The sequence below is a fragment of the Rutilus rutilus genome, assembly GCF_951802725.1.
Source record: "Rutilus rutilus genome assembly, chromosome: 4".
Taxonomy (NCBI): Eukaryota; Metazoa; Chordata; class Actinopteri; order Cypriniformes; family Leuciscidae; genus Rutilus; species Rutilus rutilus.
The window spans coordinates 29,713,228-29,785,316 of NC_140212.1; the positions used below are offsets into that span (position 1 = coordinate 29,713,228).

The following is a 72,089-nucleotide window of genomic DNA, read 5'->3' on the forward strand; positions in this document are numbered from 1 at the left end:
GCAGTGTTTCAGGACCTCAGACCAGCTCTTTGTCTGTTATGGTGGGAAGCTGAAGGGAAAGGCTCTCTCCAAGCAAAGGTTATCCCACTGGATAGTGGACGCCATTGCTTTGGCATACCAGCAGCAAGGTCGACCATGCCCCCTTGGTGTGATGGCCCACTCCACTCGGAGTGTGGCATCCTCTTGGGCTCTAGCGCATGGCGCCTTGCTAACAGACATCTGTAGAGCTGCAGGCTGGGCGACACCTAACACATTTGCGAGATTCTATAATCTCCGAGTGGAGCCAGTTTCTTCTCATGTACTCGCTTCAACTAGCCGGTACTAGATTCTGCTCAGGTGTCTTCGCTTGCTCGCCATTCCTCTCCACGGACGGGATACGTGCGATATTTCCTCAGGTGAGCCTCCCCGCAGGCCCTGAGTTCCTCCAGCACTGTTGACGTCAACGCCAGTTATGCCACCGGCAGCTTTCGCGCTTGGCTAGGTGCCTCCATGTGCATGGTTCCCCCTCTGGGCGACCCCCACATGTGTATTTTCCACTGTAAGCCTCTCTGAGCATGTGTCTTTCCCTCGGCAAGCCACCTTGCCACCCCTGGGGTTGAAACATTCCACCTGCGGCTGGACACCCCAGTGATACTCCATATGCAGCCCCTCCAGGTCATACGTGTGTTCTAAGTCATTTAGTTTCATATAAATTGCGCAAATTTTGTAGTTAATTGTTAGACAAGTTAGTTACTTCGTTTGATTTACATTATAGGATAAGTTACAGTTACCATATATTGTATTTATATTAGTTGTGTACAGTTTGATAAGGTCGATTTACAATAGGTTATGATTTGTAGTTTTTTTCCCTTAGATTTAGTGTACAGTTAAGTTGTATGTATATATATTTGTGTATAAGATTAGTAAGTTTATATGCCGTTTGTAGCTATATTTACTTCTTTGTTTTGTAAGTAACGTTAGGCCTACGCGTCGTGTTCATATCGTAGGTTAAGGACTGTTGTTCTCGTAATTTTTTTTTTTTAATTAAGGTCTATCACACCACTGTCCCCGTGAAAACATAGTTACATTTGTGGTAAGTATGTCACGGAGTGACGAAAAGGCAGGCCCTTTTTTGAGGGGGTGTTTCCCCGTTGGAGCATTTCCGGTGGGACACCGGCCCGGTTCCGGTTTTACATGTGATGGCCGATCGCAGGGTAATGAAGGAAGAAACGAGTGTCAGTTGCAAGAGATGAGGGAGGCGATCAGCGATTGGGACACGTGTCTTAATAATGGATATAAAAGGGCATTTTGGTGTGAAGAAAAGAGAGGAAGGAGGGAGAAGAAGCGGCTGAGACGGAGTGGGAACAGGACAGATGACTGCAGTCTTGGCGGATTCTATGAAGGAGAACATTCATGGACTGAAGAATTAAAGTGCATCGATCACTCTTGGGACAGTTAAGTACCATGATCACGTTTATGATGATCTCTGAAGCCCTCTGATATTACCTGTATGTCTCAGCCTGAAAGTTGAATCCAGTGTTGTTGTGATCTTTTGAGGCTCGTTGTATCTGCTGACATCCATCTCCCACGCTGCCCTGAAGTTATAGTTCCCTGGGAATGGAGGAATCTGGACGAATACTGGAGCAAAGGCCTTAATTCATTGTGAGGGTGAGAATTGCAGTGTTTATGGTGATATAAGCACGCTTGAAGTCTTGAGTGTTTTGCTGACTACACGTGTGTGGGAAGAACAGTTCTGTCTTTAACCATGACTTCGACCAGTTGACTTGCTACCCCCCAAGGAACGCTGGGCCACTGTCTATGTCAAAGAGAGTCTCCTACTTCTCAGCCATCTTGATCTGTCTTGAAGGTCCGCTGTGAAGTTCCTCACCTGAGTTCTGCTCACCGTCCGCCCTGTGGACTCACTGTGGAGTTTCTTACCCGAGTGCGGTTCACTGTCTGTCCTGAGGATTTACTGTGGAGTTCCTTACCACTGTCCATGTCAAAGAGAGTCTCCTACTTCTCAGCCATCTCAACCTGTCTTGAAGGTCTGCTGTGAAATTCCTCACCTGAGTGCTGCCCACCGTCCGCCCTGAAGATCCGCTGTGAAATTCCTCACCTGAGTGCTGTCCACCGTCCTTCCTGCAGACTCGCTGTGAAGTTTCTTACCTGAGTGCTGTTCACTGTCTGTCCTGAGGATTTACTGTGGAGTTCCTTACCACTGTCCATGTCAAAGAGAGCCTCCTACTTCTCAGCCATCCCCACCTGTCTTGAAGGTCTGCTGTGAAATTTCTCACTTGAGTGCTGTCCACCGTCCTTCCTGCAGACTCGCTGTGAAGTTCCCCACCTGAGTGCTGCTCACCGTCCGTCCTGTAGACCCGCTGTGAAGTTCCTTACCTGAGTACTGTTCACTGCCAGCCCTGAGGATTTGTTGCGGGGTACATTACCATTGTCTACGCCAGCGAGGGCCCTTTCCGCAGCCGTCATATCCTTTGGACCTTGGAAGACGAAGAAGAGATCGATTTAATGGATGTCCTGTTCTGAGAAACTATTTTAATCTAATAAAGCAACACAACTTTGTATCTTATAATGTTGTCTTGTCTGTGGTGTTCTCTGGTCAGGCTCCTCAGGGTGGTACACTTTAAAAGGGGTGGCGTGCAAGGTCGGGTTGCCGCCCCGGCCTGTGACATTATTATGGTTGTTATTAATCGTGAATCAATCTAAAGCTTTTGAGACTATTATTTTGTGTTATTGAATTTGTCATGAAGATGTGACCATTTCTTTTATGTAGGCTTACTAAATAATCTTGATCTAAAAAAAAAAGGGAGGGGGGTGTCCTCCTTCAGTTTCAGCACATGCCCCCCAAAAGGTCTGTGCACGGCACTGGGTATGTTTGATGTGGATATGGATTTTGACAGTGAAATCCAATAACTTTGAATGATCACACTGTATTCAATGCCAGACATTGAATAAACATTTTAATGTTGAAGCAGTTTATTCTCTGTTCAGGGGCCTCATTTATAAAGCAGTGCAAAAGGACCTTACTAAAAGTGTATGTGCGCCCGTAAGCCAGAACCTGCGCAAAATTCCCTTTATAAACCCAGTCAGTGGAAGAATGTGTACATGCGTCTCCTCCCTGAAATAACATATATGTAACTTTCAATGCCTCGTTTTACTATGCATATCATCATTTGCATTTGCATATTTATCCACATGATTCCAAGTTTAACAGGACATTAGGAAAATATGAGATACGGATGCCTTGTTTTTGAATAAATCAAAAAGTTTTTCTCAATCTTCTCCACTGGCCAAATAGTATTTTTAATTGCTTTATATTTTAAATGGAAACAAATAGGCCTTATTGTGCATTATCATTATTTGCACAAAAATATTTTCTCAGACCACGAGTTCTGCTATTATCGTGCACTAAACTGTAGTTAAAACATTTAAACACAGCATGCCAAAGAAAAATGTTCAAAAGCATTGCATCCACTACAAAAAATTATATTTATTAAAATTATAACTCCATTAATGAGAGTGGCACATTTAATCTAAATGTGTATATCAGATGTAAAACAGAGTTTAAATCAGTCTTTTATTTATTTTTAACTGTTATTGTGAACATGCACTGAATTTATGATTAGTACTCACAATGAAGATTTAAAGTGTTTTTCCTTCATCCGAAACATGAAGGTCACCATCGGTGTCGCCAAACTGCTCCGTCTCTAAAATGTTCGTACGCAGGATCAGAGTTACTTACAGTTGCACATTCTCCCGTCAAGTTTGTTTTTATAAATCTTCAACTTGTGCGTCGGAAGTGGCTTACAAGCCGTTTCAGGGCCTGTTTTTAATGAGAATCCCAGATCTGTAAGTTGGATCTCATTTGTGACAGTAAATGCTCTATATTGCTGTTTTTAGGCATTAATCATACCACAAATGGACTGGGAGAGTAGTGGACTGAGTGTTGATACACATTCCAGTATTGTTGTGCCTCAAACCGAATGCCCCCTGACTGATGAGCAAGTAGAAGCACTCAAAGAAACTGTAGACCCCAAAGGACCTTCACAGACTTTTGGCTGTCATAAGAATCAGTTCTTATGGAATAATTGTGATTTCATCTTCTGTTCTGTTCTGCAGACTTCTGTCAGTATCAATTATAATTAATAATTTTAATCAACAATACTTGCTTAAAATATCTGAATAAAAACAAGAATTGTTGTCTGTGTAATGTTTACTTTTTCCCTATGATTTGACACTTCCTTTAGTTAGTGATTAGTACAGTGGATTATGGGAAAAAAACTTAATTCAAGAATTAACTATTGCTTAAATTTAATATTTCTGATCCCACTGAACATGTTTAAATTTACTAAAACCACTGCATGAGCCCATGCATGAAAAATCCATTGTGGAACAGTATAAGCTTACAATGTAAGTGACTGCTTGTACATAACATTAACCCGTTACTTAAACATGGAATGTACTATGTCTTATAGCATAGTATCAAAAATATAACGGCATGAACAACATCCATCATGTACACTAAAGATGTACAAAAAAACTTGTAAGCTGGATTTTAAAGTATTGGACCTAAGTGTATTAATAATTTCCACAGCCATATTTCCCTCCATCTGCTCCCATCCGACCCAGAACTTCAGAAGGTTTTTTAAGTCCTTGCTGGATGCTGCAAAAAACACAGAAATTATAGAAACAGTTCACCCTAAAAATATAATTATCTTATTGTTTACTGTGTTTAGGTGTTTAGATCCATATTATTACAAACTGCTCCGAGACACAAAGGTAGAGGATCCAAATGTAGTTTATTAAAAGGGTTATCCAGAATCGTAATCAAACACAAGCAGAGGGTCAAGCACAGGAAGGCAGTCCAAACAAACAAATAAACAGACAAACAAACAAAACAGGCAGGGGTCAGAGGCACAAGAGCAATCCACGGAACAGGCAAGAAATCCAAAACCCAAGAGACATGAAACCAGGGAAAACGCTCAGAAATGCAGTGCAACAACATACAAATCTTTGCAGTGAGTGAACATGGAATAAATAGGCTGAAACTAACAAGGTAATGAGATACAGGTGAATGCAATCAGTCTCGACAAACTTTTTAATCTAGTTATTTTTGATGTGTGATTGTTTATATATTTCACTTTATTCCGTCAGCGATCGTGTCTCTTCAGAAAATTTGGACTAAACAATTCATATGGATTAGTTTTACGATTTCTTTATGAACTTTTTGAAGCATCAAAAGTGGTAGTTGCTTATCAGTTGAGAGACAGAAATCGCTTAGATTTCATCAAAAAGATCTTCATTTGTGTTCCGAAGATGAACGACAGTTTTACAAGTTTGGAAAGACATGAGAATGAGTAATTATTATTTGAGTAATGAAACAGAATTTTCATTTTTGGGTGAACTATACCTTCAGTGTTAACTAATGATCTGTTAATCATTATGTAATCTTTAATACGTTTATTTAAATATTAACAAGCATGTTATCTCATAGTTATTTGAATATATATCTAAATATTGTGCGCCTGTTTACTCCAATCATGCGAGCAATGGTTGGAACAGAACAGTTAATGTCCAGGAGATTGGTGATATAATCCGGTGAGATTACAAGACGTGGCCTTCCTATCGATCCTGACTTGTGCAGAATAGTCGGAGTGCGCGTCTCAACGTCTGACAAGTTTAGTTGAATTAGTTTTTGCAGTTCTGTGATGCCCTCGAAAACATCACATGGGATGGTAACTAAATTGGACACAGCACTTAAAAAGACCAACTCTTGCGAGCAGATAAACTCAAGGTAGTCCATGCCAAGGGGCAGTCGTCCAACAGCATTTTCCAAGCGTGAACGGAGTCTTTCCAAAACATAATCCAAAAGCAATTGCTAAAGGGAAATATATAATATGGCATGTTAAGTACCTCGGTCTTGCTGGCCAGATGAATGAAACAAAAGTAAAATGACATCCAACAACAAACAAACTCACCGTTCTGTCCATTTCAGCAAATGACGTTTTGTGAAGGCCTCTCATCTCTAGCTGTTGCTTTGGTGCTTGTCAACACGCGCTTGCACCACCTGCTGGTGAAGACGACTAACAGCAGATAGATATAATGTATCGGTAATCTATTGCTTTTCCTGCAGTTCCAGGATGTGATCTGTTGAATATTCTGTCGAATTTGAACCACTGAATTTGTGGAAACGAATTTGTAAAGTGAAATAAATTGACCGAAAATTGCCTGGCGAATATTATTGGTGGTATTCTTAAACAAAGTGAATGTTTTGGAAACGAACTTTGTAAGGTGAATATTGATTATTGAATTTTTAACAATGAAACAGTATGTGAAATGTTTCCAGTTGAAATATTCATTGTTTAAATATACAACAATGTTAAATTACAGCGCACAAAAATGCAAGCCACGAAAATACAACGCATTAAAATGCAATCACGGTTAATGCAATGCATTTTTTTTTTTTTTTGTGCAATTCAACATGCTTTTTGTTTAAAAAACATTTGCCATTATTTAACTTCCATACCTGTTCTCCTCACACCACAACTCAATGTGTCTCCTCTGACCGTTGGTCTGTCTAGTCCTGGCCTGTCCTGCTCTCTTGGCTGCATTAGAGCCCTGTACGGGCCTCAAATCTAGGCCCGAGCCCGGCCCTGGCCCGAGACGCTCAGGCCCTAGCCCGACCCGTGTCCGACAGCTCATCAGAATTATCAGCCCAAGTCCGACCCGAGCCCGTTTTTTTTATTTTTTTTATTACACAGCGGCATCCTGCCCTATTTGCAGCCATTAAAATAGGTCAGTTTTGTTAGTTATTTCTTTTCATTTCTTTATTAAGTTAATATTCTCCATTATTTGCACATGAGGTGAATCGTGGGTCGCGCTACCTGGAAACCTTCTGTGTGCGTGCGTGCGTGCGTGCGTGAGACTGTCATGTCAGTCATATGTCAGTGTAATTATAAGATTATGAAAGTTATGAGGTTATGAAATGTCTTTCTATGTTTGTTTTTCTATCGTCGACGTCAACTTCTCATATTTTTTTAAATTAATGTCTAAAAATATAAAAAGAAGGATAACCCAAAAATTGTCCCGAAGCCCGGCCCTAGGGGCGTAAATAAGTCGGGCTGGAATGCAGGGCTTTAGGTTGCATAGCTGGCTCATTATTATATGGCTGAGGTCCGTCATACGAGTAAACGTTTAGACTACAATTTCCTCAGTGTCCGAACTGTCATTGTGATCCATTGCTTTCCTATTGTTTACTTTGACCGCGCTCCCTCCCGTTACGTCACTTCCGGTTTGGCGGTTTTCAAATGCGGAAGTTAAATTTTCTCACAAAAACGACTCCAGAAGCCTAAATAGCGTTTATCAGCATATGTTTATATTTAAATCTAGTTCCTACATTATTTTTCGATACTTTGGCTCACTGTGTACTCTACCCTTAACGAGATCTGGCTATATAGTACATTCTCTTTTAGCACTCGTTATAAGTACTTATTGAAATTAAGTCCAATTAAGAGTCCATGTGGTGTGTGAGAGTGTGAAACTGTGTGTGAAAGAAGTAACAGATTTATAAGATACAACTTGTTTAATTCAATTCAATTCACATTTATTTGTATAGTGTTTTTCACAATACACATAATTTCAAAGCAGCTTTACAGAAAATGTACGAGTCTACATTATAATTTAGAGTGATCAGAGGAAACTGTCTAAGTTAAGTATTTCAGAAATGTACATATACAAAACACAGTTAGCTAAAAATGTATTAATTTAAACAGTGTAATAATTAAAGGCAGAATACAATGATATCATTGAAGTAATGAATACTTGTTTGTTAACAAATGATTATGTCATTTAGAAACTTGTGGCACTGGTGCGTGTTGATTCACTTTTACAGAATGAAAACAACACATTTCACTCACACAGAGTCAGATGTTGAACCTTACAATAAGAGATAGTCCTGACTCTGTGTGTGTGTGTGTGTGTGTGTGTGTGTGTGTGTGTGTGTGTGTGTGTGCGCGTGCGTGTGATGAACTGAACTGAGAACAGAACAGAAGCAGGAGTGTAAATAAATACACAGAACAATAATCAGAAACAGAGGAATAAAGATCAAGAGGAAACTCAAATATGAACAAAAACAGCAAAACTAAACATGACCCTGACAACTATAATAATAACATGATAAATGCTGTACATCAAATGATAACTACATACATGACTGAAATACACACACACACACACACACACACACACACACACACACACACACACACACACACACACACACACACACAGGTTTCTATAGAGAATCATGAGATCCTTCATTCACACAGGAATTGATCAACAAACTGTGATATTGATTCATTCTCTTGAATAAGTGTCTTAATTCCCTCAACTTTAACTTTCTGTTCCTGTATGGAGCTTATATTATGACAAAATGATTTGAATTTGAATTGTGTAAATTTGAATTATTTGCAAGTGTAATCTAACAAAATTGAATTTTAGGTGGTAGTTTAACCCTCTGGGCTTCTTCGCCCGAAAACGGGCGAAAACTTAAATGTTTTGAAATGTTTAATTTTTTTGCTTCATCGGATGGGGATGAAACTTGGTGACTTTTGTTGTATTACCTATATGAACACACAAAAAAATCAAGGAGATGATTCTGAAATGTTAAAGGGTCGTAAAAAAAAAAAGTCACACTTAGCTTCCTCCCGCCCGAAAACGGGCGACATAGGAAATGAATGGGAAATACGAAAAAATAGGAAAACTCAGAGAAACTTTTGGTGGTACAAGCTACAGATCAGCAACTGTGCTGAAAAAAAGTGTACAGCAATGAAGGGGTGACACTCTAAAACATCAAGAGTGCAAATAAGACCCCACCACAAACACACACACACATACACAGATAAACTGGCAAGACTGCAACAGCAAATTTATAGAATATGCAAAATAAAATCAATAAATGAAAACAAATCTTGCTCACACACACACACACACACACACACACACACACACACACACACACACACACACACACACACAGAGAGAGAGAGAGAGAGAGAGAAAATGTACTGGTTAGACTGCAACAGAACAAATTTTGAGAATGTAAAATAAAATCAATAAATGAAACGCTCGCACACACAGTCAGAAATGAACAGGCAAGACTGCATTTGTTGAAATAAAATCAATAAATCATAAATAATTTTAAATCCAAAAGAGATTCTTATCCTCTCTCTTACAGACACAGACATACAGACACATACACACACACACTCTCTCTCTCACTCTCTCCAGGCCAATCACAGTATTTGTTTATAAAACAACATTTTCTCCCCTGCCTGCTACTGTGGCTACTGGTTAGATCAAAGAATCAAGATTGCCCCCCGGTAACCACCACACCAATCAGAGTATTTGTTTATAAAACAGTCACTTTCCCCTCAGCCTGCTACCACAGCACAATTCATTCTTCAGCAAAAATGTCAAGGAGATATACAGTTTAAGAGACCCTGCAATTCTGGCTTCAGGCAAGTGACAATGAAGCCTTTAGTGAAGCAGATGACACTTCAGGCACAGAGGATGCTTTAGAGGTTGACCCAGATTTTCAGGTGACAGAGGATCAGCCATCAGAGGATGATTCAGAGGAGGAAGGCCCTCAGGGAGATCCATCATTCCAATCTAAAAATGGGGAAATAATTTGAAGTTCATCTCCTCCACTACAAACTCCAGGAAGAGCACGAGCAGAGGAGATCATCAGAAAGAGACCTGGGCCCACAAGGTATGCGATTTCAAGAGCTGAGGATATCAAGTCAACTTTTGAATTGTTTTTCCCACGCTCTATTCAGACCATCTTAGTTACCATGACAAATATGGAGGGGAACAGAGTTTATGGCGATCAGTGGAAAAAGATTGACTGGACTGAATTAGAAGCTTTCATGGGTCTTTTAATTCTTGCTGGTGTTATGAAATCAAACGGAGAATCAACACGAAGCCTGTAGGATGGGGAGATGGGGAGAGCTATTTTTCGGACCACCATGCCTCTCAAAGATTTTATCAAATTGTCTGGTGTTATTCGTTTTGACGACAAAACAACCAGAAGCCAAAGAAAAGAATCCGACAAGCTGGCACCCATCCGTGAACTGTGGGACAAATGGGTGGAAAGGCTTCCCCTGATGTATAATCCAGGCATGTATGTCACAGTGGATGAATGTTTGATTGGATTCAGAGGCCAGTGCCAATTTAAACAATATATGCCGAGCAAACCGGCTAAATATGGCCTGAAAATATGGGCAGCCTGCGACGCAAAATCCAGCTACAGCCACAACATGCAGGTCTACACGGGTAAACCTGCAGGAGCACAAAGGGAACAACATCTGGGCAAACGTGTGGTGCTTGACCTGGTACAAGATCTGAAGGGGCACATTTTATTTTTTCACATCTTATGCACTTGGTACAGAGCTCCTGCAAAGGAAAATAAAGATGCTGGGCACTGTAAGGAAGAACAGAGCAGAGCTCCCGGGTGCATTGGTGACAATGCAAAACAGGTCACTTCATTCTTCACTTTTTGGATTCACTGAGACACACACCATCGTGTCGTACTCCCCCCCAAAAAAGAAGAATGTGATTCTGATGAGCACCGTGCAAAATAATGCAGGAGTGAGTGACCGCAAAGACAGAAAGCCCATGATGATTCTAGATTACAATGCCACCAAAGGAGGAGTCGATAATCTAGACAAGGTATGTGGTATTTGTTCAATGCTAAAAATAATTGTACAATAATAACTTGTATTCTAAGCTAAATGATAAATTGAACTTGAAATGTATTGAGAAAAAAGTAAATTGCATTATAAAATAGATTTACTAAAATGTTGTACATGTTTGTGTAATAATACAGATTGTTGCAACATACACCTGTGCCCGAAAAACAGCTCGTTGTCCCATGGCTATCTTTTTTAACATCCTGGATGTCTCAGCCTACAACTCCTTTGTTCTCTGGAGGAAGATTGATCCAAACTGGGGGCAGCTGAAAAGCTACAAGAGGCGGATTTTTCTCCAGGAGCTGGGGAAAGCGCTGGTCTACCCATTCATGAAAAGGCATCCGCACATTCCTCGAACACCGGCCTCTGTGAGCTTCCTAAAAAGCGTAAAGGACTCCAGAGATGAGGAAGCTGGTCCCTCGTCTTCCTTGTCTGCCTCATCTGCCGGTCCACCTACAGCTGCCTCATCTTCCTCATCGGCCAGTCCACCTACAGCTGCCTCATCTTCTTCATCTGCCGGTCCACCTACAGCTGCCTCATCTGCCGGTCCACCTACAGCTGCCTCATCTGCCAGTCCACCTACAGCTGCCTCATCTTCTTCATCGGCCGGTCCACCTACAGCTGCCTCATCTGCCGGTCCACCTACAGCTGCCTCATCTTCTTCATCTGCCGGTCCACCTACAGCTGCCTCATCTGCCGGTCCACCTACAGCTGCCTCATCTGCCGGTCCACCTACAGCTGCCTCATCTTCTTCATCTGCTGGTCCACCTACAGCTGCCTCATCTTCCTCATCTGCCGGTCCACCTACAGCTGCCTCATCTGCCGGTCCACCTACAGCTGCCTCATCTGCCAGTCCACCTACAGCTGCCTCATCTTCTTCATCGGCCGGTCCACCTACAGCTGCCTCATCTGCCGGTCCACCTACAGCTGCCTCATCTTCTTCATCTGCCGGTCCACCTACAGCTGCCTCATCTGCCGGTCCACCTACAGCTGCCTCATCTTCTTCATCTGCTGGTCCACCTACAGCTGCCTCATCTTCCTCATCTGCCGGTCCACCTACAGCTGCCTCATCTTCCTCATCGGCCGGTCCACCTACAGCTGCCTCATCTGCCGGTCCACCTACAGCTGCCTCATCTGCCGGTCCACCTACAGCTGCCTCATCTGCCAGTCCACCTACAGCTGCCTCATCTTCTTCATCGGCCGGTCCACCTACAGCTGCCTCATCTGCCGGTCCACCTACAGCTGCCTCATCTTCTTCATCTGCCGGTCCACCTACAGCTGCCTCATCTGCCGGTCCACCTACAGCTGCCTCATCTTCTTCATCTGCTGGTCCACCTACAGCTGCCTCATCTTCCTCATCTGCCGGTCCACCTACAGCTGCCTCATCTGCCGGTCCACCTACAGCTGCCTCATCTGCCAGTCCACCTACAGCTGCCTCATCTTCTTCATCGGCCGGTCCACCTACAGCTGCCTCATCTGCCGGTCCACCTACAGCTGCCTCATCTTCTTCATCTGCCGGTCCACCTACAGCTGCCTCATCTGCCGGTCCACCTACAGCTGCCTCATCTTCTTCATCTGCTGGTCCACCTACAGCTGCCTCATCTTCCTCATCTGCCGGTCCACCTACAGCTGCCTCATCTTCCTCATCGGCCGGTCCACCTACAGCTGCCTCGTCTGCCGGTTGGTGCAGACTGGTACATCGACAAGGGGACAAAAGAAAAAGGTGCCAAATGTGCTGGCCGGAAGATGTTAAAACCAGCAATATTTGCAAAAAATGCAAACTTCCAGTCTGCAAGAAGCACTTGGTCACTATCTGTGAATTCTGCAGTAATTAGTAAAACAATTAGGCTACAATTTGTATGTATATATTTCAAATAATATGTAGTATTATTATTATTACCATATTTATTGTTTTATTAAATTTACTGTTTGATAATTATTGTTTGTTTTTATTTTAGCATATGAGTTCCTGATATCTATTCCATATTCAACAATAAATAAAATAAATACAATTTGTATGTATATAGTTAAAATAATGTTTATTAATATTATTATTATTATTAACATTTCATTTTTTAACCTAGAGTTTGATAATGATTGTTTGCTGTTATGTTATTTTATGTTTATTTCTGTTCGATCATAATTGCTGTTCCCTTCTGAAGTTATTACTTATTGAATTAAAATTAATACCAATTTATTGCTAAATGTCTGTATAGTGTTTTGAATTATCACTAACCATCCCTTATTTTGTTCAATTATTTGAATTATCAAATACTGAGTAACAAAAATGTTTGCATTGTGTTCCCTTTCTAACCAAATGCTATAGTTTGATTGTAATCATAATGCAAAACCTGATACTTATCTAAACATTTTTGTTAAAAAAATAAAGTAGTCTTTTAGAATATCTAAATGTATATCTAAATTAAAAAAAAAACCGAATAAGATAGAGAAATCATGTCTAAAACAACAAAAGGAATCAAAAAGTCTTTCTATATAGGATATTGCTCATAAAAATTGCTCATAAAAATTATATAATTAATGCAAAGTATCATAAAAATTCAAAAAATTCTAAATAATAATCAGAAAACATTATAGAACAAAAATATATTTGATTGGTTATCCTGGGAAAAAGTAAAGTAACATTTTAAGGCTTCGCCCGTTTTCGGGCGGGAGGAAGCTAAGTGTGACTGTTTTACGAAGAAGCCTAGAGGGTTAAATAGTTCTGAATTTGATTTTTTTTTAACGAATATTGAACATTTGAAATTTAACAAATTGAAATGTTTTTATGGCTGAATTTTATAGACATGCATTTTCAAACAGCTGTTTTTTTGTTCTGAATTCTTATACTGCAAATATTCAGTTAAAAAAAATACAGATTCAAGTTTTCAAGATGAAGAAATTCAGAACTTCAAATTCAGTTTTCTAAAATTCAAACTCAAAAATTCAGATCTTACAGAAAGTAGGTCACAGGTCATCCACAGGGAAGAGTAGAGGATCTCCGATAAGTCGAACCGAGCATTCTGGCTGCACTGCAGTAGTTTTCTGCCGCAAACACGGTGGTGGTTCAAGAGAATCCGTGTATCTTTCGTTCAGTCGTTTTTTTAATTTAATATTAAGAGTAGAAAAATGAGAAAACAGCTTGAGTATTAGATTTCTAATATTCTAGTAATAATAATCCGCTGCAGCAGTTGCACGGAGCTTACAAAACTTAACGCGTGTATTGAAACTATAGGCTACATTTCATTTTCTCATCAAACAACTAGACTAACGAATAGCTCGGTACAACAGAAGAGCCTAGAAAGGGCTTTTTCTCTGTGTAGACCAACAGTTGGTCTGAATTTGCTATAACCTATAGCCTATTTTCCGGACTGTATAGGCTAAGTCACGTTTCATCATGAAACACGCTGTGATTTATTCCAAAGTGACTCAGGCATATATAATGCATTTAATGTTAAATAATCTAAATGTTGACTTTCAAAATTAGGCGCGCCAAGAAGGCTATTCGCTGTATTTTGGTTCATTTTGGGTGTGCGCCAGATCTAAAGAGACCGAGATGCGCTAAAGCAGCGCATCATGTTGTTTTATTTATTTTTCAATGGCATGAAAGTCATTGTAGTCATTTTGAATGTACACAAATAAAATATACATTTTACTGTTTCGAATGATGTCATATTATCTGTAGCCTATGACTATAAATAACAGAGTATTAATAACAGAGTTGTCCCAGCAGTGGAACAAATCCAAGTTATGGCGCAGGCGCATCGCGCTCTCACACAACATAGTATCAGTTCTGGTGTTGCTTCATATCGCAGACTGTTATTCTGCCTAATTTAATTGGTCTGTTGTACAATATAAAGGGCAAGCTGTGCCACACACAGTCTTACTTGTTATTCCAAACATTTCCCTTCGGGACACACATACACACCTATGGTTTAAGGAGGTCTGCGGGGGACTGTTTTTTTTCCGTCCCGCTCCCACAAGGTTCTATTCAGCAACCGCTTAAAATACACTCGGTGTTCACCCGCTTTATTTCCCGACCTGACGGGTCCGCAAAATTTAGATCTCGTTTCCATAATCTCACATTCAAATGTCTCTAACGGAAAGATGGAGATTAAGTAGCCTATAATAATTATAAATGCTATACAAAAATTGTGTTTGTGTCAATATAAATATTAGGCCTAGGCTATTTTAACATTGTACTGTCAGCAGAGAAAAAAAATGCCACAGAAAAAAATTATGAAATATAAATAACATAAATTAAATAGGACAAAGCCTATCACTCAAATTTCTAAGCAACATAAACGAAAATCATATTGCCCTACTGACAAATGAAGTAGGCTATTTTCTGCCGAACTATTTCAAACATCCTTGCAAAAAAAGAATGTTGTTGACTGACAATGGTTTCAGTACCAAACAGCTCCTCAGAGCTCGGTGTACAGGTGGTCAGAATTAAGTGCGGATACGCTGTCAAAAGATGTCGGGAGTGGGCTATTGTCAGTCAGACCGCCCACTCCGTCCGTACACCAGAGTACTCCAGAGTACTGACCGCTACCGTCTTTTGACGCGCGAATGGACACAAAGTGGTCAAGCGTATAACTAGACGCGGCAGGCACGAATTTGACGCGTTATTCGCGTCCGGTGTGAACGCACAGTTATACTTTAAAATGTAATCCCGCGCCGCATGATTCCCTATGGGCGTTTCACACAGTATGCGGCGGTGAAATCGCCGCGCGACTACGGCTTTTCTCAAGTAGTGGAAGAGTTTTGTTCAGCATTTAGGACTTCCAAAATAATCCGGCGGGCCAGAAAATATTGCTGGCGGGCCAGTTACGTTCATCTCTCTACAGTCTGTTCTCATTCATCAACAGTTTCACTGATGATTCATAACCAACATAAAACCCAGGATAGAGCAGTTGAGTGAATGTGGTCTGGACTGTGTGGATGAGGCTCATTGTGTCAGAGACGCTGTAGAAGGACAGAGTTCCTGCACTGTGATCCACATACACTCCTATTCTCCTGCTGATGGACTTTACAGGGAGTTTAGTCTTTATGTTATTGTGTGTGAATGAGTAACTGGAGGAAGAGCAGGACAAACTCCAGGACTGATCATTATATCCAAACTCACACTCAATAACTGATCCCTTCCTGCTGATGCTCTTATATGACACTGATATATACACATATTTTCCACTCCACTCAATCTCCCAGTAACAGCGTCCACACACACTCCCTCTACACAACACCTGATACACATCAAATCTGTCTGGATGATCAGGATACGGCTGCTCTGTGTCAGTGTAAGTAATCATTCTGTTCCTCTCAGACAGACGGAGGCGTTTATGCACTGTGTTCGGATCCAGAGTGAACTGATGAGAATCTGATGGAGAGAAAACACATCAGTGAATTACAGAAATTTTCTATATTGAGTCTTAATTTCAGATCTGACTCGTTCATTTAGGATTGTAAGCAACCAATGATAATAAAGCACTAAAGAAATATCAGCTTTTGTCCTGAATGAGGTTCTGACTGAAATCGCCATGGTTACCAAACAGAAAAGATAGGATTCTTATGTTCAAATATTTCTGTAATCAGGAATTATGAAACTGTCTGATCTTTTACAGTTTTTTTATTGCTTTGCCATCATTTTCATTTACATGTTCAAAACTCTTCATACTAATATCACAACAGATCATCAGAAGTGCACTTTCCCCAAATATTCCAGCATGTGTGTGTGTGTGTGTGTGTGTGTGTGTGTGTGTGTGTGTGTGTGTGTGTGTGTGTGTTTGTGTGTGTGTGTGTGTGTGTGTGTGTGTGTGTGTGTGTGTGTGTGTGTGTGTGAGAGAGAGAGCATGTGTTCAACACACACAATCACATAGTAATCATGTTCACTGTTTATATATATAGAGAGAGAGAGAGTGTGTGTGTGTGTGTGTGAGTGAGAGAGAGAGAGAGTGTGTGTGTGTGTGTGTGTGAGTGAGAGAGAGAGAGAGTGTGTGTGTGTGTGTGTGTGTGTGTGAGAGAGAGAGAGTGTGTGTGTGTGTGTGTGTGTGTGTGAGAGAGAGAGAGAGAGAGAGAGAGAGAGTGTGTGTGTGTGTGTGTGTGAGAGAGAGAGAGAGAAAGAGACTCTGTGTGTGTGTGTGTGTGTGTGTGTGTGTGTGTGTGTGTAGACGTACATTTGTGTAGTCCTGCTGTAATCCTGATCTCTCCTCCATGATCCACACTACAAAACACACACTGACAGTTAATCAGTCACACACACACACTTCAAACTTCAACTTCAAACAATAAACAGCGTTTTGTGGCTTGTAAATGTGACAGATCGCTGTAGCGCCTCAGTTCAAGCGGCACAGGAACCGATCATCTCTTCTTTACTACTATTACTAGTTACAGTTTTTCTGAATTGCTAAATCACATTTCTTGAAACCATCATTTATGATCAGTTGTGCGGCAAAGCTAGAGTACTCTGTGGCGCTTGATGAAAGCACAGACAAAACAGACATTGCGCAGGAAGCCATTTTCATCAGCAGGGACGTGCAGAGAGTTCCTCAGGGGCAGGGGCTCAAATGGAAAAAAGGGGCATATATATATATATATACATATATATACATATATATATATATATATATATATATATATATATATACTTTGCATCACAGAAATACATGGTATTAAAAAGTATTAAAATAGACAACCATCATTTTAAATTGTAATATTTTTTTTTCTGTATTTTTGATCAAATAAATGCAGGCTTGATGTGCATAAGGGACTTCTTTAAAAAAAATAGTAATGTGAATTTTTGACCAGCAAATTTTTGACCAGTAACGTTACTGTACTATTATACTGTTGCTGCAAAATTATCAAAAATGTTAAAATAATAAAGTCACCATTTCGCGTATTGTTGTCAGCCTACACTTCACATGATAGGCTGTATGCCTGGGCTTCATTTAACAAACTATGGTAGTTTCATCAAATGGCAAATGGTGTATCAATATAGACTAAATACTAGTGACTTGAATACTATACCATTAATGCTACTTTTGGTGCTGGTTTTGTGCAGTGCTTTTGTAGTCAATTAACATCCATTAGTTCAACGATGCAGATTCAGATCGCTTCGTAAATGTAAATTCGTCTGTCCATGTAATTTTCAAACGATTTATTTATAAATGACTGGAAAATTACCGCTCCACTTCACAATGTCCAATGAAATTTGAACTTGTTGTGCCAGATGATGATTGGTCGGTGTATTATACATGACAAACAGGCTTCAATGAATTATGTAATATTTTAAAATATGTGAAATGTGGATTTTTATTTGAATCAACACACTACCTTTTATTATTGAAAAAAAAAGTTTAAAAGTTGTTTCTTTTTTTCCTACCGTCGAGCCATATACTCACTGAAAGAACCATATTTTGCTCGAGAGCATCAGTTCCCGATCAGACTGTGGGATACCTACGTTTACACTAGTGCATTATCATTTTAAAATGCATAACTATTGCTACAGTTACGCCTGTCATCCACACACACTACTCCCGAATTTTAGACCCTCATAAACGGAGACTGACCTCTTCAGTCAAGACCAAGACCGAGGCAAAACACACGCAACTTGACGCAACCCATAGCAACGCTATAGCAACGACACCTCAGACTGACAGAAACTAAAAAATAAACGTGAATTTAGACTACTTTAGTTTTGTACACATTGTCGTGTTAATTATAACACGAGTTGTTTAATCATCTCTTCATGCTCTACATACTTGAGTTTATCCAGTCTGTAGTTTGGATGGTTGAGTTTATCAGTGAGCAGCTTGACTCCTGAATCTCCTGGGTGATTGTAGCTCAGATCCAGCTCTCTCAGGTGTGAGGGGTTTGAACTCAGAGCTGAAGACACATAACCACAGCCTTCCTCTGTCACCATACAGCCAGACAGTCTACAAAGACATACAGCAACAGTCCACATGACATTAGTTTGGCAATCAGGCGTTACTATCACACACTGATCTTGGCTGCATTTCCCAAAAGAATCATAAGCCTAAGTTTATCGTAGAGACCATTGGTGGCAATTGTTCTACAATGAACTTACGATGCTTTTAGGAAACAAACTGTTTGTATTTGCAGCTGTTATTTTCTATAGATTCAGTTACAAAAGTAAAAAAAAAAAAATTCTATCAAAATGTACCAGAGTAAAAATATTACTTTTCTAAATGCGGTTTAGTCGTCAGACACACTGAGTTGCATGTGTGTAAATGAATACAGTGCCATGCTTCACTCTGAAACACAGAGCATGTCAGTGTTAGGTTTATTGACTAGTTTTGGCCAGTAGAGGTCCTCATTGTGTTTCATTTCAGTTTCCCACTATCATATCATGTGTTATTGTTCTCACCTGTGAGTGTATTTAAGTAGCTCTGTTCCTCTGTTTTTTGCTTAGTGTTTGATATGTTGAGACAAACCTCTCTAATCTTTGGTAAATGCCTCCTGTGATTTTTATTGGATTTATTTTCTGACATTTGCTTTGGTTGTCCTTATATTTTCTCTTTGACATTTTTAATTGACCTTTTTGGCAAACACTCACCCTCTTGGCTTATTGTATTGATCCCTTGGAACAACTGGAGTTGCAGTTTTGGAATAACTTTATCATTAGCCTTCTACATTCAGCCCTCACAGCCTAGCTCTAACCTTGGTCCTTACAGTCAGAATGTATATTTCTATGAATACATCACAACCTAAGTCTAAGCCATATCCTGTTCTCTCAACAATGCATCGTTAGTATTAATGAAAAAAAAAAATCCCAGCCAGCTGATAAGTAACTCTTATAAGTGTTACTTATCAGATAAGTGTATGGTGTTAATTTTGAACCTTGGCTGATGCTGGGTACACACCAAAAGATAATCGGGCTGATTCCCCCCTTCCGACAATCCTAGCTATGTCCTGATTATCTTGATGGTTCTACAGATTATCTTATCAGATTTTCCATTGGTGTGAGGTGTGTTAAGAATGTCCGAACCTGCTCGGAAGAACGTCGGAGCCGCCCCGATCGCGAATCGTAAATATTCAACATGTTGAATATTTACGATCAGAAATCCTGATGTGTGGGGGGAACCCCGAGGACAAACGCGTGCACGTTCTGGAGATTATCGTGTGATACGAAACAATATCCAATCAGAAAGCGAGATCATGGAAGAAAGAAGAATTACAAACGCAGTCATGGCGCAGCACAAAGTGAAATTGATGTGGACAGCAGAGATGGAGGTATGGAAAAAAAAACTTTTCTTTTTTTTTTCGTGAATTTCTTGCGAGATTTCCTGTGTTCACAGTCGAGACTCTGGTTGAAAATCTGTTTGTGTGTGGTGTGCTGTCTTTGTCACATCATGGCACACCACACACTATAGGACGGTTAAATCTAGGATTTTTTGTCCTCATGTTTGTGGTCTATCACATTTTGAAAATCTTTGAAAAAGTTATAGTTATATAAATATTTTGGTGTGTACCAGCATGAGATGCTAACTGTGTCCTGTGCACGGCCACTAGATGGCGCTGCTAGCTTGTGCAGTACTGTCGGAAGCAAATCATGCATGAAATAGAAGCATTTTACAGTTTTAGTAACTGTTGCAAATTCAATCTTCATACAGTCCAGTCCATTCCCTTCCCCTCACCCCAAACAATATTTTTCTTAAACTTATGCAGTCCATGTGGGCCATACGTCTGTATAAATATGGAAAAATATAACAGTCCTGCAAATGTTTCGTCTCTTGGGGTGCTAAGCGGCCGCTTACCTTGCTTATTGGTTAAGTTAGCCTCTGATTATAGCATAGTTAATTATTTTAAAACCACTGACCTCAGTATCTCCAGCTGGCAGTTTGGACTCTTCAGTCCATCAGAAAGAAGCTTCACTCCAGAATCCTGCAGGTCATTGTTACTCAGGTCCAGCTCTCTCAGAAAGGAGATTGAGGATTGTAGAGCTGATGATAAACTCTCACAGGACTGAGCTGTGAGATTACAGTACTGTAGCCTGTGTAGAGAACAAAACAAAGAGCAGTAGTAATGCTTATTAGCGTTTATAATCTGGACTGGAGCTTGAAAAAAAACTTGAACTGTAGTGAATTAAGCACAGCTAAAACAATTATCTCTTCATAAAACATCAAACCAGCATTTATTTTCACACACATTACTTTTATTCATTTTTCTGAACTGTCTAGGCCAACAAGTCACCCATTTAAAATGAAGCCAATTACAAAAGACTAACAGTGTTTATAAATGAATGTAAAGGAGACTCTCACAGTGCTCTTCTGGTGTTTTTGATCACTGGCAGCAGTGTCACCAGTGCTTCATCAGATCTTCTGTATTTCTGCATTTCAAACTTCTCTTGAGTCTCTTCTGACATCAGGAGCACAAACACCAGACCAGACCATTGAGCAGAGGAGAGATCCTGTGTTGAAAGTTTTCCTGAGCTCAGATTCTTCTGGATTTCCTCTACAAAGTCATCTTTCAGTTCACTCAGACAGTGGAAGAGATTGATGGTTCTTTCCACTGATTTCTCTGTCTCTATTGTCTGTTTGATATAGTCAACAATGTCTTTAACATTCTGTGTTTTCAGTTTCAATTTTGGCAGTAGGTCCTTCAGGTCACTCTGATTGGACTCCAGTGAGAGACCCAGGAGGAACCGGAGGAAAAGGTCCAGGTGTCCGTTCTCACTCTGTAAAGCCTTGTTGACTGCAGCCTTATGAAGCTGAAACAGTGGCTTTTTGGCCAGCTTCCATGCCATTTTTTCGCTCCATGATTGAAGAAATGGGTTTGTTTTCTTGTCTTTGCCCATTATAAACACATAAAGAGCAGCAAGGAATTCCTGTACGCTGAGATGTACGAAGCTGTAAACATTTCTTGTTGAAACCTTTTCCTCCTGAAACATTCTAGTGCATAACCCAGAGTACAACGACCCTTTACTGACATCTAGTCCACATTCTTCAAGATCTTCTTTGTAGAAAATCAGATGTCCTTTCTCCAGCTGTTGAAAGGCCAGTTTCCCAAGCTTCAGAATAATCTGATCAAAAGACATTGCATTGGCTTTAGGTTCAGAGTCGTCATAATATTTTTCTTCCATCTGTTTCTTCTGAGAATTTAAGAAGCTTGTGTACATCCCTGTGAGAGTTGTGGGAGTTTTGTCATTGTTCTCTCGAGCCAGTAGAGGCTGAAGAACAATAAGAGAGATCCAGCAGAAGACAGGAATATGGCACATGATGTACAGACTCCTGGATTTCTTGATATGACTGATGAGGTTTCCAGCAACCTCAGGACTGCTATTATTTTTGAAGTATTGCTCTTTCTGCTCATCATTAAATCCTCGCACCTCTGTCACTTGATCAATGTAGTCACGGGGTATCAGACTGGCTGCTGCTGGTCTGGATGTGATCCAGATGAGAGCAGAGGGAACCAGGTGTGTCTTGATAAGGTTTATTATTATCTTTTTCACTGTTGTTTTTTCATTTACATTTGTTAATGTGTCATCTTCTTTAACCCTTAATCAGTGTTAAAAAAGGACAACACTTAAGGTGTTTGGGGTCATTTTGACCCCAAACTTTTAAAGAGCGATTGCATAAGGAAATATACATTTTTATATGGAAAACTATATATCATTTTTTTTATTTACTTCTCAACTATACATTTATGCTGTGTTTTTGTGGAAATTTGTAAGTTTTTTACCTATTTACTGCACAATTACATAACTAGGCCATAAATTGGCTCATGAAAAATGATTTTTTAAAGAAAAAATCACTTAAATGATTTTCTTAATTAAATCTAAATAGTTTTTGAACATTGCTTTATGTGTTAGGGATAGAATACTGCCATCTAAAGGTTAGTCGGAAAAACGTATTTCTTATGGGTAAGGAATTAATGGCCAATGGCCAAATGTATCCAATAGAGGGCCATAGAGAACCATTCATTCACTCATTCAACTTCTCTTCACAACTTTGATATATATATTTTAATATAAACATTTTGAAATACATAAAAAATCAAATTATTATTATCAAATTAATTATTATAATTATATAATATTAATTATATAATTATTATCAAATTATTATACATACATTTGCAGAAACATTACAAGTCACCACTATGACGTGTGTGTGTGTGTGTGTGTGTGTGTGTGTGTGTGTGTGTGTGTGTGTGTGTGTGTGTGTGTGGAACAAGCTTGTTCCATGTTGCATTATGTGACATTTTTCAGATTTATGCCAGTTTTGTTTATTTTATTTGCCAATTTCTATAAAAATGCTCTCTGTTGCAGTGACATACATGTGTGTGTGTGTGTGTGTGTGTGTGTGTGTGTGTGTGTGTGTGTGTGTGTGTGTGTGTGTGTGTGTGTGTGTGTGTGTGTGTGTGTGTGAGATAGAAAGTTTGTTCCACTTTGGGTTTATGCTCTAGGACCAGACCTTGATTTAAATGTACATTTTTTTTTTAGATTTATGCCAGTTTTATTTATTTTATTTGCCAATTTCTATAAAAATGCTCTCTGTTGCAGTGACATACATGTGTGTGTTTGTGTGTGTTTGTGTGTATGAGATAGAAAGTTCGTTCCACTTTGGGTTTATGCTCTAGGACCAGACCTTGATTTAAATGTAATTTTTTTTAGATTTATGCCAGTTTTGTTTATTTTATTTGCCAATTTCTGTAAAAATGCTCTCTGTTGCAAAAACATACATTTGTTTGTTTGTTTATGTGTTTGTTTGTGTGTGTGTGTGTGTGTGTGTGTGTGTGTGTGTGTGTATATGAGATAGACAGTTTGTTCTACTTTTTATTAATGCTCTAGGACCAGACCTTGGTTTATATGTAGAAATTTTCAGATTTAGAATGGATTTAATTTTATTTTTTTGACAAACAAAATAAAAAAAAGTCATTTTTTTTTTTCATTTTCCCCATTCATTTTCAATGTGGGGTCATTTTGACCCCAAACACCTTAAAAGGTAAAAAAAAAATTACACACCTTTAGAACAACCAAATCAAGCCCAGTTTTTTTGTGCATGTTTAGATAGGTTATTTAGGAAAAGTCCCAGAGTTTCATGCCCCTGAGATGAAGGTAACATTTAAAAAAAATGAAAGAAAAGTCCAGTGGGGTCATAATGACCCCAAACACTGATTAAAGGTTAAAGTTCAAAGGAAAGCGACATTCATCCAGCCCATCAAAGATGAACATAACTTTACCATCACCTTCAGGAAGAGTGGCCAATTCTTCAGGACTACTAAAGAAGTATTTGTTGAGCAGTCCCATGAGACTGCACTCTCCTTTAATCAAATTCAATCTACGGAATGGAAGTGGAAATATGAAGACTATATCCTGATTTTCTGTTCCTTTAGCCCAGTCAAAGATGAATTTATTGACAGAGACCGTTTTTCCCACTCCTGCGATTCCCGTTGTCAGCACTTTTCTGTTTCGACAATCCGTGTCACACTGGACTTTAAACATGTCCTTACACACGATTGGCTTCTCCTTGGCAGTCAGTCGGTTGTGATTTGATTCGATCTGTATCACTTCATGGTCGTTCACTCTTCCTCCAGTCTCATTCCCCACCACATATAAATCAGTGTAAATCTTGTTCAGGTATTTCTTATGACCCGTCTCTGAATTACCAACCAATATCTGCTCGTAGTCCCGTTTTAATTTGTTCTTCAGTCTACAGCTGGTCTTTGTGTAATCATGAAGAGTAGCTTCTCTATTGTCTGCAGTTGAGCCTTTAAGAAAGAGAGGAAAATACAGCAAAAAGTAAGTGATTGTGTTTTTCATAAATTCCTGCTTCTACTATATTCAAATGAATCACACCCTTACTGCAATAGTGTTTACATGCATATCTTACACTGATTATGCTGAAGTTGACAACATAAATGATGAAAATGCCTTGAATAATACTTGAATCCAATTGGAATTGGATTCATCGGATTGTCACTATTGGACTCAGATCAACTTAAAGGAATAGTTTAATTAAAAATGAAAATTCTGTCATTTACTCACCCTCAAGTTGTTTCAAACCTGTTTGAATGTATTTTTTTTTCTACTGTGGAAGTCAATGGGGCCCATCAACTGTTTGGTTACCAACATTCTTCAAAATATCTTACTTTGTGTTCAGCAGAAGAAGAAATTCATACAGGTTTGAAACCACTTGAGGGTGAGTAAATGACAGAATTTTCATTTTTAAGTAAACTATTCCTTTAAGGCCATGCTGACCAAAACTATTTCAAGATTTTTTTGTCAAACCATTGACATCTAGCACACCAAACAAGACATGAGATTGTATTAGAGTTAGCTGCATATGTAGAAGTTGCTTGTAGAAGTTTTAATTCAGGGTTTAAGACTCTTGTAAACCATTTAACCATTCGTAAAATCATGACTAGACAGTCTGTTCTAATAGATGTACTGGTGTAAGATCTGCTGCTGTTCTTCTTGGCCCTGTAATTGTTGCTTGCTGTTATATTTTCTCTTGTTTCCATGTATAGACAGGGATTATTTACCCCTGATCTCTTCTGAATGAGCTCCAACAGCGGCAGATGTCTTCATATTGCCTTCAGCCTGACTTGAGTGTGTGAGAAAGAGAGGATCCCTCACTTGGAAACATAAGTCACACAAACACATCAACAGAGCAAAGTTTAAGTCTTTACATTGGTAAACAATCAATCACATTACAGTCAGAGTGAATTAAATGTTACTTTGCTTGTGTTTATTCTCCAGCTGATCAGCCAGATTATTCTGGTTCATCTTCCTCAGTATCTTCACTGCGATCTTCACCGCTTCTTCTGATCCAAAACATGCTACCATCTTATCCACTGTGTCTAATATATCTGCATTCTCCATTTCAGACTTTGATATACACTCATGATCCTTCTCTAAGTGCCACTTAAACGTCTTCTGTTCAGCTTTTACCAGTTCATTCAGTGAGTTTAACAGCAGTTCTTTAACAGACGCCATCGTCCTTCACAGATTCACAGCTGCAGGATAAAAAGAAAAAGATCTGAAGTAGTTTCACTCTTAACATGTTGACATAAGCGCTCAAAACATGCTGGCAATGAATACCCTAGCAACAAAATATTTAGCACAAGTTTCACCCTGTAATTTCAAAAAGACATTGTGAAAGTCTATTTCTTTACCACTTCATATTCTCTGTTTTTAATTTTTCCCTCAACATTAAGGCAGTCTATATATGCTCTAGTACTGTTACTCTAAACGAGTTATCTGACAGGTTTATCATTTTGATACGGGATAGTTCAACTTGCAAAAATCATATAAGGCCAAGGCACTCGAGAATTTAGAAAAAATAAAAGCCTTTTTTTCACGGCTATAACATTTTTATGAACATTCATATATCCACACAGCAAGTGTGTGTGAGGATCACATGCCAAGGACATGGAGAGGAGTGAGAGGAGTTAGTTTTAACCACAGAGGAATGTGAATCCAATCTAGCACTGATGCATATGTTGACTGAAGTATTCTCTTTAAGGAATGAGGATTGTGTAGCATGAGATATACATTCAATTTTAAACATGAACACGTTTCTCTACCTTGTAAAGATAATGTAAGTTACTTTGGTCTGCATATAAATGCCCAACCTTTGTGTATTGACGAATGAAGACCATCTCTCTAGTAAATTGTTTTTATCTGCTATGTCTTGACGTATAATAATAATAAATAAGAGATCTCATGGCATCTCATGGTGTTTGCTTCCATGATTCAGGGAGAAAAGCTTAATTCCAAGTCTAGACTAGTGCCAGGGCTGCCAACTCTCAGACATTCAGTGCGAGACTCACGCTATTGACACTGTTCTCACACTTACTCACGTTACACAACCATATTCTCACTTCTCCTTCTAAGCTTTTTTGTTGCTCTATGGCCTGATTTCAAAGCCCTTGGAGATCTTCCTGAAAGATGATCCTTATTATTGATATCCACTGTTGACAGATGTCATTGTTCTCATTGGCATCTTCAGTCAGGGTGGCATTGCTGAAACCAGCGTCAGATTTCATGCTAAGGTGGCATTTGTCAACTGGGGAATCCTCTTTATTTTCCCCTGACACTTTGCACAACAAAAGTGAGGAGCCACTTAACTCTGTATTATTACTTCTAAAAATCTTGAGTCTTACCTTATTTTTTAAAACTTTTGTGGGTTTGGACAAACACTTCCTGTTCAATCCGTGTTTCAGACATCTCCATACGTTAACAATGGAGTGGTTCATAGAGTTTCATTTTGAACTTGGACTTCAGTATAAAGAAATACGAACAGTGCTTAGTTCAAGGAGTTCAGTAAAGTTATTCACAGATCCGAACTTCCCAGATCAATAAATCGTGAGCTAACCGTTTTTAAAACTCAATTGACACCTATTTTCAATCCGTAGATGACGAGCTACAAACAAATTTTTCTCAAAACAAGCCTTATAATATAAATCGATCTCCATGAGACCTTCTGCAAAGTGCAGAACATCCTTGTCTGACCCCACTATGAACTTTATAAAGGAGCACTTATACCACCGTTGATCTTTAAAATACTCTCAATGTCACTATACAAGACTCGGATCATGTTTATAAGGCCAGAGTTGAACCCAAATGCATCTAACATTTGCCACAAATACTGGTGTTCGACTCTGTCAAAGGCATTTTCTTGATCAATTGAAATCAGGCAAATTTCAAAACCCAATGAATTGGACAGGTCCAAATTTTATTGTCAGATATCAACCTATTGGGTGTACAATAAATCTGGTCAACATGAATAAAATGCTCCAGAACATTTTTCAGTCTCATTGCCAACACCTTTGACAAAAGTTTATAGTCAGTGCAGAGCAGAGCAACTGGCCACCAGTTCTTGATCTCTTGTAAATCCCCTTTTTTGGGGAGAAGAGTGAGGATTGCTCTCCTGCAGCTCACTGGTAAGTGTCCTTTACTTAAACTGTCTCTGAGAACAAGCAACAAATCTTAGCCAATCACTGGCCAGAAAACTTTATTAAAGGTCACAGGAAGGCCATCAATGTCTGGAGCTTTACCGCTTTCTAGACTCTGCAATGCAGAATGTAGTTCATCAGCAGAGATCGGTGCATCCAACTCTGCGTTAGCCTCCTCGGAAACCTAAGGTAAACCCTCATAGAAGGACTGCGCCATCTCTGGTCTCTCCATAAACATTGATGAAAGTAATTTTTACATTTTCAAAATTAAAGCTTGTATTTTTAACAAGCGACCTTCAATGATTTCTTCAGTAACACAAAAATCTCTAGAAAACAGGATACCAACTCCACCACTGTTACTACTCTTATAACTGAGAACAACTTCCCCCATCCCAATCTTTCTTCCATGCAGTTTCATTTTCAACGGTGCTATGCATTTATTGTAAAACAAATTACATTTAATTCCTTAACTTTAAACAAACTGATAAGGGAAACTCTCTTTGCATCCTCTCTGGCACCAGAACCCAGCTCTATGTCACACATAGCAAATGTTAATTTGCATTTTAACAAAACAGAGAGGATCACAAACAAAAAAAAAAAAAAGACACTTAACCATCAATAGCTATTTAACTTTTATCATAAATTATTTAGACGAAAAATGTCTTGGTCTGTAAAGGTAGGGTTGCCAACTTCAGAAAAGAAAAATGCGGGACAATTGTGGTTCTTTACAGGAAAATAAGGGACACTCAAAATATTTGTAGCTACTGTATCACACAGTATATGTCATTTCAGGTTTGTATGTGTTTTTCTTAGATATAAACACATTTGTTTTGCTTAAACTATTTATGTACAATTTAATTCTAAAACGAATTTTAAGGTCACACAAAAAAGTCACATTAGGCCTACACACAAACCATAGTTCAAAATAATAGCATTTATCTGAAATAGAAAGCTTTTGTAACATTATACACTATTTTAAAGAAATTAAAGAAAGTAATAGCATACTTTTCCCTCAGGAAGATTTCATGTTTTCTTGCGTGGCTGGATGTTGGACTCATGAACAATAATCAAGTTGTTTGAATTCACCAAAACTGATTTGCCGAAATCAAAACCTGGCCAGACAGTGAAAGGGATTTGCCGTTTGCGCGAGTCCGGAATCTCCGGATCGAACCGGGAGCGACCAGACAGCAGGATTCTGTTCGCAAATCAAACAATAATTTGTCCCAAAAGAATATTTAAATCTCAATTTAGAGTTTGTTATTCGTATGGTCTGATGCGCATGAGTGTGGGCTGTGATTGGATGATGCGGTGTCGTGATCATTCTCAAGTGTCGTGTTGCTGTTGTATCAGTCAGTGGTTAGATCAGCGTAGCAGTCTATTTAATCGGGACAAGGGAGGTCCTGTACGGGACAAATAAATTAGACCCAAAATACGGGATGTCCCGGCTAATTCGGGACAGTTGGCAACCCTATGTAAAGGTCAGTTGGCCAGGGTGTTCTGCATTTTCATGAATAGTTTAACTAAATCAAGGAACAACTTTAGATTTGGGAAAAACTCATTAACTTTAACTGATCTCAAGCCTTTGGTTATTTGTAAAAAGGACTGAATTGTGGTGAAAGAGTAAGCTCTCCACATCCATCTGTGTGTCTCCACTAACATCACTTTTAGACTATTCGTGTTCATCAACCCATCATCTGACTGAGAAGAACAGCTCATGGGATTCGTCTTTGACACTTTTGTAACTTGTTCAGTGTTTGATTTATTTTCTGGATTTTTTAAATTTGGAAATGTCAACGTCCAACAAAACCTCCTCCTCATTAAACAACACTGACTCAGCTACTCTAGTCGCGGTTTGACCAACATTTAATTCCTCTTTTAAAACATCTTGTGCGTTTTGTTCACTCGCTACATTTTCTATCTGCTCAATGCTAGCGCGGCACAAACACTGTATGATGCGTGGGCTGAACATAACTTTAGGAAGGAAGAGGATCCAAAATCAGGAATGCTTTGAGTGACATCTATCTATCAACTTAAAACTACTTAAAACTATACTTTAAACTACTTTAAACTTTAACCCATTCAGACCCTGCGTCCATTACAATGGACATCACATGTCAACCCCCCTTTTTTTTTACTTCTGGAGCATTTCACCTAGTTTAAAGCCTGCAGTTCATTAGATTGGACGCTTGTCATCCAATCAAATGGTAGTAAAGCTTTGCATGTAGTAATTATAGAAAAAAACACTACTTTGAAGAGAAGCATGTCAGCACTTCACTCCAAACACAGAAGCAAGCCACATTTTCTGTGGTTTTATTTACATTTTTTGATATGTTTGTCAGTATTTCATAGTTTGTATGTAAAATAAAAAAGATTGAACTTATTAATTAAAGTTAAAAATCGATTGTAGAATTTCATATTTTAAATCAGGATTTTTTCAAATGTGTCTGTCCATTAGAATGGACAGTGGGTTCAAAAGCCTGTTACTGAAATCACATTCCAGTAATTGAAGTCCAGTAATGCTGATTGAAATTTCTTATATAAAAATCTATATCACAGTACCGATACATTTTTTTTTTTTACTTTTTCATATGCAGAATATATAGTTCTTGAAGTGCTTGAACATATAGCTGATGGAAGTATCTCAGATGTTGACTTTATGTGGAGTGATGATGAGGAAGATGGAGATGTAAGAAAAATATCCGTATTTAAAACTTTATAAAGTAAAATGACTAGCTTCCGGCCAAACGAAGCATAGGATTTGACATAAATCGAAAGCGTAACTTGAAAATGAATTATTTTTTCTTACACGAACGCATCGCTTCGCTTCAATAGGCCTTTATTAACCCCCAAGAGCCATGGAGCACTTTTATCGTGGCTGGATGCACTTTTATGGACTTTCAAAACAGAAACAACCATTCACTGCCATTATAAAGCTTGGAAGCCAGGACATTTTTTAATATAACTACAATTGTATTCGTCTGAAAGAAGAACGATGTCATATACACCTAGAATGACTTGAGGGTGAGTAAATCATGGGCCAATTAAAATTTTTGGGTGAACTATCCCTTTATAGGTATAGTACACCCAAAAATTATATTTGTCATCACTTACTCATCCTCATGTTGTTCCAAATCTGTATGAGTTTCTTTATTCGGCTGAACACAAAAGAAGATATTTTGAAGAATGTCGGTAACTAGACAGTTGACAGTATAGCCATTGATTTCCATATTTTTTCCTACTATAGCCTATATTTCCTAATAACTACATATTATATTATTGTGATATAATATTATCATTATTAGTAATTATTTTGAAAATTATAATAACATTTATCAGTAATTTCTCAATATAGATATTACAACACCGTATAATTAATTACAGCAAAAGCAGATCAAATTACGAAATACAGTACAAATACAGTAAAGTACTATTTGGTAGTTTACAGTACTGATCTTGTGTACTGTAAAGTGAATTACAGTACAGTTACTGGAAATCGAAATACATGCATCATGCATGGCAACCGTGCTGCCAGTAATGTACTGTAGAAATACAAGAAAATCGCTAACAGAGAAATTGTTTCAAAGATGCACACAGGAAATTACTCTAACGTGAATTTGTTGATTGATTCCTAGGTTTATTTTGTTATGAATAAACAAATGTGCGATCTATAAAGCAAAAACCTTACAATTAAAGTTGAAATGTTGTAATGTTCAAGTTTTTGATCTAAAAAAGAAAGATTCGCAAAGAAAATGACTCTAACATGACCATATTGATTGATTCTAAGATATTTAGTTTATTACAAACAATGTGCAATCTGTAAAACAAAAACCTCAAAATTAAAGTTGAAATGGTATACTGTTGAAAAGTTTTTGACCTTGAGAAAAAGCTTTAAGTATATACTAACAATTTTTATGTTTATTATTTAATTTTATGTTGGTACATTTTTGTGAAGTACACCTGTTTTGACGTGACGTCCATTGAAATGGACAAAAAAAATTACAATTAAAGCAAAACATTTTTTTTATAGAAGCCTCATGAGCTGGGAAAATGTACTTTTATATTTTTCAGAAACCTAAAACATAATTCAGGTCTGAACGGGTTAAACTACTTTTAATCTTCAAACTAATTTAAACTGTAAACTACTTTACACTTGTTCAAACTTTCTGGTCCAAACTTTCTCAAGCCAACTTAAAGTTTGTCTCGACAAACATTTTAATCTAGTTTATTATTATTATTATTATTGAGCATTTTCACATAGGTGAAATAAAAACATTAAATAATTTATCATATTACTTACTCAGGCTTCTTCCTTTAAATATCACAGTCCAGACACTTCAATTGGAGAGTATATATTTTCTGTAGCCATCAAAAATACATCTGTTTGTCATAATCGATCTTCTCACTAAAGCTGATCGTCTGTGAATCAACGCCTGGCCTACAGAAGAGCGGAAGTGTTGAACATTTACATGTTTACTTTCCACCTCTGTATATTTCATATTGTAAAGAGTAGTGATGGGAAGTTCGGATCATTTTACTGACTCTCTTGTTCGATCTCGTTCATCAAAATGAATTAATCTTTTTTCGAGTCATTTCGTTCATTTAAGGGGCTTTAAATGTTATACTTTTAACTGGCAAATTGCCCGAACACATCCACCTACGCAATCTTGATCATATTCTGAATTAAGAAATCATTATAATGCAGTCAAAAATAATTTACAGGGAACATAAATAATTATTTTACCTTCCGAGTCTTTCGTTCATTTAAGGGGCTTTAAATGTTATAAAGGCAAATTCGCCGAACACATCCACCTACTCAATCTTGATCATATTCTGAATTAAGAAATCATTATAATGCAGTCAAAAATAATTTACAGGGAACATAAATAATTACTTTACCTTCCAAGTCTTTCGTTCATTTGTCACGTGACAGACGCAATGAACGGATCGTTCATGAACGACTCATCACTAGTAAAGAGTCTGTAAATTAATCTAAACTAAAAGCAGAATCCCTAGAGCTCTATATCATTATAATCCTGAAGATTAATTCCTGAAGACTTACCGTGATGTGATATTTGTGCCAGTGTAAAATATGTTTTGGCTCTCTGTCACCCTGTTTGAGTTGCTGTCTACCCTTCCTGTCTGTGGTTTTCCTGCCTGCAACGTTGACACAAGCAGAAAACAGGCTAACTTATATGTATCCTATGTCCAACTGTATTAAACTGAGAAACAACTGAGCAGCAATCTGGTCTCTGTGTCTCTTATTTGGTTCTCCAAGTGCACTGTCAGGCTTTACGAGATTTGGAGGGCATTGCAGAAGACTGTAGATAATTGAATAAAAAAAGTCACGCTGGTTTGGGTTTGTTTTCACTTTCACGTTTCATGCCTTTAATTTTGTAATTTACCTATAGTCAAGGTTCCTGTCATGTGATTCCCTTTTCCCTCATGTGTACCTGCCATGTGCTCCTCTTGTGAATGGCGTGCTGTCCGGGGGGAGGGCTCCGAGCTCGGAGTTTGGCCCGAACCCAGAGTACTCCCCCCGTATGTAAGTGTTTAGGACTAGAAGCGTGGAGAAGGGGTGGTGGGGGGATGCTGCAAAACTGTCAATGGATTGAGGTAAGACTGCTGAATGTATATATACCTCTTACCATTGATTGCTGAGTGCTCTCCACTTGTGTTAATTATCTGAACGTGCTCCTCCTGAACTTTGTTAAACACTCTCTGAACTAGAACACTTTCTTCTTCCCGTAGTGACGCTCACGTGATGTTTGCATACTTTACCACAGCTTTACCTCAGATATCAACAACAAATAAACTGTTGTCCATCGCCAGACATCAGTCACATCAAGTCTCTCCAGGAATGGTTTATATTCTGAATTAAGGCGAGACATGGCAGGCAAAAACATCGTTTTTTTTTTACTGGTCAATTTTGAGATTTTTGGATATTTGTCTCTTTCAGACTTGTGTTGAAAAAAAGTCAGAAATACACATTTAGGTCTTTATTTTATTACACTTTGTCTGTTTGCGTCTGTAGATTTCTCATAAATTCAACAAAAGTTTGCGTTCTTAATCAACACACTGCTCTGTGATCTCTGCCGTCAGCCTGTCATCACATGCACCCTTAGGAAGCTCTCTCTCTTGTGTACAATCCTGTCGGATCCAAATATGGTCATTTCCTTTTTATCAGCAACCAATCGTGAAAGTAAAAGGGCTGAATGCACAATCTCATTGGCTGATGAAAAATCTTTAAAGCCCGTTTTCTCAAAATGACTTTTCTCTCATACTCCAAGTCCGAAATCTCCACTTCAGAAGCACCTATATACACCAAACTTTCCAGACTTGTACCTAGTTATATTATGAAGACATTTACAGAGGGATTTGTAAATATATTATTCCTAGCCTGATTTATATAACATTTTATTCCAAAAAACATGGCGAAAATAATTTTTTTAAGGCTATTGACAGTATATTCTGATTTACAGGATAACAAAAGTAGAAATCCATAAATGTCCCTCTGTAATTTTTTTCCCATCTAATATGTGAACACAATGAAATTTTTTTTGGCTTTATCCAATACTCAGATATCGTTTTTTAAAATATATGCAAATTAGTGCATATTTGATTAGATATTGCCTGATTTGCATATTTAAACATTAAATTACAGAAAACTTGTAATACATTTTTGTATGTAGGTAATCAACTGGGAAAGTTCAGGGCTGATAGCGCTCCGGCGCCACGCCGGATTTCCGGCGTACAGACGTGTCTGCTAGAGAAAAAAAAAAAAAAAATCAGGTTCGTGTTCGCGTGAGAGGCGCTTTGCTTTCACTAAACCACACCAGTAAACTTCAGCCAATCGGTAATAGGGTAGGCAGGGGCTGGTCTTGGGTTTTGGCCAATCAGATAGATTCAGCAGTCACTCCACGTGCGAATTTGTTTTGTGTTTCCCACACTGGCAGCGCGAAACATAGCCAAAGTCATGGAGTGCAACTTTATGAAGCCAGGGGAAGACAGTAGACACCAAACTTGTCGATAAAGGTGGATCAAACTTGACGAAAAAATTATCGCTAGCTAGCCTGATTTGAGGTAGCTCGCCAACAGGCCGTTCATATATCGCGTCTTTTGCGCGCTCAAGTTCATTCAAATGTAGGCGCGCGGTAAGCGGTAATAGCGCGCTCATAATTGAAGCGACGCGTTCGTTTTTTTCCATGGAAATCCATTAGCCAATAAAACTTTTTTGTCGTTGTGGAGAGCGCAGAGCATGGTTGCATAGCAATGACAGACGCCACGGGAAAATCGGACCTAATTTTACTATTAATAATAAAAGATAAGCTAAAGTGCATTGTAAATGTCAGTAATGTATCTTTTTTTGACTCTTTCTTTTTATAAATAATCATTTAAAGTCTGAAATATGTGAGGTTTATCTTTTTATAAAAAACTTCTTTTGTCAAAACTTTTTGAACTTGTAACTTACATGTTAGTAGGCTATAACATGTTGCAAGACACTTTTAAAATCTGGCTATCATTTTTAATGGTATTATTTTAATGTTTATGTAAACAAAAAGTGCATATTGATGCTTATTTTATTTGTTATTTGCTGGTTTTCAACATAAAACTTGGTGAATTGATTTCATTGTGTAGTATTAGTACTTTTTGAACAGGATTCTGTGGTAACCGTGATAATTTTTGTCACTATAATCATTAAATGAAATGTTCATGCCATTTCATCTCTAGTTATGATCTACTGAAATCAACTAATTATGTGTTTTTTACAGTATAATATGCAAAGTACAATTTTCAAAAAAAAAAAATTATATCTGATTCTGTTCTTTTCTCTGACACGCGTTGTTGGGTGTGGAAGGTTACTAATGTGATTGCTTTATCTGTAAATTAAATAAATGCTTTTTCAATGACTGAATTCATTGAAATAAAATGAATTCTTCGATTTGAATATTTTTTTGGCAATACGTCGTAGGTCTTAAATTTCAATCTTTATGGTCTTAAAATGTCTTAAAAAGGTCTTAAATTTGACTTACTGAAACCTGCTACTGTAATATAGGCTTGTATTGGGTTTGTTCATCTCATGTCTGAATGATGTCCATTTATATCCACAAAAGTCACAAGACTCTATCATTTAAGGGACTATTTATCAAAATGTTCTCATAGGGGAGCACACCCCTGGATCCCACTTGACAATTATGTTAATCAGGGCATATATCTTGGCTTAGATATATAGGGCCCGCTTACCTCCCAGGGAAAAAAGTTCAGGCTCAGGATTTTTTTCTACTATCACCCCTGAAAGTTTCATGGTGATATCTGCTAGTTAAAAATGTTACCCTATTCACCTGTAGTGTCTCGCCTTAAGTGATGAGAGTCGGCCTGGTGGACATTTATCAAGAGCGCTGACAATCACAACACTGAAATCCCCACCTATAACAAGTAGAGAGTTTTTTAATTCAGTCAGTCAGTAAAGTCTTCTGCTTTCTATAAACTCAAGAGAAGTAGCATTCTCAAACCTTCAATTAAATCCAGAAATATTGGCCATAATATTATAAGTCAAGTTAAGATCAATGACATTACACAGAAATGTCCATATGAAACACAGTCTGAATGTATCGGATTCTCTTTAAATGCATTTCTTCATCACTGCACTTTTCTGCTTTGGTCTTCTTTATATTCAAGTCTTCTCCCTCTGAACAAATATACACATATTTGATTAATAAGGTACGACATCGGATCATTCTGTCAAACTATTAGTTCAGTTGATTCAGTGTTTCGAGAAGCTCAGTTTCTCAGCTGATGTGACATTTGAGACGATTCTTATGAGTCTGAAATATGGTCTTCTAATTGATTCAGGAATATCCAGAAATGACATAATGTGACATACAATGTTGTGAATTTCACCTACGATTCTGTGTCATTAATGTTTCCATCAGAGATTGGTTTCCATCTTCTTGTGTTGTCTTGTTCCTGCAGATAATTAAAGGTGGAAGAATCATTTGAAAATTGTTTAACATTAAATCGTTTTGTTCATAGTCAATTATACGGACCTGTATCGTGTGTTAACCCTCTGGGGTCTGAGGTGTTTTCTGTCCCTGGAGGTGTTCTGACATGCTCTGACATTTGTGCTTATTTCCGTTACTTGTGACATTTTCATGGCTAAAGTCTGATTACACTGTATTTAGCACAAACTCTGGGTGTCTGATGAAGGCATGTAGCCGCAACGCGTAGGTGTACTTCTCACCAATTTTTTAAGTAAGCCATGAATGAAATAAAGGCTTTTTAACTTTTTTCACTAACATTCGAGTGCCTTGGAATTCTTGTCTTCAGAGATATACTATCCCACAACCAAAGAGCACCGAGATTTTATACACCCCATGCAGCACTTCTTTTTTTGCATTAAGTTCTGCTACAATAATATTCATTATCAAATTCACATTATTACACATAACTTAACTTTGTATGTATGGCTTACTTGGGTTGTTACCAACATCTGGTGAAAATTTCATATCAATAGCACCTTTGGAAATATATTTACTGAGAAAAATGATGACGTGTTCAATACTTATTTCACCCGCTGTATGTGTGGTTTGTGAAAAAAAGGCCATGAAACCCATACTGATTATTTCTTCTATGTTATCACATAGCCTAGAATATTTGCTTCAAAACTATGTGAAAATCATCCTGACTGCTGATTCAGATGAGACAATATATTGATTTAAAATTTGTAAGACATGTTTTGTGTAAGAAAGCTTTATGCGGGAGGCGTAAACACATCCTGAATATTTATGGCTTTCACACCTGAGAAAGACAAAGACTCTCCCATAATGGCCCTATTAGGAGCTATCAGGCCCTGTCATTCTGAGCAACCTTGCACAAAAAATGAGGAGATTTAAAAAAGAATGGCTTTTTGATTGTTTGGATTTATTTACAACACAACATAATCCAAAGATACACAACAAATGACAAAAAAGCACATTATTGAAAACAATGATCCAAGGACAGAGACCTTTGTGCCATTCCTAAAAACATTGTACATACCTGTAATTTCCAAGGTGTTTGTTTTTCACTTTACCATGTTCATGTACAGAGACTCATGTGAATGTTGAAGTCAGCAGGACCTAGTGGCATCTGGGGGGTATTCCAGAAAGCAGGTTATGTGACATACCCGGGTATGTTTAAGAGTAAGTAAGCGGATAACCTCAACTTTCGGTTCCAAAAACGGAGGTAACTTTCAGGGTATGTTAGTAGTCATAGCAACTCACTCTCTGAACTTAACCTGCTCCGGAGCAGGTTATGTTCCAGGGTTAGTTTGTTTCAGAGAGGTGACGGAGCATGGCGTGCCCTTTTGAAGACGATCCAGTGGATGTGGCACATCGCGGATTAGCGCTTAACACGGGGCACATTTTGTGCATTGCCCTTCGCTTTTTGCGACAGGGAGTTTTTTTGTATACAATAGGTGATGCAGAGCATGTGGGAAAGGCAACTGTGCGTAGGGCTGTTTGTACAGTATGCATTGCACTCAAACGGTTCCTACACACATTTGTGCAGTTCCCTGGCCATAAACCACTGAGGGTCTTTAAAGAGGAATTCCACAGAGTGGAGGGTTTGTCAGTTCTATGATATTCTATGACAGACCATTTTAGTTACATAGCACTACTTAATCTATCCATACTGTATACAGTCACAATAATTTTAAATGTTTCGAATTATATAACTTTCAATTTCAGGGTTCCCAAATGTGATTGGGTGCATTGATGGAACCCACATTCCCATTAAAGCTTCTTCAGTCAATGAAGTCAATCCATAGCATCAATGTGCAGGTGACAATAGATTTTTTGGGTGCTAAATGTTTGGGTGTTTAAATCATTAAATCACCCTCATTACTGGTCCCCACTAACTAGGTAATATGTGATGCAACCCCTAATGTTGAAGCCAAATGGCCAGAGTCTGTACATGATGCCAGAATGTTTAGGGAGTCATCATTGTGCCACAAATTTCAACAGGGTATGTTTTGCCTTACACAAAGTTGTTGTTTTTTATGCAATTATACACTTTAACTACCTTTACAGGACACTTCAATGGTTACTTGCTGGGGGACAGAGGGTACCCTTGTCTGCCCTATATGATGACACCCTACCCTGAACCTGAGCCTGGACCACAGGCACAATTCAACCTGGCCCACAGCAGAACACGGGTCAAGATGGAAATGACCATAGGCATCCTGAAGGCAAGGTTTCAGTGCCTGCATGGGCTCAGGGTCAGCCCAGAAAGGTCATGTGACATCACAGCTGCTTGTGTTGTTCTTCACAACATTGCCACACTGAGAGGTCCCCCCCTTCTCTTGATGAAGATGGCCAAGAGGAACCCCCAGTGAACCCAGTAGACCAAAGAGATGGCAGGATGGTACGAGACATGATTTGCCAATATCACTTTAATTAAAACCAGTTAAAAGTCAAGTGTTGTTCATTGTTTCTTTATTTCCTGTAACAAAAGACATTTGTATTTATTGCTTTAGATTTCATTCAACAACAAATGACAGATTAATGTTCACATACTGTTTCCCACCTTAAGCTGGTGCTCCAGCAATTCAATTTCAAGTCTGGCCTTTTTTAGGTTAAGCCTTTTCTCCTCCATTTGAAGCTGTATAAGGTCCATCTCCATGTCACTTTTTCTGATTTGCTTTTGAAGGTGGACCTTATACAGCTCTTTGGCAGGCAACTAGAAAGACAGAATAATTAAACATGACTGATAAAGTCTGTAATACAAACACAGACCAAATATTTAAATGAGGAAGGAGAACTGCAGAACATTTCTTACACTGCTAAGATTCTGTGTGGAGGTAGATGGACCCTCATCTGTATTAAAATCTCCTGCCATATTCTGTAAAATGACAATGACAATTTATTTATTCTCTTATGTAAAAAAGGGGGAATGCATTCTATGCATCATACCTCTATGGGCCTCCCCACATTTTCTGTTTCTGTCACAGCAGAAGTGGTCTCTTCATCCTACAGTGAAAATAAGGAAGGATGCTTGGTCTAGCAAACAGAAACCTAAAGACAATAATCACTTACAACTGTGACAGAGTGTGGTGTTGCAGGAGGATCCAATAATACAATGTGGCCATCAGCAACTGCAAGATAATTAAACCAATAAGATAATCATGCATATTCAATACTCAATGTATATTCTTAAACAAATACAACTAATAAAGAAGGACATTAGGAACATCTAAGAGTACTAGTAATAAGATTACAGTATACAGCATATGCAGTCAAAGCAGCATGCATACTGCACAAGTGAATCAATGACTGTAAAATGCATTCAAAATGCCTTTTTAAAATGGTGACAGTGTTGATGATTTTCTTTATTAAAACACTGACAAAAACACTGAAAACATCAATAAATCATAAGTATTAATATGGTACACCTACATTTTACTAAGCCACTTGTCTTGGTAGCGGAGTCTGACGAACTGCCCCCTGGAATCCCATCGACCACAGGTCGCCCTTTATTAAGGGACAGTGCCAGCTCCTCAGCTGGGGTGAGGGAAGGTGGAGGTGGACCCTCACCTGTTTTACGGGCCTCAGCCTTCTTTCTATTGGCTACATAGAAAACTAAATTACATTAAATACTAAATTACATGGCGTCAGTAACAAGTTTAGTAAGTTTAGAAAATATTACCTTGCTGGAGAATGTTTTTGTGTTTCATTTTGACTTGGCTCACACTTCTTCTGGCTCCAGTAGGATTACACCTGATAAAACAAGAAGCCAACATGTTACTAGCCAATTATGTGCATTACTACTGTAATATTAAGAAATGTATGGAGGCCAACAAGTAAATACTTGTCTATTTTTACTACATGCCCCAAAGAATTTTTGCGTCACAATGAAAGGAGAAAATAGCCCATTTATAATTTTATAAACTCACGCATTTACTCTGTCCGTTATTTTTTGCCAAGCCAACTGTCTTTCTTTTGCTGATGCAGCAGTATTGCTTTTTTTTTGTTATAATGGGCTTATAGTCTTCATAAGCAAGCATTAAAACCTCCAACTCAGTTTCACCGAAGTATGTAGCTCGCTTTTTTTCTCCCTGGGTTTCGATGGTGACTCCTGAAATTGGCGATCCATTGAAAATGTCTTTATGTACTCGCCGTGCGCGCGCATTAACTCTGGGTTACCAATAGGAGGTTGATTAAACTAACTCCTCACAGGTGTTTTGGAACCAACATACCCAGAGTAAGCAAGTTTGGGGTTAACCAACCAAGAGTTCAAGGTTTATCTGATGGTAAGTTAACCTTGCTTTCTGGAATACACCCCTGGTCCCTGTAAGAAACTATAGGGCTGCACGATTTTGGGAATACATTTTAGATTTTTCTGGTTAAAATTGCTTTTTAAAATTCATAGAATACACACACACAAATGTTTCCAACAATATATAATGAACACCAGGTTTGTTGTGCCTTGTAGGCATAGGCTGCAGTGCTGCATAAAATAATAACAATAGCCTATAGTAGGCAGCCTATATATCATTAAAAAGTAACACTTCAGTAACAACTACGCTAGAGAAAAATATATTGATTATCATATGTTACTTCAAATGTTTCCATTCGTTATGATGTTATGAAATGAGATTGGAGTAAAAACATGAAGCCTAATGTCTGGTGCGTTTTGCTTTGCAAACGCACAGCGCGTTTTGAATATGAAACATTCAAACGCACAGCGCGCTCCAAAATATGAAACATTATGGTTACCATATTATACATCTACGTTTGAGCAGATATCCACAAACACAGTATTTAACAGTCAACACGGGTCTAAATATTATAATATTCACCATATATCTCTCCACAGTTCAACTGCAATGTGAAGTTTATGCAACAATAACATTAACTAATATAATTCAGAATACATTTCTTACCTTACATCTTTCTTGTCTTCAAATTGCGTTCTTCTTCTTCTGAGGTAAATCCAATGTAAGCTGACTAAGCTCACGACATGTCTTCCAAACTCGACGAAAAGCAGAGACTTATGAAGTTTGGTGCTTTGTTTTTGAGGTTATGAGCGCGTTCGCGTTCCATGTGGACGATTTGCATGTCAATCTCTTTTGCGCGCGTGGGAGTGGTCAAATTAAAACTAACGAGCAAGAGTTTGAGAAACTGGACTTCTTGTTGGTTTTATACAAATTACTTAAACAGAGAATATTTGTTTTCAGTTTGAATCCGATCATTTAAAAGTACACACTTAAATGTTTATAAAGATATATGGCTCATAAATGTGTGACAAGTATTCGCTGAGTTTTGTTTCAGTTTATAGACGTGCTCGAAAAAAAAAGTTCACCAAGACGGAGAGGCAGAAAGCACACCCTGTTTTTATTTTCTTTATTTTACAAAAGCACAATGTTTTGATTTGATTGTAAGTGGACACATACAAAAGTAGACATCTCACAGATTTTTTTTTCATATTTCTTTTTTCTGTATGACCATAAATTATGGAGTAATTTAAGTCTATTGTGCTACTATGTGAAGAAAATCCAGCAAAACGCGCCGGTGCGTTTGCCGACCCCAGAGGGTTAAGAAGCGGATTCCAGACGCTCCTCAGGAAACAATCCAGGAGGGTGGTGGAGCGGAGGTGGACCCGGTGGCGGGATGGAGGACCAGGCCCGTGGAGCGGAAGAGGGTCTGGAGACTGCAGCAGGACGGGAGGCCAGGGAAGCGCCAACAGTTCGGGAGGCGCCGACAGTTCAGGGGTCCCGGGGAAATCGGCCTTCGTGGCCTTGCCATCAGGGCCAGGCTTGGCCACTACGGCCGGGGACCCATGCATGATGTGAAGAGACTTGGCGGGTACTGTGGGGTTGCGGGGCTCCTCGTCCTCCAAACCCACAGTAAAAGTTGAGCCGCTCAGTTGCAGGTCCAAGTCAATATACAATTCTAAAGTCCAATGAGGATTTTGCAGAGGCATGGTTGAACCGAGCGGCTCAGATAACCCCCCTCTAAAAAAAAATCATGAGGCATAAAATATTATTTTAGCAAAGAAATGAAACAGATTGTTATGAAGTGGCTTCATTAAATGTTGGATTTCATTAACACACTTAAATACAAGATGTGTTCTTAAGATATACAAATCTGAACACTATGGAAACCAATAAGAAAAAGTCATTTATTTTGCCAACATAAGTTTTACAAACACATTATTATAATGGCTAAATAAAAAACTATCACTAAACCTCAAGAGACAAGAGACAAATTTAAAGTAACAATAAACAACATAATGGTGAATTCAAACTGAACTCAGTAAAACATAAACAAAACTAATCCATCCATCCATCTTCTTCCGCTTATCCAGGGCCGGGTTGCGGGGGCAGCAGTCTAAGCAGAGATGCCCAGTCTTCCCTCTCCCTAGACACTTCCTCCAGCTCTTCCGGGGGGACACCGAGGCGTTCCCAGGGAAGCCGGGGAGACATAGTCTCTTCAGTTTAGAAACTAAACCACTGAAAAAATAATAATACTGGTGTTAAAAAAAAAAAAGATAGACAGAGATAAGTTTTAATTTAACAAGCAGGTTAACAGAATGTAACAGCATGTCCACAATAACATGCACACACAAACAATAACTGACAAGGGACTGAACTGAACAGGGAGAATATATACACAGGGTAAACGAGGTAACTAACTTGACACAGGTGGAGAAAGATAAACTAATTAGGGACTAACAAGAACTTTTAAATCACTTTAAATTACTTAAAATTTGTTTATTTATTTTTTTCAAGCATGTACTAAACTTCTGTTAGCATTGAGAATTAACAGTGGTAAACTAAACCAAAATATACCTTAATCTGTCTGTTTCTTCTGCCAAGCCGTGACATATATATTACTTATGTGTTTAGTTATGAAAGATATAACTGAATAGGCATATAAATCACACAAAATTTGTTTCTTGGAAAATATTTCATAGATTAGAAATATTATTCTATGAATATTTCTAGAATATATTTCAACTCAATTTCCTAATGAGTTGGTGCTTCTAAAAGGATCAACTCACCTCACTTTTAAAATATTGTGAGGGTGCAGTCAGATGTAAAACTATTTGAAAGGCCCAATTTTTAGATCAGCACATACAAATCTTTCCCTTCCCAGGCTTCTTTGACACCTGTAAAATGTCAAAAACAAGCAAAACAATGCTAAGTCCTATCAAGACAATTGAGGTTACATGTCTAGCTTAAATTTTGCAATGGTGTTACTCACAACATGAATCCATGTGTTACTACTGTATTATTTTTATCTTTTATTTCCACACTGTCAGCTAAAACTCTGTGATTCTATATCTGAAGAGCTGGACCCTGGTGATGTCACAACTCCTGAGGATGCTGTGGCATGGACTGGTATTGGAGCTGCTGGTGAGGAGGGGGCTGAGACCACATGAACTGGTGGTGGAAATGCCGGTGAGGAGCAGGTTGGAGACAGTACTGGCACTGGTGGTGGAGATGGGGGTGATGGCACTGGTGATGGAGATGACAGTAAGAAGGGGGATGCAAAGACCACAGGAACTGAAACTGATGGTGATGAAGAGTTTAGTTTATGTGGGATGCGGGGTAATTCCTCAACATGTAGCCTCAAATGATTGACATTTATTTTGAGGAATTTTACACCCCTCTCATCTTCCAGGTCTGCACTTTTGCCTTCTAATAAAGTTATTGTATAGGGGCCAAGAAAGTTTGCCTCCAGTTTGCCACCCTTTCGTTGTTGGCTCCTTATATTTTGCCTCCACACTCTGTCCCCACTTTGAATTTGTTCATTTGCTTTGTTTTGTTTGTCGCCTAACCCTTTCTTGTGAAGCTCTGGTATTTGCATGAGCCTCAGTCAAAACTTCACTGATGGCAATAGCCGATTCAGTCAATTCTTCAACTGACAATGTGCCTTCCACACTCTTGTCAATCTGACAAAAAGTGCAGGACGATACTGTTAAAAAAGTGCTACCTGTTTATCATTAATGATAATTATTAGAAACATTTAACAATCTGCAGTTACCCGATAGTGCTCAGGTATTTCGGAAGGGTAACAGGCTTCTCTTCCAAACATAAAAAAATATGGTGAGTACTTTGTTGTCATCTGCCACTTTGTGCGAAACCCAAACATAACGGCATCCAGGTGTTTGTCCCATTCATTGGGCTTGTCTTTGACAAGCTTGCAAAGGGATCTGGCAATATAATACAATTATTTTCAGTTTCAAAGCAGTTAGGAAAGAGCATTTACAATCATGCATCTGGTACACATTTTTATCCCAATTAAATAAGTGTATTCAGTGTGTCCATAATCATTATGTGCATTCACTAGAAACTGAACCAATGAATGTTGCATTTCTATCATCATGCTCTACTGCTAGAAATACATAAATGGCTTATTCAGTAAACAGCCAGGGAATTATCATCTAGTTCTTTGCAAAATTGTGTTCAGTGTGAAGAGGATTAGAATTAAATTATTCCTCAAACTGATGCACAAATTTTAACAGGCAATCTGCAACCTCCCTGGCAGCCTTTGATTTGAAGGGATAAGCCTGGGGCCACTTGGTCATATAGTCAATGATAACACAAATGTATTGGTTACCATTGTCTGTCAATGCTAATTTGCCAATCAGATACATCTCCACAAGCTCGAAAGGCTTAACCTAGAAACTCTTAACCTAGAGTTCATTAAATAGAAACAAAATAATATTTTGCAATTTTAAGAAGTATAAATCAAGTATTTTTGGAAATGATAAAACTGTTCTTATTTAATTATATAACTTAATTGTTATTTCTAATTTTATTCTAAAAAATAATAATAAATAAATGCAAAGGGAATGGCATACCGCAATTGTAATGCACACATTTTGCTCCTTCACTGATGATCTGCTGGCCTGACATAGTCCACACTGTGCCATCTGTGATCAAAACAGTATAATGTTGGAAATTGTTGCCATTTTATAATATTGCAAAAGTATTCATTCTGTACATGTTATTACCCAGGTGTCAATGTCCTGTGACATGCCAAGCCAGTAAAATCTTATAGATATTGCATTTCATGTTTGTTTGTTTTTTGTCCTGTGTGAGCTCCGAGGCTGCTTGCATGGAACTCCTCGAAAATTTAGTTTGCCTCTTCTGCCCCACACACAACTTTTAGTTGAATCTGTTGTTTTGTGCCTACAATTCACCATCTATGAAAAGAAAAAATAGACAAAAGTGACAAATTAAATAAAAATAGACAAAGTGTGTATATAAATTATAATATATATAAATATATATAATATAAATAGCCCAATGGTCTCCAAACTACTCCAACCTAAGTATACTTATATAACATCCTGGCAGGTGTGTTGGAGTAGGTTAGAGACCCCTGTGCTTTCCCTTACGAAAATTGTAGTAATCAGGGTTTTTTTTGTGTGTGTGTGTGTGTATTGATTACTATTGCCAAAAAACAATATTTTTTTAATGTGTGCAATGTTTAATCATGCATGTCCTCACGTTGAATAGCATACGTTCCAGGCAACTATAAACTAGTATATTCTGTACTTTTTTTTTACACCTGGCCTCATCTTTAGCATATCAGATCAAAATTTAAGATAAAACTTTAGACCATTTAAAAAAAAAAGAAGTGATAACATAATTTAAAAAATTATGAATATTAGAATTTATATGACTCTTACCTTGGTCAAAAGTGTTAAATCATAGGCAGTTAACATGAACATACACTGACAATATACATTAAAAAGAAGTTTGGTTAGTAATATTCAAGTTCCATGCAGTCACACGAGTAGTCTGGTGATGGCAACATCTTCGACTGATAAGGATGGGCCATGCTGCAGTGGAGGAGTCAGAAGTGTCAATGCTCATTCATGACCAGTCAATTACATGCCACAACTGGATGTCCTTGTAAGTTTTATGTTTGCTCTGGCCTGAACCTCAGGATGAGAGTAGATGGGGTTTGGTGGTATGGAGAAACTTTATGGACCAGTGGAAATGTATCTTCCCAGTCTGACACTGAGGTCTCACTTCCTGCCCTGTAAAGACCTCATCAGGTCAGCGTTTTTGGTTGGAATTCTATGAAACATCATGGTATTACCTGGTCTCCCCTGTTTATTGTCGCAGCTCTTTACAATACAGCTAACACCCATGATTGTAAACTTTGCATTTACTAGTAATTGCTGACTCTATTACTCCAACTCTGAGCGAACTCTCTGCTCCTCACCACGGCGCTTCTCGGGTGCTGCGCTAATCACTCCGCCCAAGTAGCAGTGCTTCACCTTCTGAGAAAATAGTTCCCAGTATTTATACGTTTAAAAAATGGCTGTGTCTCATATGACCTTGTTATTTGTACACACTGTGACTATACAAATCACAACATGTAAATAGGAAAATGTTGGCGTTATTTTGTCACTTATTGGGATTAGTATGCTAGCTGTAGCCATTTACATCCAGTCTTTGTGCTAAGCTAGGCTAGCGGTGGGTGCGTCAAACAGACTTACAGCACGCACGGAGATGAAAAAGGTATGTATGGACTTGTCTAACTCGTAACGATACGTTGAATAAGCAAAAGTCCCAAAAAGTCGAAGCATTCCTTTAAATCAAACTCCTTTTTAAATCAATATTTTTTGTCAAATTATTTATTTATTTTGTAGGTAGCTATGTAATAAGCGGGATAATGTATTGCGAGGCGGTTGTTATAGCGATTACATGCCACATGTTGAACATACACCCTCCGCTTCGCGTCGGGGTCCCATTCAGCCTGTCGGGGTTGTTATTCGCTATAACAACCGCCTCGCTATACATTATCCCTTACATAAACTTTAAATGTTTACCGCAGTAATGTTAACTGAGTTTATTTGTGTGCTGCGCTTACTTGTTTAGATTTCTCCTTGAGAAGCTGTGCGAGCCTCAACAAGGCAACTTTGTTACCGTCAGTAATACATTATCCACTATTGATTGCAACTTACAATAAATGTTATAAAATCAGAATCATTCTCTCGTTATAGTGATTCCCTAGTTATGTTTTTGTTATTGACGTTTTAATCAGGCTACTTGTCCTGTCGGGCAAGTAAAATTCTCTTTTACTTGTCCCTTCAAAAAATCCACTTGTCCCGGACAAGCGTTAATGTCGAGCCCTGTCTAATCTGTGGTTTGAGTAGTTTCTAATAACATATTATATGTTTCCTTTAGTTTTTCAGAAAGTATCAAAGAGTGGAGGATGAAGAAAATGAGTGAATTCTTTCAAATGCTTTTTGGGATGGATCCGGCTGTTCCAGAGCCATTGTGTGTCCCAGGCATTCCTGAGCCAACATCTGAAATGGATCTGGTCGATATCGAGCAATCAAGTGTTCCAGGAGTTCCTGAGTCTGAATTGGATCTGATCTGGTCGGTTCCAAGCGTCCTCAGAAGGTCAGGAGGTTGAGGTCAATGATGCCATCTCAGATCCTAAATTTGTGTCTGACAATCTGAGAGGAGAAGCAGTGGGATTGATCAGGGTGGTATGGATGTTTCTCCTGAAACCCCTAAAAAGAACAGCCCAAAAGGTGAATGTCTACAGAACATTTGAGATGCAAAATTACAATGGACATATACACTCTGTAAAGTTTCAGGACCGACAAGTGAATCCACTAAATTATCATTCCACGTGTGTTCGGAACACAACTCACTCTTGCAGTGATGCCATATCCACAGATTATAAGTATTTTTGTTGTTTAACCTTGGCTCGTAGAGCGATCTAATTTACGGCGTTTTTAAAGTGAGCAGGTGCGGGTTGTAATATTTAATTTATTTAGCTTTTTTAATGTTTTTTTTTTTTTTACCCCTCCTTGAACTGCCACCTTAACGTGGTGGAGGGGTTTGAGTACCCGAATGACCCTAGGAGCTATGTTGTCCGGGGCTATATGCCCCTGGTAGGGTCTCCCAAGGCAAACAGGTCCTAGGCGACGGGTCAGACTAAGAGTGGTTCAAAAAACCCTTTATGAGAAAAATTTAATCGAGGACTGTGACGTCGCCCGGTATGGCGCAGCCGGGGCCCCACCCTGGAGCCGGGGTTGGGGCTCGTATGCGAGCGCCTGGTGGCCGGGCCTCCCCCCACGGGGTCCGGCCAGGCTCAGCCCGAAGGAGCGACGTGGGGCCGCCTTCCCGTTGGCTCACCACCTACAGGAGGGACCGTAAGGGGCCGGTGCTGAGAGAATCGGGCGGCAGTCGAAGGCGGGGGCCTCAACAACCCGATCCCTGGACACGGAAACTAGCTCTAGGGACGTGGAATGTCACCTCGCTGGCGGGGAAGGAGCCTGAGATTGTGCGGGAGGTTGAGAGGTTCCAACTAGAGATAGTTAGGATCACCTCTACGCACGGCTTGGGCTCTGGAACCACACTCCTTGAGAGAGGATGGACTCTTCACCACTCTGGAGTTGCCCATGGTGAGAGGTGGCGGGCTGGTGTGGGTTTGCTTATAGCCCCCCAGCTCAGCCACCATGTGTTGGAGTTTTCCCCGGTGATCGAGAGGGTCGTTTCCCTGCGCCTACGGGTCGGGGATAGGTCTCTCACTGTCGTGTGTGCCTACGGGCCAAACGGCAGTGCAGAGTACCCGGCCTTCTTGGAGTCTCTGGGAGGGGTGCTGGAAAGTGCTCCAACCGGGGACTCCATTGTTCTACTGTGGGACTTCAACGCCCACGTGGGCAACGACAGTGTTACCTGGAGGGGCGTGATTGGGAGGAACGGCCCCCCTGATCTGAACCCGAGCGGTGTTCAGTTATTGGACTTCTGTGCTAGTTATAGTTTGTCCATAACGAACACCATGTTCAAGCATAAGGGTGTCCATCAGTACACGTGGCACCAGGACACCCTAGGCCGTAGGTCGATGATCGACTTTGTGGTCGTTTCATCTGACCTGCGGCCGTATGTCTTGGACACTCGGGTAAAGAGAGGGGCGGAGCTGTCAACTGATCACCACCTGGTGGTGAGTTGGATCCGATGGCGGGGGAGGAAGCTGGACAGACTCGGCAGACCCAAGCGTACTGTAAGGGTCTGCTGGGAACGTTTGGTCGAGTCTTCTGTCCGAGAGATCTTCAACTCCCACCTCCGGCGGAGCTTCGACCAGATCCCGAGGGAGGCTGGAGATATTGAGTCCGAGTGGACCATGTTCTCCACCTCCATTGTCGAAGCGGCCGCTCTGAGCTGTGGCCGTAAGGTCTCCGGTGCCTGTCGAGGCGGAAATCCCCGAACCCGGTGGTGGACACCGGAAGTAAAGGATGCCGTCAAGCTGAAGGAGGAGTCCTATCAGGCCTGTTTGGCTTGTGGGACTCCTGAGACAGCTGACGGGTACCGGCAGGCCAAACGAACTGCAGCCCGGGTGGTTGTGGAGGAAAAAACTTGGGCCTGGGAGGAGTTCGGTGAGGCCATGGAAAAGGCTGGCCTCGAAGAGATTCTGGCAAACTGTCCGGCGCCTCAGGAGAGGGAAGCAGTGCCCTGCCAACGCTGTCTACAGTGGAGGTGGGCAGCTGTTGACCTCAACTGGGGATGTAGTCGGACGGTGGAAGGAATACTTCGAGGATCTCCTCAATCCCGCCGTCACGTCTTCCATTGAGGAAGCAGAGGCTGAGGGCTCAGAGGTGGACTCGTCCATCACCCAAGCTGAAGTCACCGAGGTAGTCAAGAAACTCCTCGGTGGCAAGGCACCGGGGGTGGATGAGATCCGCCCTGAGTACCTCAAGTCTCTGGATGTTGTGGGGCTGTCTTGGCTGACACGCCTCTGCAGCATCGCGTGGCGGTCGGGGACAGTGCCTCTGGGATGGCAGACCGGGGTGGTGGTCCCTCTTTTTAAGAAGGGGGACCGGAGGGTGTGTTCCAACTACAGGGGTATCACACTTCTCAGCCTCCCTGGGAAAGTCTAAGCCAGGGTACTGGAGAGGAGAATACGGCCGATAGTAGAACCTCGGATTCAGGAGGAACAGTGTGGTTTTCGTCCAGGCCGTGGAACACTGGACCAGCTCTATACCCTCTACAGGGTGCTGGAGGGTTCATGGGAGTTTGCCCAACCAATCCACATGTGCTTTGTGGATTTGGAGAAGGCATTCGACTGTGTCCCTCGTGGCGGCCTGTGGAGGGTGCTCCGGGAGTATGGGGTCCGGGGTCCTTTGCTAAGGGCTGTCCGGTCCCTGTACGACCGAAGCAGGAGCTTGGTTCGCATTGCCGGTAGTAAGTTGGACTTGTTCCTGGTGCATGTTGGACTCCGGCAGGGCTGCCCTTTGTCGCCGGTTCTGTTCATAATTTTTATGGACAGAATTTCTAGGCGCAGCCAGGGGCCGGAGGGTGTCAGGTTTGGGGACAACACGATTTCGTCTCTGCTCTTTGCGGATGATGTTGTCGTGTTGGCCCCTTCAGACCAGGACCTTCAGCATGCATTGGGACGGTTTGCAGCCGAGTGTGAAGCGGCTGGGATGAGAATCAGCACCTCCAAATCCGAGGCCATGGTCCTAAGTCAGAAAAGGGTGGCTTGCCTACTTCAGGTTGGTAGAGAGTTCCTGCCTCAAGTGGAGAAGTTCAAGTATCTTGGGGTTTTGTTCACGAGTGAGGGAAGGATGGAACGGGAGATTGACAGACGGATCGGTGCAGCTTCTGCAGTAATGCGGTCGATGTACCGGTCTGTTGTGGTGAAGAAAGAGCTGAGCCGCAAGGCGAAGCTCTCGATTTACCGGTCAATCTACGTTCCTACTCTCACCTATGGTCATGAGCTTTGGGTCATGACCGAAAGGACAAGATCCCGGATACAGGCGGTCGAAATGAGCTTTCTCCGCAGGGTGGCTGAGCGATCCCTTAGAGATAGGGTGAGAAGCTCGGTCACTCGGGAGGAGCTCAGAGTAGAGCCGCTGCTCCTCCACATCGAGAGGGGTCAGCTGAGGTGGCTCGGGCCTCTGTTCCGGATGCCTCCTGGACGCCTTCCCGGGAAGGTGTTCCGGGCGCGTCCCACTGGGAGGAGACCCTGGGGAAGACCTAGGACACGCTGGAGAGACTATGTCTCCCGGGCTGGCCTGGGAACGCCTCGGTGTCCCCCCGGAAGAGCTAGGGAGAGGGAAGTCTGGGCATCTCTGCTTAGACTGCTGCCCCCGTGACCCGGCCCCGGATAAGCGGAAGAAGATGGTATGGTATGGTATGTTTTTTTTTAACCTATTTGCTTGCAAGATCTGGCAACACGAATGAGTCGAGGCTCGTACCACTTTTCCCTGTGATTTCTTGCACCTTCATCTCTCATATCTCTTGTCATATGTTATTGAAAACTAGTTGTTCAGTTCAGATCTGTACACACTGCATATCATTTTTGTAAATGATGAATGAATGAGATACAAACAGAAATGTCTTTCAAGGTGGACTAATTATTGATTTTTGATATCTGGTTAGTGTTTTTTTTTTTTTTTTCATTAAGTACTAAATTAGGGCTTTCTTCCAGCTTTTTGGAAATGATCCGGCTGTTCCATAGCCCTTGTGTGTCCCAGAAGCAAGTGTTCCTGAGTCTGAAGCTGAATTGGATCTGGTCGATCCCAAGGTTTCATGTGTCCAGGTCCAAGTGTTCCTGAGCCAGATCCTGAATTGGATCTGCTTGATTCAGAGGAATCGTGTGTCCCAAGTCCAAGCAGTTCTGGGCCAAAACCTTGTGCATGCACTTCAGAGCAGGAACTCTTTTGAGAAGAAACCTATTTCCTATTGGACGAGCGTGTGATGGGCTGTACACAGCATCATAAACCTGTCACTGAGGTCTGGAACAACATCTTCATTGGAAATGAGTAAGTCTACAACACATTTAGACTAATATAAACCATGTGATTAACCCCTTAGTGTTCTTGTTCAATTTGCCCTAAAACGCCATACCCAAAATAAATTGCATGCTGTTCTTGAACCATTTGGAGTATATGCATGGTTTTGGTCTCTTTTGAAAGGGGACACTTTGACGTTTGTTACAACAGTTTTTAATTTGTTCCAAATATAAACAAAAGACATGGAAGAACCTAAGAGAAAGACAAAGAATTGTGAAATGTTTTGACATCTTCATCCAACTATTACACCCTGTAACCTACAAAACTAAAACGTCCTAATTGAATTAATACATAATCCTGGCTTAGTCTTAAACTTAATTTTAAGTATCACTACTACTATAATGCTTTAAATGACAATGAAAAATAAGTTTACATACACTTTGCAGAATCTCCAAATTGTACATTATACAAGAGGCTTAAAAAAAAAGTTCAATTACAACAGGCACTAAGCTGACCAAAGTGCTGTACCGAATAACTAGATTAAAAGAAAATGCCTGCATAAAACACATATAAGCTATTAGCTTTGCTAAATGTTAAAATTTAAAACACTTAAAAATATAAAGTTAAAACACGAGCTTTATTCATATTATTAATACATTTTATTAACCATTTAATCTTTTTTACAGGTTATGAAACTCATAGCAACAGTCTCCAAGATGGACGGGGCAAGCAGCATGGTAACCATTCGGGACTCCGAAAGTGAGGTCAAGTCCTGCCAAATTGGAGACTTGACAGGGACAGTTCAATTCTAAGTGTTTATTGAAAGAATGTTCCCCAATATTGTCTTGTAACCCGACCTCGGACTAGGACGTCATAAAGTTTCAGCAGCTCATCCAACTCCTCTGCAAGAGAGATAACGGGGAGCGTCAAATAGACCGTGTAGAGTTGGGTAAAACATACGAGTTTACAAACCTGTCAACAAGGTTCTTTAATGGTAAAACCACACTGACAACCACCCGCAACACCTCAATCACACAAAGCAGATCATCAATCACTTTGCCCAACACCAACACAAACAATTGGAAATTGAAACAGAACCAGTTGAAGGCAGCACAGTCACAATAAAAAAAAACTGTGTCGCAGTTTACTGTGTCACAGTACACAAAATTCGATACAAACCAAAGACACCTTTCACAGGTGCAACACATGCAAAATGTAATGGATCACTGATATTTAAAATTGGAGAGGATGAGCTGTCACTGGCCATCCCAAATTCGGTCTTGACAAAATTTCTTAAAAAAGAAAAAGACTTGACATACATTGATGCACAGGACATAGAAGAATATCTTCTTACCTGTGGGCCTGTGACTGTCAAGTACACAATTGACAACCATGTTATCGAAATCAATAAAGCAATGTGCAGTACTGAACTCGCCTCAGATGAGACACCTGAGGTTGAGCAAGAACTTTGCTCAATCACAGATGCGGTCTCATTAACTCCATCCAATCATTCAAACCCAGGTGAAAAAAAGGCCTGCTGCACCTGAAACCAACTTAGATGCAAAACAAACACAATCATCCAAAAATTCAAATTAATCATGACAAGAACAAAACAGTGAATTTCATTTTCAAGTTTTTCTTTTTGCTAATATTATTGTCAAATGTCCATATTCATGTATAAAGTTTTGGTTCATTCACTGTAATTGTTACACTTTGTTAATTGTAACGACTGGGCTATTGAATCATTCGTTCGTTTGGTCTGAATTAACAAATTCGGACTCTCTGTATTTTCTAAGCACATTTCTTCCAAACACATTCTTTACTAAGCTTACTAAAGCTTTTAACCTCCTGACTCTCGAGCATCTAAATTACTGGCATGGAGCCACCAGGTCTGGGTTTAGGTTGCCTTTTGACATCATTTTCGATGCTGAGTCCTCTCAGAGATACTCCAGGACCTAAAACTAACGTGCCTGTGGTGAGCCTCAAAGAGATGCACCAAAGAGATAACGAAACTTTCTATGTGACATTACACACACAACGTTTCTTTACACTCATCATGTAAGTCATTACTAAGATGATGTATTAAGGCCTGCATGTTTGGTTAGCCCTTTCATGCCATAGTTATGATTTTCTGATTTGTAACTTGGAAGTGTTTCTCCTAAGTAATGTTCTCAAATAGAAACATGGTCTTGTAACCTGACCCCCCTTGCTATAGGATAACACTTTACAACACCCCCGGGAGACTGAGGAGTCATCCCACACACACATACATACACACACACACACACACACACACACACACACACACACACACACACACACCTTTGTGTGTAACTTAGGATAGAAATATCCTTTTTAATGTATGTACATTCCTATATGCATGTGTGATTAGTTTTGCCTTATAATAGAGGTGTGGTTTTCTAATGTGTAGTTTTGAATTCTAAGTGTTTATTGAAAGAATGTTCCCCAATATTGTCTTGTAACCCGACCTCGGACTAGGACGTCATAAAGTTTCAGCAGCTCATCCAACTCCTCTGCAAGAGAGATAACGGGGAGCGCAACATTCTAACACACACACACACACACACATACACGAACTTTGAACATTAAACTTAGAATATAAGCATGTCATATTTCATATACTCCTGTGTGTTTCCCAGTTTATATTCACTTTGTTTATGACGTTTATTTGAAGGAACAAACTTTAAATGTGTGTAATTCTGCATATGAATGTAACTTTATGTTTCTTCTACCTTTACCTGCCATTCTTGGTCTCTCTTTAACCGTCTTGTTTTGACTGAACCACTCATACATAGGAGATTACAGTAAAATGTATTGTTCTATGTGTACAAACTTTCTGGGTAGAAATGACGAAATTTTATACCATCATAAACTATGCAAAGAAGTTCTTCTGACAAGACAAAAGAAAAATCTTCCCGCCCGAGATGCTCTAAGATGATTGGTCCGCATATGCAGAGTAGGCGTGAACCCATCTTCTCCATAAGAGACTGACACCGAAGTTTCTCGGTGAGCACTTTTCCTGTGAGAGGTTTTCAAGATCCATGGCTCCTTCGGGAGCTTTTCACCGTTTCTCTTTTATTTTTCTTTAAGTCTTTTCTTTATTTTCGTCTTCGGACTCTCGCCTACGTTCAGTGAAGCGAACGCAGCCGGTAACTTCAACTCAAAGAAAAGAACTCTGTTGAAATTCCCGCGGCTCAGCTCCTCTTCCTTAAGGACGCACGCACTTCCGGTTCCATGGCTCCTTCGGGAGCTCATCTCCGTTTTTCTTTTCTTTACTAAGTTTTATTTTCATATTCGCCTCTCCCTCCACGAGGGAGATGAACTTTGAATTGTTTCGTTGGTAACTTCACGTTCAGTGAACCTTTAAATCTTCCCGCCATACCGCTCGCCCCAAAGACACGATGGAACACGCCCAGCTCTAAAAAGAACGACACACGCGTCTTCTTTCCTCAGCAAATACAAAGAGAACCATACGCAAGTATTGATTTTGATTTGATTGATGTGGTTTCTTGTTGTCTCTCTTAAAGGTTACCTGGGCTGTGATTTGTGCCATATTGTGATCTCTCTCTGATCGCAGATTTTTGCTTTCACTTTCTCCCGCTCATCCTTTTTCACTCTTTCTCTCATTTTCTCTTTCTCTCTCATCCTCTTTTAATTCGTTTCGTTTGGTAATGTTTCGTCTGTTTGTTTTCTGTTGTAAATACATGTATTTACTGTGTGTGAATTGTAGTTCGATGTATTATTAGTTCAATTATTAAAATCCAATATATATTCCTGATTGCTTCTGTCTAAAATGCTCATATTACAAAGTCAATGATTTGTTGATCCTAGCTACAAGCTTTACGATTTGTTACTTTTCAGTAACCTAAATTTTATAAGGACAGGAGAATAGTTTCACGGCCAGAAACTATTTTTTTCCTGAAATTATAAGAAGTGATAACTTTATTGAGAAGTTGATAGGTTAATCTTACGGTGTTTGCTGGACAAACAACTTTGATAATTACATTAATTTCCATTAAGGGTTATCTCATACAATCGATCTGAAATAAGACAATTGATATATGAATGAGGAATTATAATTCGTTGTGATTGATTATTCGTATACAATCGATCAATTTAATGTAACTGTAATATGCAATATATTAATCATATTCATGATTGATTATTAAAATTCCCTAGATCATTTGAGCTAATGTTAATGTACTACCCAGTGTTGCTACATAATGTTCAAACTTTTTTGTTCAGTCACTGTTACACTTTGATTTATGTTATTTGAACTTGAATTTAATTATTATTTTTTCCATTTATAATTTTACCCTTCAATAAAGCAATTTTAATTCAAATTCTGTAATTGTAAAACTTCTTATGATCATACATATGTTCTTTCATTTTCAAAAAGTGTCTTATTCTGAATAAAAAAAGAAAAGTTTAACAGCAATATTCAAAGTAACAATTTTCCTTAAATCACTCCTTCAGAAACATGTTGTCTACACAACTCTTTACTACATTTAGTAAATAAAAATCTTAATTTTAATTAAGCAAAATATTTAAATTACCATTTCAAATTATATAGTGTTAAATTCTCTGTATTGTCCTTTGTCATGTCAAGTTAATTCTTCTGTATGAGGTAGTGGTGTTTTGTTGCGTTAGTATATTGCACATCGCCACCAAATATCCAGACAAGTAGGTGGCGATATACAATATACTAACGCAGTGGTTTTCAAATTGGGTGAATGTGAGCCTCCCCTTAGAGTAGGTAAGGACAGCCGAGCCCCCCCTTCCCCAAAATCCCATCTGCCTGCCCTAACCCACACACGCATCTGCAGTAAATGCCATATTTTATGTGTTCCAGGCAATGATGAGTTTTAAATATTATTTTATTTCCACAGCTTTCTTAAAAGTGCATTCATAAACGATTCTTTGCAACAGCAAATCATTTCCAACTTCATGCAGGCCTAATTGAGGCTACTTTTAAAATCACTGAACATCAGTAGGCCAACAAAACATGCTTAACGTGCAATCGGAGCCAAAGCTACCGCCGACGACACCTGACGGCTGAAATCGGCACGGTGTGTCTGGGCTTTAAGCGCACATTTGAAGGAGATGCACATCGTCTCGAACAAAATCAGAACAATGGACAGCTCTCTGATCAATGAACGAAAATGCTGTTCGTTCACGGAACACATAACATTTAACACAGTCAACTGCATTGAAGGCATGTTATCAGATCGAACAGATTCTTTTTTATGAACGAATTTTTTTAACGATTTCAGCCACATAAAACCTCAGATTAATACGGAGCCCGGGAAGTCACCTATGGGAGAAAAAAAACAATCCGTGGCGACGGTTTTGCAATCCGTCCGCTCAGTTTATAAACCGTACTCACAAATTCTCAAACTGTTCCCTTGGTTTAACAAATCGTGCCCACGTGCCCAAATAAACAAAAGATTTTGATGCACGTCATTCATATTAATTATAATAATAATTATAATAGTTATAATTAGATCCAATGTAGGCTAATATTAATCTTTTATGAATTAATTAATCTAAAACAAAGTACACAACTGCTAATAACCATTGTAAATATATTAATATCTATTAATATTTTTATATCTACACAACTTAAACGATTTCAAGTATTTAGTTGTTTATTTGTACATAATTTGGGCTTCCAGCTCATAAAACCCACGAAAACAGGATTTCAAAAAGTTAGAATATTACATGAAATCACACAGTAATTACACAGTGATACCATGGTCATTGAACCAGGTTTTGGTTCTTTTGGCAGTGTGGGCAGGTGCAAATCCTGCTGGAAAATGAAGTCAGCATCTCCATAAAGCTTGTCTGCTGAAGGAAGCATGAAGTGCTCTGAAAATGTCCTGGTAGACGGCTGCGTTGAGTGGACCAACACCAGCCGATGACATGGCTCCCCAAACCAACACAGACTGTGGAAACTTCACACCAGACTTCAAACATCTTGGATTGTGTGCCTCTCCATTCTTCCTCCAGACTCTGGGACCTTGGTTTCCAAATGAGATGCAAAATTTGCTCTCATCAGAAAAGAGGACTTTGGTCCACTGTGCTTTATTAAATCCAGAGTCAACGCAGCCGTCTACCAGGACATTTTCAGAGCACTTCATGCTTCCTTCATTTTCCAGCAGGATTTGCACCTGCCCACACTGCCAAAATAACCAAAACCTGGTTGGTTCAATGACCATGGTATCACTGTGTAATTACTGTGTGATTTCATGTAATATTCTAATTTTTTGACATCCTGTTTTCGTGGGTTTTATGAGCTGGAAGCCCAAATTATGTACAAATAAACACCTAAATACTTGAAATCGTTTAAGTTGTGGGCCCTGAATCTATAATCTATGGAAGTTTAACGTTTTGAATGGAATTATGGAAATAAATAAACGTTTTCCATGATATTAAATTTTTTTGGAAAGGGTCTGTACAATATAATAGGGTATGTAGTAATGTAATAGAATAGATTTGAATAATTTTTGAATATACATAATGTACGCTGGAAAGAATGATACTTATAAACCGCCTCTTAATGAGTGAGTCATTGAGTCATTTGTTCAAACGGCTGATTTGTTCAGGAATGAGGCAGTTGTTTATCTTTAACTCAACCGATTCGTTCAAAACGCTGAATCATTCAGTTATGAAAAGGCGTGTTCCTGTGAGATGCGCTATCTGCTGTGATCTTTGTTTGGAACGATTTTCGCTGCTGAAACAGAACAAAAAGTCAATATTGCGTATAATAGTGACTTAATATTAATTACTTGTTTATTGAACTGTTGTATGAAATAAATGCCACATTTTCAATCGTGATGGTATTCAGGAAGACAGCATTCTTGATCGTGTGATGTTGCTTAACTGTATCATAAGTATATATATAAAAAAACATTTTAAATTTTTACCTCAGTATGTTAACTTCAAAGTTATGCCCCTTCAAAAAATGCTGACTATATACTGAGGTCTCATGAAAGCGAAACAACTTGTAAGAAACAATCATTTTCACCATTAGGCCTATTACCTGTAATATTTTACTAGTAAACCACAGATAAACAGTCAGTTTTCAGTTTACTACACGTCAAGTCAAGTCAAGTCACCTCACCTTTATTTATATAGTGCTTTTTACAATACAGATTGTATCAAAGCAGCTTCACATTGATAACATGAAAATAATACAACAAAGTTTGTTTCTAGAAGAAAATTGCATCATCGTCCACCCTAAATAAGGCAGATCAATAATATTGTTGAATATTAAATGTCCCCAACTAAGCAAGCCAAAAGCCAAGGCAACAGTGGCAAGGAACCAAAACTCCATCAGTGACAGAATGGAGAAAAAAACCTTGGGAGAACCCAGGCTCAGTCGGGGGCCAGTTCTCCTCTGGCCAACGAGCGAACAATGTATGATTATGATCCAGGCAGCGTTAAGAGGTCTGAAGTCAGATTGGTCGTGTCGTTTTTATGGGAAGTGTTCCCAGTTCCAGCTGACCTAATCTATGCAGCCTAACATTGAATTATAGAAGTCTATAATGTGTTATGTGTATGCTAGGTCAAAGAGATGTGTTTTTGGTCTAGATTTGAACTGACAGAGTGTGTCTGCTTCCCGGACAAAGTTAGGAAGGCTGTTCCAAAGTTTTGGTGCTAAATAGGAAAAGGATCTACCACCAGCAGTCGATTTTGATATTCTAGGTATTATCAACTGGCCGGAATTTTGAGATCGCAATAGACGTGAAGGACTATAATGCGTTAAGAACTCATTCAAGTACTGCAGAGCTAAACCATTTAGTGCTTTGTAAGTGTGGCAGGTCCAATGAAATTCTTCCTGCCTGCATGCGGTTGGTTAGTCCACTCGTTGAGTTTCGTCCTATCAGTGGGCTGTAGCAGCATAAATAAACGGGCTGGCTATGGTGTCACGAGTCACCGCCCCTTCCCGGGTCGTCATTCGGTCGCCATCCAGGTATGTTGTGTGATGTTAGCTGGGTTGTCTATGGTATAATGTAGCTAACGTTAGCCTATTTTCAGAGTGGCGTGCGAGTTTTCTTGTGGCTGGCAGTTGATTGAGGTTGTCCCTCCTCTGGTAGGTGAAGTCGTGATTGGTTTTACACCTTGTATCAACTTGTATTGTAGTGACATTCTTGTTGTGTACAGTCAAAGGTTTGAGTGAGAAGTACGGCCAGTATGAGTGTTTACACTTCAATACGGAAGTGCTTAGTTTCCGCTGGCACACGCTGTCCTCCCGATCGACTGGACGAGCACTCAGTCTGCATGTATGCGTTTATCTGCCTGACTGGTTTGGTTCCCAGGGATCGCACCCATAAGGTAGGTGATTTAAGTCATTATCGCCTGGGTCGCGTGGCGATCTTCTGTTGAGAGAAACAGATTTTAGTAATTGTTCGTAGTTAAATTATGAATTCGTCTGATTGTTAACTTGTTATTTTATATATGCATCAAGTACGGATTGGTGGCGTCTGCATGGCCGATTAGCTTTCTTGCGGTTGGACTGCGTGGAACTATTGTCCGAAGGCGCTGTTGCTTTGCTGTTAACAATTGGACTGACATTGTTGTCTTTCGTGTTTGTGTATTACGTGTGTGTGTGTGTGTGTATGCGCGTGTGTGATTGTGGTTTATATCTTTTTTCTTTTGTATTAGTTATTTTTGTATTTTGATTTAGAATTTGTAAGGTTTAAATTGAAAAGTGTGAACACCTCGATTCCATTTGTTGTCTCCGTGAAGTGACAATTCTGAGTGTGTTTCAACTGACAATTCTGAGTGTTTCTCAACTGACAATTCTGAGCGTTTCAACTGACAATTCTGAGTGTGTTTCAACCGTGACAATTCTGAGTGTAACTTCATTCTGTCGTTACAGGAGCTGAGTGCGTAAAGCAGGGGCGAATTGCTGGTGGTGGTCTTTCTCACGAGTGCTGTGTCATGAGTGGCGTGTGTACTTGTGTGTGAGTGTGTGTGCACAGGTGTACGGGAAAGGTGACTTGCCGTGGAGGCCTTATGTGCCCTTTATCCCCTGCTCTGCCTCGGCTCCTTTTTCGCTGACTTCTCAGGTCGCTCTGTGTGTGTCTTGTTGAATAGTGACATTGTTGTGTCTATATTAATTGTTGTTGATTGTGTTTTGTGCTTTTTTTATACAAAGTATTTATCTTTAATAAAATGTATATATTTTTGTATCCACATCGCCTGCCACTTTACTGTGAACGAACCTGTGTTGCCTTTAATCAGAAATTCTATTGTATTGTCCCTGGCAAGATTCCAGGGTGGCGTAGTCGCTAGCTGATCACCTCCAAGTCCCTCCGTCTGTGCTGCCACGTAAGTAATCAGCAATATTTTCTAATTGATATGATGTTTAATAGGGAGCCAATGCAGTGTTGACAGAACCGGGCTAATATGGTCATACTTCCTGGTTCTGGTAAGAACTCGAGCTGCTGCGTTTTGAACTAGCTGTAATTTGTTTAAGCGTGCAGGGCAACCACCCATTACAGCATTACAATAATCTAGCCTTGATGTCATGAACGCATGAACTAATTGTTCCGCATTTGTCAATGAGAGCATATGGCGTAACTTAGATATATTTTTCAGATGGAAAAATGCGGTTTTACAGATACTAGATACATGACTTTCAAATGAAAGATTGGTATCAAAGAGCACACCCAGGTTCCTAACCGACGACGAAGACTTGACAGAGCAGCCATCAAGTGTTAGACAGTATTCTAGGTTATTATGTGAGGAAGTTTTTTGTCCAATAATTAGAATCTCTGTTTTTTTCAGAATTAAGAAGTAGGAAATTACTAGTCATCCAATTTTTTATATCAGCTATGCATTCCGTTAATTTTGTGAATTGGCAAGTTTCGTCTGGGCGTGAAGAGATATAGAGCTGAGTATCATCAGCTAAAGGTAGCATATACAGAGTGAACAGCAGCGGTCCTAGTACTGAGCCTTGTGGTACGCCATACTGAACTTGTGATCGATAAGACATCTCTTCATTTACTGCTACAAACTGACAACGGTCAGATAAGTATGATTTAAACCATACTAATGCAATTCCACTAATGCCAACATCATTTTCAAGTCTATTTAAAAGATTGTTGTGGTCGATAGTGTCAAATGCAGCACTAAGATCGAGTAACACTAATAGAGAGATACAACCACGATCGGATAAGAGCAAATCATTTGTGACTCTAATGAGAGCAGTCTCAGTACTATGGTACGGTCTAAATCCTGACTGGAAATCCTCGCAGATATCATTTCTTTCTAAAAAGGAACATAGTTGTGAACATACTGCCTTTTCTAGTATCTTTGACAGAAAAGGTAGATTCGAGATCGGCCTCTAATTGACTAATTCTGTAGGATCAAGTTGCGTTTTTTTAACAAGCGGTTTAATCATGGCCAGCTTAAAAGTTTTTGGTACATATCCTAGTGACAAAGATGAATTATGATATTAAGAAGAGGATCTGTGACCTCTGGAAGCATCTCTTTCAGTAGCTTAGTCGGTATAGGGTCTAACATACATGTTGTCGATTTAGATGATTTAACGAGTTTAGCGAATTCTTCCTCTCCTATAGCAGTGAATGAATCAAATTTTTCTTCAAGGACACTACAATGCACTGCCTGATGCGATACTGTAGTAGATGGATGCATAGTTATAATTTTATCCCTGATATTATCAATCTTGTTAGTAAAGAAGTTCATAAAGTCATTACTGCTGTGCTGCTTGGAAATGTCTGGGGTTGAAGATTTATTTTTCATTAGTTTAGCCACTATTTCAAATAAATACCTAGGGTTTTGTTTATTTTCTTCTAATAGGGTTGAAAAATAAGCAGATCTAGCAGCTTTTAAGGCCTCTCTGTACGCAATCGAGCTCTCCTTCCATGAAATGCGAAATACCTCTAGTTTTGTTTTCTTCCAGCAACGCTCCATTTTTCTGGCTGCTCTCTTAAGGGCCCGAGTGTGCTCGTTGTACCACAGCGTTGGACTATTTTCTTTAATCTTCTGTAAGCGCAAAGGAGCAACTGTGTCTAAAGTGCTGGAAAAGTGAGAGTTAAAAGTTTCTGTCGCAATATCGAGTTCTTCTAAGCTATCTGGGATGCTGAGATAATGAAACTGATTAGGAAGATTATTAATAAAGCAATCTTTAGTGGCAGAAGTGATAGGTCTAACATATTTGTAACACGGAGTCGACTTTGCAGCCTTGGCTAAATTAAGTTTACACAAGACTAAATAATGATCTGAGATGCAGAATTTCAACGGCATCAACATTTATTCCATGTGATAATATTAGATCTAGAGTATGATTACGAGAATAAGTAGGTCCTGACACGTGTTGTCTAACTCCAATAGAGTTAAGAATGTCTTTAAATGCCAGTCCCAATGCATCTTTTTTGTTATCTACATGTATATTAAAATCACCAACAACTGGGTCTTTATCTGCAGCCAGTACTGACTGAGAGAAAATCAGCAAATTCTTTGATAAAGTCTGTATGGTGCCCTGGTGGCCTGTATACAGTAGCCAGCACAAATGTTAAACGTGATTTATCATTTACACTAGATAGTGTTACATTAAGCACCAACACTTCAAAAGAATTATATTTAAAACAAGACTTCTCAGTAATTCTGAAGATATTACTATAAATTACAGCGACACCTCCCCCTTTGCCTGTCAGACGAGGTTCATGTTTATAGCAAAAATCTTGCGGGGTGGACTCATTTAAAGTAATATAATTGTCTGGTTTTAGCCAGGTTTCTGTCAAACACAGCACATCTAGGTTATAATCTGTAATCATATCATTAACAATAAGTGCTTTTGAAGCAAGGGATCGAATATTCAGCAACCCGAGCTTTATCATTTGTTCATCCGTATTATATCTGTTTTTTATTTGTTGAACATCAAAACACACTCCTGTGAATGACAATATGCCTTAAATGTTTATTCTTGAAATACACAGGCAATCAAATCAAAATGTATTTATTATAGCACTTTTCATACATAATGCAGCACAAAGTGCTTTACATTATTAAATTGTATTATGTTATGTAAATAATTATTAGAAATTAAACTATTTGTTGTTCAGATTTACGAAAGCAAAACTACAATAAGAACATACCAGTATTTTTTATAACTGAAACAAACAAGTTCTGAATACTGAACAAACATGCACACACACACACACACACACACACACACACACAGAAATAATGAAATGCTAGTAGACTAGTAGATACACTTACTTTGATGTGATGCAACAGGTCCTGAGCTTTTCTGTATCCCAGGAATTGAGAGCCCAGATACCTGGATTGTGGACACAGTCATCATCCCAAAAACGAACATGTACGTCGAGCTGCTTCTTCTTTGTTGACTGATTGAGAGACTTGTCAAACATTAACACAAACGGGCCCGCTTTGTTGATGGTGTCAACGAGCTGCTCCTTAAAGAAGGTTGCAAGTCCGAATCTCATGATGTAACCAGTTTTGTCCTTGCCACAGGTGAATGTCTTAGCTATGTCCGAATCCGGAAACATTGACTTGAAAATATCAGAAATACCTTCGTTTAAGTTCAGTGAGTGGTGATTCACCGCTGTATTGAGACACCGGATAACCTAGCATCTGCCTGCAAAACTGGAGGATGCATTTTCAGGACCCCAGTTCTAGGACCGCATTTCTAGGACCAAAATTTAATACCTAATAAAATCGGGATTAAGACTTTTTAATACCTTTTAAGGGCCTTAATTTTCCCCAAATGGATTTATCAACTTTTAATACTTTTTAAGACCCCGCGGACACCCTGATCCAGGACTCTGTACGCATCATTTTTAGCGACAAAGAAATAATCAATCCTGGAATATGCAGAGTGTGGGTTTGAATAGAATGTGTAATCCCGGTCTCTTGGGTGTGTCTCCATGCATCGATGAGACCCAGGTCCTCCATCATTTGCTTTAGAATCCTACTGGCCCCTGAGGGTGTGACAAATGATGGTGGGTTTTTATCCATCCTACTTGACAAAATGCAATTAAAATCGCCTCCAATCAAAATGATTCCATTAGCTTTTTCTATGATCATTTCACTAATTTTCTTAAAAAATTTAGGATTGCTTTCATTTGGAGCGTAGACATTCAGCATAGAGACAGTCACACCACAGATGGATCCATTCAGCAAAATAAATCTCCCCTCTTTATCCGTAATTTCTGAATGTAAATAAAACTGCAGCGAACTGTGCAACAATATTGCCACCCCACGCCTTCTCCCTGAACCATGAGATGAAAAATACACTTGGCTGGCCCATGACCTCTTAAGTTTCATATGCTCAAAATCTGATAGGTAGCTTTCTTGTATAAAGGCTATTGTACATTTAAGATGTTTAAGCTCATTGAGAATTTTTTTCCTCTTTATGGGGCACCTTAACGTTATAGCTAATTACTCTTATGCTATCCATTAACGCTTACGTATGCCAACCGTTTAATACACATTGCAGTTCTATGTGACCTTGAGGCTTGTAGTGGATTTTTTCCCTAAACCTGGCTATCTAGCGTCTGCAAATCGACACTTAATAAAAATAAATCTAGCGTCTACAAATCGACACTTAATAACCTTTTATACTCTTGCTCTTGCGTCTTCCGTCGACAACTGGCCGAGTCTCTTACTCTAACTTACTTGCTTCCCTAAACTGACCTGCTGCGCAGCAGTAATAACAGTCAGACTTTCAGCAAATGTCCTTTAAATGTTTTAATAACAGTCGGGAGAGTCTTCGAGCAGTTCTCAGAGAAACTCTCCCAAGAAGAATCAAGGCCGGAGGATCTCAGACAAATTCCATTGAGAAAATCCCACAGTGCACAAGAATACAACAGTTTTTATAGTATAGAGGTATGGCATAAATGTATGCTGCATTACATAATTTTCCCACTATTTGATTGGTTCTTCATATGCAAACCCCTCTGTTACTAGGTAAAGCAAACTTTGTTTTAATGATGACTTGACTTCATTTGCTAATCACAAGATTCTAACAGACTGTCTAGTTTCATTTCCCAAACTATGTTATTAATACACAAACACGCACACACTCAAAGACACAAGTTTTCCATTGGTTTCATACAGTACATCCTGTTCAAATATTAGATGTTAAATAAGTAGACTTGTAGTCAAGACCGACTAAACCGAGACCAAGACACTACCAAGACCAGAGGGTATCGAGACCAAGACAAGACCAAGACCAAGACAGACCAAGTCAAGACCAAGTCGAGACCAAGACCGAGACCAAGACCGAGACCAAGACCGAGACCAAGACCGAGACCGGAGGAAAAAAAAAAATAGACGTGTTGAAGCTAAGCAATATGAATTCAAGAACAGCAGCATACTAGGGTTCAGCCGCAGTTTACATTCAATACATATTAGATGGTATTACTTCAAATACACAGGCAGAAGTTCAATACAGAGACAGACCATGTCATGTGTGTGACTGTGAGCTCACTGTAAATGTTTTTGCAGGGTGAGATGAACTATGTGTAGCGATTGCATGACGGCTGTTACTGCACTATTAGAGGATTGAGACTCCCTTAACTTTTGTGTACTGTTGAGGACTGACATGACTGGTACTGACTGGTTCATCTGACAAAACATCAAACACCTCCAACACCATCTTGCTCCTCCAACAACTGTCTAAAGAATGAGAAATATGTAACCAATTGAAATTATACTTACTGTGTAGATGAAATCATAACATCAAATTAAAGATACGCAATTATAAACTTGGATTAGGCCTAATGTTTAGTCAACACAATGGAGATATGCAGATGATATTTAAAAGACCATTTATTTAGTCTAACACCATCTTAAATACAATACTGTAATCAAACAACACACACACATGCACACACGCACACACACACACAGATATCAAAGACACAAATTCATCTAAGCAAATGCCTGCCTATCTCTGCTGATTTCGGAGTCTCCAAATTAATCCATTCTGCAACTTTTAAATACATAATAAAATGTTTAAAAACAAAATTATAGGCTTAAGTGCAGGATCCGAAAGTTGGTTGTTTTGTCGCTATGGTTACACACACACACACACACACACACACACACACACACACACACCGTTAATGGTGCGCTCAAAGTCATCTGTCAGTTGTGCAGTTACCCAAAATCTCCTGAATGAAGTTAAAACCCATCATGTCACTGATATGTGTTTTTTTAATCAAGTGATCAAAGTGCTCGTTGCCGCTGCGATCAGTGGCACTGATAAAGTGTTTTCTCGTATATTGGGCGCACACGCCGCACTGTCTTCACTCGGACGCGCGCTTCAATCCGTTCCGTTGCGGATAATAATGTTGCATTATCGAACGTTGTGTCGTCGTGGATATTGTAGTAGCCTATTGTATTGCTAAATCCCCGACCACTATGTCGGTCTGAGACAGCGAGACCTAGACAAGACCGAGAGGTCCGAGACCAAGACAAGACCAAGACCAAAGACCGTCAAGGCCGCGACAAGACCGAGACCACGTAAAATTGGTCTCGTCTCGAGACATACATCACTATAAATAAGGTTAGATGTTAGAAACATGGTTAGTTTAATATACAGTTTAAAATTTCTATGACAGGCTCATTGTTATACATATCCCATGTTGTAAAATAAAACATTAACATGAACACTAACTATATACATGATAACATTCTGCATCCAGACTTCCAATTTGTTCACCCATAAACATATGGGTCTTCCTTGCAGAAATATAACAAAACAATATAAAACAATATAATGTACTTGAGTTGACCGTGAAATTTTTTTTTTTTTGCAAGGACGTGAAGGATTATCCAGAACCTCCATAAAGGAGTCTGGGCCTTGACTGCAAGTTCGTTATTGCAGTCCCGCAGTAGATCTGTGTCCCCTCCAACCATCACAGGCGTTTATATCTCCCACTCTTGTCACAGGCATTTTTTATTTATTTTTTTTTATCTGCCACTGGAGAGAATTTAGTGCCATTGCCTTTACACCCATGAAGTCATCATCCAACAAGACAGAAACCAAGTCTCACCATGTTACTTCTCACTCACCGAAGGCAAGCTTACCAATCGAAATATTTTTTACAGTTCTGTCATTTCACAGTGGAATTAATCCACGTCCCAGATATCATCTGGGGTGTAATTGTAGAAACGTTAGCCTTTAAAGTTCTTAAGCAGATATAAAAATCAAAAACAGCCTATACACAGTAGAAGTAAAAATGTTAAAAGGCCTCTCATAAACCAAGCAAAAACGTAGTAGCTTACCTCCATAATAAAGTCACGAGACAAGTTATTATTATTTCATAGGCAAGATCATTGAAAAAATTGTCTTCAATCAGCTGAACAAATTCTTAAGCTCGAATGGATACTTTGACAATTTTCAATCTGGTTTCCGACCGCACCACAGCACAGAGACAGCGCTCATAAAGATAATAAACAATATTCGCTTAAATACTGATTCAGGCAAATTATCAGTGCTGGTACTACTCGACCTCAGTGCTGTATTTGATACTGTTGATCATAACATACTTCTTGACAGGCTGGAAAACTGGGTGGGGCTTTCTGGGATAGTACTTAGATGGGAGAGGTTATTATGTGAGTATAGGAGACCATAAGTCTGAGTGGACATCCATGACATGCGGAGTCCCTCAAGGCTCAATTCTTGCGCCACTCCTGTTCAACCTGTACATGCTCCCAATGAGCCAAATAATGAGAAAGAACCAAATTGCTTACCACAGCTGTGCAGACGACACACAGCTCTACTTAACCCTATTGCCTAACGATTACAGCCCCATTGACTCCCTGTGCCAATGCATTGATGCATTGAAAAATTTTCTTCAGTTAAACAAAGACAAAACTGAAGTCATTGCGTTTGGAAACAAAGATGAAGTTCTCAAGGTGAACGCATACCTTCACTCTAGGGGTCAAACAACTAAACATCAAGTCAGGAATCTTGGTGTGACACTAGAGTCAGACCTTAGTTTCAGTAGTCATGTCAAAGCAATAACTAAATCAGCATACTATCATCTGAAAAATATTGCAAGAATTAGATGCTTTGTTTCCAGACAAGACTTAGAGAAACTTGTGCATGCTTTCATCACCAGCAGGGTGGATTATTGTAATGGACTCCTCACTGACCTTCCCAAAAAGACCATAAGACAGTTGCAGCTCATACAGAACGCTGAGCAGAACCAGAAAATATGAACATATCACACCGGTCCTCAGGTCTTTACACTGGCTCCCAGTTAGATTTAGGATTGATTTTAAAGTATTATTACTGGTATATAAATCATTCAATGGCCTAGGACCTCAATACATTGCAGATATGCTCACTGAATATAAACCCAACAGATCACTCAGATCATTAGGATCATATCAGCTAGAAATACCAAGGGTTCACTCTAAGCATGGCGAGTCTGCTTTTAGCTATTATGCCAGCCACAGCTGGAACCAGCTTCCAGAGGAGATCAGATGTGCTCCTACAATAGTCACTTTAAAATCCAGACTCAAAACACTTCTGTTTAACTATGCATTTACTGAATGAGCACTGTGCCACTGTTCGTCCGACTGTTTGTACTGTATTTTATTTTTCTAAACTGTTTTAATTATTCTTATTTCTTTTTATTATTTAAATTTCTTCTATGTAAAGCACTTTGAATTGCCATTGTGTATGAAATGTGCTATATAAATAAACTTGCCTTGCCTTGTAGATCAGCTGGCCTTTTGCTCTTGATGCTCTCCAGACACGCTCTTTGTCTCGATAGTTTTGAAACTTCGCGATGAAGGTTCGAGGGGAGGAGGCGGGGACGCGCGCTGATCCAGTAATGCGGTGAGCTCTCTCCAATATCACCGGCGGCTGCACACTCAGATTTTCGGTAAACCATTTTTCCATAAAGGCGCAAGAATCCGTTCCCTCCTCCTTCTTTGGTATGCCCACGATTCTCATGTTATTTCAGCGGCTTCTGTTTTCCAGATCATCTGCCTTCGTTTCCAAAAACTTCACCTTTCCTTCCAGCGCACTGACTTTCCATCAACATGCCGTCTCGTTCACTGTGTTCGGGTTCAGAAACACTGTCCTCGCTAGCTTGAAAGTCCAGAGAGTTGAGTGATTTTTTAGGCTTGCTCTTTGATGCTCCCCTGGGCATGTTTAACTTATAATGACATTAGGTTGACTTTAAGTAGTTATAGAATAACAGTTGGGCGGTTTTGCAGCAATTACCTGAAGTTCAGCGACGGAGCAGGGAGAAGTGCTGCCGTTCAGCTTGACGCCATAACCGGAAGTCCTAGCATAGCTTTTTTACTAGAACTCCATTAATTACCTGAATGTACAATCACGTTAAAGGTACATTGAGTAACTTTATGGCCCTTCAAACTTAAACCTGAAATAGAAAGCTTTTTTAACATCACTTTACGGTCACTTTTGATCTATTTCATGCATCCTTGCTGCATAAATATACATTTCTTTGAAAACTTTTGAACAGTATAGTGCCTCCTATTTCAGAAAAATGCTGTTCTTTTGATCTTTATATTCATCAAAGAATCCTGAAAATCATAGGGGCAGTAAACTTTCTTTCCATCTCTAATGTGAATTCTCAAATGAGTAAACAAATCTGCGAAATTATCTGCCACAAATGAACATCCTTCAACTTGGCAAGCAAGAGTAGTTTTTTATTCTCTGACTTACAATGTCTGTGTTTCCTGTGCGTGTGAGATCTAAATTGGTAAAGAAAAAAGGACATTGTTCATTTCCACAAGCATGCCTATGGTTTGTTGTGTGCTGATGTTTTCACATGACTGTAGAATATTCTTAAATCTGAAGTACTCAAGCTGCGATACTTGCACCTGTACATACTTGCATGTGCACAGTTTTAAGTTCAGGTTTTGGCTTTGGGATGAGAGATGTTCTTCAGGTCCAGCCTTGTCCTTTTCTCCGTCTATTCTGGTTCTATTCTCGTTTTCTGGTCACTGGTTGTATATGATCTGTATAGATAAGTTCATGCAATGAATCATTTTTTAATTACTGTGTCATGTTATGCAGTGGCATATCCAGAGGTGGGTAGTAACGAAGTACATTTACTTCGTTAAATTTACTTTAGTATTTTTTTGGAAATTTTTTACTTTTAAGAGTAGATTTGAATGTGGGTACTTTTACTTTAACTCGAATACATCTAATGAAAAAACTGTACTTTTACTTCGTTACGTTGGGCAAAGTACTATTAAGTAGTATTACTAATGCAATATGTTGTTAAATGCGTAGTTTATTTTAAGCGCGCTGTATCTTTTTTCTGGGCTTGAGCGATGCTCAATTCACAAATGATTACAAGCTAAAAATATTCATTACAATAAATAAAATGAATCACACGTTTAAAATATTCATTACAATAAATAAACAAAATTAGCCTACAAGTTACAAATATTTATCAAAACGCGTGCGCATTGACCAGGAGATGCGCGCAATTTGAGTCCCTTAAAAGCTGCTCACAGCCACAGTCCACTTCATTGCGGAGGACTCCAGACGCAGCTCCCACACAAACAGATTATTAGAGGTAAGCTGGAAGATATAAAATGCATAATTGTTAATATGTATAATGTATAATTAATTAAGTTAATTTCACAATAAATTTAATTTAATTTTAA

At 39.3% G+C, this 72,089-nt stretch overlaps 1 protein-coding gene and 1 long non-coding RNA gene across 2 annotated transcripts; both read right to left on the reverse strand.

Annotated features, from left to right (window-relative positions):
• Positions 1 to 13,460: 13,460 nt before the first annotated feature.
• Positions 13,461 to 36,781, reverse strand: LOC311289745 (NACHT, LRR and PYD domains-containing protein 3-like). The gene is made up of 11 exons (XM_084407990.1): positions 36,704 to 36,781; positions 36,562 to 36,623; positions 32,719 to 32,813; positions 25,440 to 25,718; positions 25,245 to 25,337; positions 23,891 to 24,470; positions 21,020 to 22,255; positions 20,578 to 20,751; positions 18,500 to 18,673; positions 16,916 to 16,962; positions 13,461 to 16,119 (listed from the first exon to the last, which is right to left on the reverse strand). The coding sequence occupies exons 4-11, from the start codon at positions 25,696 to 25,698 to the stop codon at positions 15,584 to 15,586; spliced, it is 3,099 nt and encodes a 1,032-aa protein (XP_084264116.1). The 5' UTR covers positions 25,699 to 25,718; positions 32,719 to 32,813; positions 36,562 to 36,623; positions 36,704 to 36,781; the 3' UTR covers positions 13,461 to 15,583.
• A 2,473-nt stretch (positions 36,782 to 39,254) lies between these two features.
• Positions 39,255 to 39,662, reverse strand: LOC311289752. The gene is made up of 3 exons (XR_014627220.1): positions 39,608 to 39,662; positions 39,474 to 39,536; positions 39,255 to 39,374 (listed from the first exon to the last, which is right to left on the reverse strand). It is a non-coding gene; the product is annotated as an uncharacterized lncRNA (long non-coding RNA).
• Positions 39,663 to 72,089: the final 32,427 nt, after the last annotated feature.

What these genes read in the sequence shown, in the direction of transcription:
- LOC311289745 (XM_084407990.1), bottom strand. Translation starts at nt 25,698, where the DNA reads ATGGCGTCTGTTAAAGAACTGCTGTTAAACTCACTGAATGAACTGGTA. An exon ending in AAAAACACCAGAAGAGCACT is followed by an intron (nt 20,752 to 21,019) that starts GTGAGAGTCTCC and finishes TTCTCTACACAG; the next exon opens with GCTACAGTACTGTAATCTCA. An exon ending in TACAGACTGGATAAACTCAA is followed by an intron (nt 16,963 to 18,499) that starts GTATGTAGAGCA and finishes TGTGTTTTGTAG; the next exon opens with TGTGGATCATGGAGGAGAGA.